Genomic DNA, 71587 nt, shown 5'->3' on the forward strand with positions numbered 1-71587 from the left:
AGGTTACCTGCCACGCCACGTATTCCATACCTCTCCAATTTATTTAGCAAAATATTATGATCTATCGAATCAAATGCTTTTTTAATGTCGAAAATAGTCCAATTGTGAACTGCCTGTTTTCAATGTTTGCAATTATTTTATCTTTAATGTACAGTAATGCTTGCTCGGTTGATTTAGATGTTTGGACACCATATTGATACTTGGAAATTACATAGTGTTTAAGAAAGAAAGTCGATAGTCTATTATAGATTACTCCCTCAAATACATTGGAAAAAACTGTCACGACAGATATTGGTCTGTAATTTGATACATTGTCGTGTTCTCCCCCTTTATGAGTCGGCGTCACTTTAGCAACTTTAAGTTCCTCAGGAAAAACACTCATTATATCATTAATCTCTCAAAGTCGTTCGCGAATAAGTGAATGTTAGAAGAAACACAAGAGGCAAGGTATTAAGAAGTAAAGCGGACCTATAAGTGAACCTTGAGGGACGCCGGAATGAACAGTACTAAAGGAAGAGTTAAAATTGTTAGCAGTAACAAACTGCCTTCTGTTGCAAAGAAAGTGCTCCAGCCATGTTAAAAGATCGCGACCAAGATTTAATTTGCTTAATTTAAGAAGTAATAGCTTGTGTGATACCTTTTGAAACGCTTTGGAAAAATCTAGAAAAATACAGTCTGCCAGTGAACAATGATCGAGGATGATGCTAAGTTTATGAGTAAAGGAAATAAGTTGGGTTTCATAAAAGGAGGTTCTGCGGAAGCCATGTTGGGCGCTGGTAAAAAAAGAGTTAGATACTAGAAATTTTACAATGCTTGAGTAAACAATGTGCTCCAGTATTTTGCAAGGAATGAACGGAAGTGGAAAGGTGAATTTTTACTACCTGACTTATGAATGGCCACCACCTTCCCGACCTTCCAGTCCTCAGGAAGAGTTCTGGTGTCAATAGACTGCTGGAACATCTTTGACAAAATAAGACAACAATACAATTTAGTACCTTTTGAAAATTTGGGGTAAATTAAATCAATACCAGGGCTTGAGGAAACCTCTAGCTCTTGAATTATTTTTTCTATTCCTTTGGGTTCGATAATTATTGGATCCATTTGTATGAATTCATAAGTCGGTATGTTTGGAATCACAATGTTGGGACCAGAAGTAACAAAATTACTAAAAAAAGACATCGTTTAAAATCCCTGGACATATTTATCAGGAAAGACCGAGCCATCCTCATCGAGTAGGTTGATTGAATGACAAGTGTTGGGGCTAATGACTCGCCAGAACTTTTTCGGATCGTTTAAGAGCATGTTAGATAAAGTGTTTTGGAAGAAATGTTTTTTCGCTTCGTTTACCTTGACACGTAGTCAAGGTTAGCCACCTTGTAAGCACCCCATAGTAAGAAGAATGTTTTGCAGCACGGTAAAGGCGTTTCTTCTTGTTCGAGAGGCGCTTTAAGTATGTGGTGTACCACGGGCTAGGGAATGGGATGAGATCATGCGCAAAGGGACGTATTTGTTTATTAAGTCGTTCACTTTTTCTTTAAACATACATCAGTTAGTTTCTGTTGTACGGCTGTCAAAATCCTGGAAGAAAAGGTCGAGGAAAATTGAGAGTTCCTGGTTAATTGTTTCAAAATCCGCTTTGTTGCAAGCGCGAATACGTTTGGTTCTTTTTTCAGTTTTTAGTACAGGCATCAGAATGTCAAAACTAAGTGATAAATGGTCGCTCAGGGATGGTAAATAAGATATGATTGATGCAGTATCTGGGTGAGAAGTTAATATCAAATCGAGAACATTAGCGGAGTCATTCGCTACCCGAGTTGGTTCGCTAAGAAGCTGTGTAAGCGAAAAAAGCAAGCAGGGGCTAACAAATTCCGCGCTCTGGGATGAAAACGGCATAACGGATGGTCCAGTGGGGAGCCAGTTTAATTTGAAAAATTAAAGTCACCAATTAGAAAAATTGTAGCCGTAGGGTGCCACGTGACAACGACGTTTAGCACGTCGCGTCTATGAAATGATACCCATAAACTTATCTTTCAACCCCTACAATAACTTTGGCCAGGTGGCTGAATCAAGGGACATGCAGACAAACTGACATACAGAGAGGCCAAATTTTCCGCGATTAAAAAGTACTGATGGCGGGGAGCTGCAGGTGCCATTTTTCTCTGATGGGAATAAAACCCGACCAAATTATGGCAAGTATAATTTCCGGCAGAACGCTGGAAATCACAAGCGACCAGTCCTTGCAAAAATATATCTATGTAGGTTGCATGAAACATTGCAGATAGAGCCTTTTCAACTTCCAGTTCACAAAAAATAGTAAACCCAGCATAGTAACTGCTAATGACGATAAGACCGGGATGGAAGCGTGCGACAATGTACAACAGGTGGCTTCGGTAATGAATTGATAATGACTCGGTATGTGCATTGTGTTTTCAGGAGAAAGCAACGCCCACATACGGAATGCCAAAATATTGCAAGATCTGTTTCGTCATTGCGTTGGGAAGACACAGGCTCCATTGCCCCTGCGATGGCGCTTAATTACGCAGATGTTATTGTAATTAGTGGAAAGTGCAAAAAATTGTTACTGTAGCTGATTATTGATAAAATAAGCGAGAGAAAACACATGATGACACTGTCGGTAACAAACGAATTAATGAATGAGCTACACTTTTTCTGGCTACTGTTACGCAAATAGATAGGCATTTTCGGGCGAGGCCACAAACTTTTACTGGCCTAAAATACGCAGAAATACGAGCAACAACCTTTGTAATAAACAGGTTCGGTTTGCGTGCTTCCAATTATAACTCCCTTGTTAAAAACTCACGCGAATCTTGCTGCCTCAAACACTCGCTCGAATTCATTTTCGTACCGAACTGCCATGTACCAAAATGTCCTGTACCGAAACACCCGTGTCCCGAAACGCCTGTGTACCGAAATGTCCGTGTACCGAAAAGACCCTACCGAAACGCCCTGTACCGAACTGCCCTATACCGAAAAGACCTAGACCCCCAAAGGCAGTCACTTGTCATGGTTCAATGAAAAGCCAACCGTTGATGCGAGTTGATGCACCGCCACCGCCACACTAGCCCTTTTACGACGCCCCTTAAAAAGCAAAGATAAAACAGGAAGGAGGGGAGGGGGAGATGTAGCGTGCTCGCTTCGGTAGAATATTTCTTTTGCTTGAGCGGGCCCTCTTTGCCTTCTTCAGAAAAAAAAAATATGCCCTGGTGCTGAATGCTGTGACAGCCACGTTAGACCAGCATCCCTGCCGATGCTGCGCGAGCTAGTCGCGATCAGGCGTCTCCACATCTCGGAACTCTGCCTTTCCCCAGCCTTTCTTAATAGAGAGCTTTAGCAGTCCGTCCATTCCGTCATGTACGTTGCTACCGGGTTAACCGGGACCCGTCTGCGCCTGCGCGCGTGGAAGGGCGAGGAGGAAGGGCGAGAAGTTGCGGACATGGCGAAGGCAGGCCCGCGGAACTAATCCCCCTACCGTGACGAATGCCCAAGTGCCCAGACGAGGCCCGGTAAACCCGGTAGCAACGTATAGGACGGAACGGACTAGTGTCACTAAATAAGCTACGCTTAAGAGTACTGCCACTTCGTGCACCCGGAAGCGTCTGGGGGCCATTTTGTTTCTGGCTTGCAGTGTTGCCATCTCTCCCAACGAAACTGCCGCCGGTTGTGACGGGCAGAGCGCGACTGGCCGCTCTAGCATCCGCGCAGCAGAGAGAGAGAGAAAGAGGAGATGTGCCCAGAAACAAAATGGCTGCGCCCATACGTAAACGAATTTCACGAGGTGCCGAACCACCAATGAAAATACTGGCAGCACATAACAAGGAGAGAAAAGAGTGCCGATACTCTAAAAGCCTTTATTTAGGGACTCTAGAACGGACGTACTGCTAAAACTCTCTTATTAGCGTTTCTCGTGACAGGTGCGCCTTCCTGGAACACGACCGGAGTCAAAAACGGGTGTAGGCCCGTTCGTCACATGGCGTTTCGTCATAGGCCGGTTCGTAACAGGCCGTTTGGTAACATATATGGTCATTCGTCATAGGACATTTTGTCACTTAAAAAATTCGTCACAGTGGCGGTGAAACAAAATTTGCGGTGAGTTTTTAGACGTAAGCGATGATATGGCATCACTCATTATCGTTTGTACATGTTGCGTAATGGTTGCTGAGTAAGAAAGTGTAAGAAAGTGTAAGAAAGTGTCCAAAATGCAAGTTGCACGCGTTACTGTACTCTTCAAGAAAGGCGATAGGAATAACCTCTCAAATTACCGGCCAGTGTCCATTCTGCCAGTCTTATCGAAGGCATTAGAAAAGCTAATCTTGAAACGGTTGAATAATTTTGAACAGAAGTTTCAGTGGCTTCATGATTCGCAATATGGTTTCCGCAAAGGCCTTAGTACAGAATATGCTCTCATGGCACAGAAAGAGTACATTTATCAGCAATTCGAACAGGGAAACGTTGTGTTGGGCTTGTTTGTAGATTTTACGAAAGCTTTTGATTACATTAACCACAAATTACTTATTCAAAAACTGGAACGGTACGGTATTCGTGGAACGGCGGGGTCACTACTACAGTCTTATTTGTAACACCGTAATCAGATTGTTAGTGTGGGTTGTCACAATTCAGATTCTTTGTCAATGGTTACAGGAGTTCCACAAGGAAGCATTTTGGGGCCTTTCCTCTTCAATATTTGCATTAATGATATCGTGAACATTTCCTCAAACGTTAGATTTATAATATATGCAGATGATACAAGTATATTGTTAACAGGAAAATCAGTGAACGAACTAATAACACATGCAAATCTACTGCTGGTTAGATTAGAAAAATGGACAAGAGAAAATGGTCTAAAAATAAATGTTGCAAAGACTAAGGCTATGGTATTTCATGCTAAAAATAAAACGGAAATTGTAAATCAAACGATTATTTTAAATTCCATCCCTGTCGAGATAGCCCCTTCTCTTAAAATATTAGGAGTAATATTTCAAGAAACATTATCATGGGATCATCAGATACACTTTTTAGCTGCGAAGGTCTCTCAGGTAGTCGGCCTTGTGTACCGAAACAAGCACTTGCTTCCTCGGAATATTTTGTTGTTAATTTACAATACCTTATTTTTATCAAGAATCAATTACTGACATCTAGTTTGGGCTCTAACTTCTCAAGAAAACCTAAACAAACTTCATAAGCTTCAAAAGAAGTTTTTACGGGCGGTAGAGGACGTGCCAAGTACCTATCATACGCGCTCCTTATTTGAAAAATACAACTTAATGCCAGTAATAAAAATGTACGATTTTATTTTGTCCAAGAAATATAAGCAAGATATCAAAAACTGTAACCCGTTTCTAAAGCAGTTGGCAGATTTAGTACTTAACCAGCCTAAGTATAATACCCGAAAAAATGAAATGTGGAATGTTCGAACCTTTAGAACCACATACGGTCTTCAATCGCTGGGAAATAAACTTCCGCGATTGCTAAATGAACTTTGGGATAAAGAAATTGACTTAGAAAAAGTCACCTTTAAACAACTACGCAGTCATTTTCTCCTGGCGACATGATCACTTGCTCTGTTACTTGCAATTTTCCTAAAAATGTAATTTTGTATCCTGTTTTTTTATTGACTTGTATTTTTGTATGCTGCTCTGTGTTTTCCCGCGATACGTTTGTTGGTGTCTTGTTTGTTTTTTTCACTGTTTCGGAAAATGACAATGTATTTGTGGTGTTTGCCAAAGCGATAAATTAGGCATTTCCTTTCTTTATGATGCTGTTTTTGTGTTTGCAAGGCAAGTACGCCTGCCTTTCGCATTGCGAAATAGATTATTTGTTTCTAGCATTATACGTACCAATGCACTACACCTGTACAGTGTTTGTTGCTCCTTTTTTCTTTTTTCTCTTAGACTTTCTCGTATGCTTCACTTGTATGTATCACGTGTATGGTTCTTCTTTTTTTTTAAGGCTAATGCGCCTACATTTTTCGCATTTTCTGAAACTATATTTTGTTCAAGCATTACACGTTTCGTTTCATTACACATGTACAGTGATGATTCTTCTTGTAGTAGACCTGTTTATTTCACGCGTATGATCCGGAATATTTTTATGAAAGTGTGACGGCTGCTGCCATGTGTTCGGGGAGGGGGGAGGGGGCCTGCGGCCTTGTCAAGCTGGCATCACGCCAGCTTTTTCTGCAGGTCTCCTGCATCATGTATCCTTGATGCCAAATAAAGTCATTATTATTATTATTATTATTATTATTATTATTATAAACAGTTTGCACACGTTTTTCTCACAAACTACGTGATTCTCACAATCCTTTTTCAGCAATGTGGAGTGAAGAAGTTTTTGCTATATCTTTTGATACTCGTGTAACACATTTCTTTTGTTAGAAGAAGTAAGATAAGAAAGAGAGAGCGTGTTAAACGAAAAATATAATTTCAACCGCCACCTCCAAAAAAGCAAAAAGGCCAACCAAGGAACGGCGAAAGGGTCAACATGGTACGAATTATCACAGTTAAAGCAACTAACACCCCCCTCCCCCCCCCCCCCCCCCCCCCAACCTCTTCACATCCGCCCAAAACGAAACTTCCAGACGAAATTTCCAAGAACGAGGAGGTCGGTGCTACCATGTGCTCTTTCCCTACTACAGGGCCAGATGCCGCTTTGACTAGTTTTCCCATGAATAGCCGGCTGTGACGAGTGGGCCTGTTCCCATGGTGGGTGCCCAACCCGGCCGCAACACTGAAAAGGGGGGGGGGGGGGGGGCGGGTTCATCTTTGTGCCCGTCTTCCAAGAATTTGATTAGGCCACGTCCCTGCCTCACACTTTTCTGTCTAGGGTTGTTGGACTCGTATCTATATTCTTGATCATCCCAGGTCACCTATAGGTCCATTCTGGCTTTCATTCTTTGCCGAGCTTTCTCCGATGTAAGGCCGAAAAAAGAGACAAAAAAGAAAATGGAAGTAACGCTTAAGTAACATATAAATCGTGACAGCCTCCCTCGCCTCGAAAGACGACCAGCCCATATCCCCTTGTACCGCTTCGTTTGTAGTTTTGCTGTGGGCCCGTATAACTTTCGGTAATTCCGCCCTCTGATTCACCTCCAGGCCCGCTTGGGTCTCTGATTTCATGCACAGAACTGAATTCCCGAATGTTAATCCTGGTACCATGACTCTTTTCCAGAACCCTCTTACCACCTCGCATTTTCTGTATGCCCAGAAGGCTCTATGCTTTATTATAGCCGCATTCCGTCTTCCTTTCATCCTAAGGTGAGCCTCATGCGCGCGCGTGTATTCTTCGCTGTCGTTCAGCCATGCTCCTAAATATTTATAGTCTTTCACCCGTGGTATTTCTACTTGTTGCACTGATACTGTTTTGTGCTCCGCGTCGTTAAAAACCATGATCCCCGATTTTTCTCTGCTAAAGGATAGCCCTATGTGCGTAGCTTCTTCACCACATATATCAATCAAGCCCTGCATACTTATCCGGTTGTCCGCCATCGACAATATGTCGTCTGCATAGATTAGTCCCGGAACCCGTTGTTCCACCACCTGCCCGTTTTTCATGTAGGATAAGTCGAACCCCAGCGTACAGACCTGTAGCTTCCTTTCTAACCCCGCCATGTAGAGCATGAACAGCAGTGGAGAGAGAGGACATCCTTCTTTCAAATACTTGTAGGTGTATACAGCCCTACTGTGTGTTATCCCCTCCCACACTATTTGCACTTGATTCTCCCCGTATAGCTCCCCGAGTAAGCTAATGAATTCTGCCCCCCCTCCCTCGTCCTCCAGGATACTCCACAGCCGCTCCATGTCTACAGTTTCATACGCCGCTTTAATGTCTAGAAAGGCTAACCACAAAGGTTGGTTTTGCATCTTCGCCACCTCTATGCATTGGCTTACCACAAATAAGTTGTCGTCTAGTCTTCTGTCCTTTCGAAACCCATTTTGAAGTTCCCCTAATATCATATATCTTCTTCTACCCACTGCTCTAGTTCGAACTTCACTGCCTGCATTGCTAACCTGTACGGCATTGACGTGGCAGTTATTGGCCTATACGAGCTCGGGTTTGTCTGACTCCTTTGCCCTTGTACACTAAGTTCATCCTGCACATTTGCCACGCGGCCGGTATTGCCTTTTCTTCTATCCCTGTTCTGATGGCTTGCAGTAGCTTTCCCTTGCTCTTCGGTCCTAATTGGCTAATCGACTCCATCGGTCTCCCGTCCGTGCCTACCGCGGTATTTTAGGGCACCTTTTCCTCCGCTATTTTCCATTTCAGCTTGTCCCCATCTATCTCCAGACATTCCCGGCCTACCCGTCGCGTCATCTCTATGTCGCTGCGAGGCCTCTTCATCCACCTTACCGAACTTCTCCGTGATGATTTTGTATAGGTATGCCAATGCTTCCTCTCCCTTGAGCATCTGCCCCTGCTCGTCTTCTATAGTTTCGCTTTCTGTGGGACTCGTGTGCCTGCACATGGTTCCAAAACCTTTTCGGCGCGTCTCTACCCCTCCCTCGCATTTGCGCTACCCATCGCTCGCTGTCTGTCCCCTTTCATTTTCGCCTGCACTAATTTCTGCACTTCCTGTTTCATTTCCTTATGTTGCTCCCATTTTAGGCCCACTTCCTGCTGATGTCTCCTCATGCTCTTGGCCTGCCTGTGCTCTCTAGACGCCTGTTTGCCCCTCTCTATAGCCTCCTTGATTTCTTTGCTCCACCACCTTCTGGGCGTTTTCTTTCCTCCCCATCAATTGGCCCTCTCTGCCTTGACTATTTTTTTCCTGCATAGTTTTGGCGAGCCTGTCATAATCCCAGGATTTCTTTCTATGTCAGCCTCCATGCTTTTGGCTAAAAGTTATAACCGCAATTTGCTTGCTGTTTAACTTTGTGTACTGCCCCGGTCGACCTGTTTTTTCGCCCCCCAGTTTCCCAAAACTCGGGTTTTCCAAAGGTTGCCCAAAACTCAAGTTTCCCAAAACTCGGCGGGCGGTCGAAACAACGCCCCCACCGGCCTCCGCAGTGTTTTGACATCCGCGCAAAGCAGTGAGGTCGTGCCGGGATTCTGTCATACGCGCCTTTCGGGCTGAAAGCGCGGGAAATTGAAACCAACGATTTTCACGCAGTTCAATGTAATGAATTACCGCGCGCTCAGGTATTTAAAGTGCTGTTTCGGGTTTGCCAGACCATTAAGCATCGATAAAAGCAATAAAAATGGAACATAAAATTTTCGTGTCATTATGTGTGGGACATCCCGTGCACCGAAATATCCGCACCGAGACGTGCTGCACCGAAATGTCCTTGGGATCCCTACGATTTTTGAATATTTTCTTTTCCCCCAAATTCCCAATTCCACATCTCTGAAATAGCGAACATGCGATCTGGTGCTTGTTTTGCGTCCTTTAATTGCGCTTAATTTGTTTATTTGACGCTATTGCCTCACCTACTCGCTATACTCGGTTACAACTCAAGAACGGCACCACCTCATGTAGTGCCACCTCACTCCGCCAAAGCGACGGACCCGTGACGTCAGTGCGCGCGCGTTTTGAAAGGGGTTTGCTATGAATGCGTAATATCGTCTGCCTTGTCTCACGCAGTTTGTTTGCCGTCCCTGGAGTCGTTTATAAGCATATAAAGTCCAAAAAATCATGGGAACGGCTCACGCCATGTTCAAAATATTCCCAGTAACGCCCTACTTGCGCCGCGGGGAGAAACATCCGGCTACGGTGATAAGGCACAGCGGCAACTTCCGGTGCGGTTCCTAAGTTGTCACCGAGTATAGTATACATGTACCCTGCCGTTCGTAAATCGTACGGCGTAAAATGTTCAGCAAGAATAAAATGCAAGTTTGTGAAAATGCAAAATAAAATTTGCACTCGTCTTCAAGGCAGTGCCAGGCCAGCGGTGTCAGCTGAGTCGGCTGCGCTTCTGGCGTCGTCTCGCATATGCTCCCGCTGAATTTACAGCTACCTCAGGCTCATCCTATAGGATGAGCCTGATACCACTGATACCACTGATAGCCTGATACAATGCTGCCCATCCTATAGGATGAGCAGCATTCTGTGTTTATGGTATACTTACGAACTGTTTCTTTGTAAATGGTATGCAAGAAGAAAGAACGATAAGGATCGTCAGGAAGTTGGACCACCCGACTTGGGGATACTGTCCCACGTCGCTATAAGATCGCGACAGCTCGCTCAAAAGAAAGCCGATAAATCGGGTTGTTGTTACGGATATTATTTTGTTTAGCCTCTGAAAATACTTTAAGGTCATTTTATTTAGTATGCAGTCACTTAAATGCACCGCAATATGATTTAATTAACTACAACGCCACTTTCGCTCTGGCTTAAGTTGTAATTGAAAACACATGGAGGGCGGTGAGGGTCGTCTGCTTTTGTACTACCCAGAGGCGTCGGCCACTAGGGGCCCTGCCACTAGGGGCACTGCATACGCGGCGGACGACGGACGTGTCTTCCCAGCGCAGCGACGACGGCCCAGAAGGGGAATGCGATAAGTCTTTGTTTTGTTTTTCTCTTAGGGAGGTAATGCTGTAGAGCAAATAGAAGTAACGTCTAGTTAGTGTTAGTAGTGAGTTTAAGCACCTTTTTGACAGCGCACCAACAAAGGAAGATGGTGTAGGCAAGCATCGCACGGTGTTTGTCCTTTCTTTTCGAGCGTAGCACGTGCGGGAGAAAGAGGCACTACTAACTTTGTGGACGGCAGTCAGGTAGCTCCGAAACATGCCTGTGAAGAGAGAGAGAGAGAGAGAAAAAACTTTATTCAGAACCAAAGGCGGTTCAGACAACCCAATTACAGGTCGTCTTCAGTGAATGGGAAACTCAGCTCTAGTGCGTTTTTGATGTATTGCACTAGAGCTAGCTGCTCCTCGAAGGTAGAGGCGAGAGTCAGCCAGGTTGGGTCACTGGGATATGGCAGCTGCGTTGGTGTGTGTAAGTGAGGAATGCTGGGAATGGTGTGAGGACATTCCCATAGGATATGTTGCTGATTAGGATATCCACCACAGTGTTGGCAGACAGGTGGTTCTTGTGCTCTTCCTTTAGAGAAAAGATATCGTCTAGCTGGGGTGCATGTCGTGTTAGTCTGTGCTTGTCTCAGTAATACTGATTGCTGCCTGTCTGGGTTAGGGTGAGGTAGAGGTAATTCTCTTCTGTTTAGTTTAAGGTCTCTTTGTGTATTGTTCATGATGCCACGACAATTGGACCTCTCCAGGGAGATGTTCGGTGCGGGGATTCTTAACTCACGGGCGAGCGTGTCTGCCCGAACGTTGCCAAACATCTCCGCGTGGCCAGGTGTCCAAATAATATCGTAGTGATGATGACAGTGACTATTAAATAAATCTGCTGTATCTTTATTCATGTCATTCAGTATAATTTGCCTGCATGCTTCTTGGGAATCTGTGAAAATGATCGCCGGGAGTTCTGTATCATGCGGACTATGCGGTGTGAAGGTATCGTGGTATCTAATGGCTCTGGCGATGGCGTGGAGTTCAATGCCTGCTGTGTTCATGTTGGCGCCACTTTTGAGAATGCAGGCTACTGCCGGATGAAGGTCTCTGTTCAGCACTACGATGCTGTGCTTGCCTCTGCTGGAACTAATATCTACATAGTATACTGCTTGGCTTGTTGGAGATCTTTCCACAAGTTTCTGTAAAAAATTAACTCTTTGCCGTCTTCTGTCCTCATTCCTTTCGGGATCCATATTTCTGGGTAAAGGGGCGACTTTGAGTAGGTCTCGAGTTTTGCTGTCGAGAAATGGTCCCTTGACTTCCTGTGCCTCGTTTCGAGGCGTGGGATCAAAATTGATGCTGCTGAGGATGTTTCTGTCTTGCTCTGTTGAGCGAAGTCTTTGAATTTGGTTCGCTAAATGAACTGAAACGATCTCATCAATCGTATTGTTAGTACCTGTCCTGAGTAGGGCCTCGTTACTAGTAGACATTGGTACTCCTAAGGCAACCTTAGTAGCCTTTCTGATGAGGGCCTCTAGCTTTTCTGTTTTTCTGTTTGTGATGGGTTTAAGTACGGGAGGTGATATTTTAACCTGGAAATTATCAGGGCATCCCTCAGTCTCAGGGCTTCCTTCTCCTTCAATCCAATAGCATGGTTGGTGATTCTTTTCATCATGTGAATGATCTTATTGCCTTGCTTCAAAAGTTGTTGAGTTGTGGTTTAAGACTTGCCGTCTTTTTGGATGCGAAGCCCCAAGACCTTGATTTCCGCTCTTTGTGGAATGGAAATTTCCCCTAAGGTCAGATTAACTTTTCCTTGGGGGTTTCGTTTGGTATGCCTCGTTAAGAGGAGTACCTCTGATTTTGCAGGGGAGCAATGGAGGCCTTTTCTTTTAGCCTCCTCTTCGATTGTATTTAGTGCTACTTGCAGCGTGCTTTCAATGTGCCCCAAAGAACCCTTAGTTATCCATACTGTAATGTCATCCGCGTATAAGGTGTACTTTATGTCTGGAATTTCATTCAGTTTTCGGGCGACCCCACACATGGCTAGGTTAAAAAGCATGGGTGACAGTACCGATCCCTGTGGGGTACCTCTGCTTGGGTGCTTTTTATTTTCTGATGTGTGCGATCCAAGGACAATGCGTAGAGTGCGGTCTTTCAAAAAATTTCTCACGTAGTTGTAGATACGGTCACCGCAGCCAGTTTTTTCTAGCTCTTCAAGGATGCCGTCATGTGTGACATTATCGAATGCTTTGACTAAATCGACCGCTAAAATGGCTTTATATTGAGCTGCGCTTGGATTGTTGATCACGTCTTCTTTAATCTGAAGGAGGGCGTCTTGTGTTGAAATATGTTCCCTGAAGCCAATCATCTGGAAGAACGGTAAGCACTTCTTCTCATTTAAATATCGTACTAACCGTTTCAAGATTATGCGTTTTAATAACTTGCCTTGACATGATGTTAGAGAGATGGGTCTCAGATTTCCAATCTCTATAGGTTTTCCAAGTTTATGGATGAAGGTAACTATAGCATCCTTCCACTCCTGCGGCAATGCTCCACTTTCCCAAGCCTTATTCATCACCTGCAGAAGATACTCATAATCTGATTCATTTAGATTGCGAAGAATACCGTTCCCAATTTTATCTGACCCCGGGGCTGACTGCCTGTTAGCTTCAGCAATAGCTTCAGTAAGCTCTAGTGATTGCCTGGTTAAGGTAGCACATGTTGTTTGCCTTGCCGCTGTAGTCTTTGTAGGCCGAATAGTCTCTTTTGGGAAAATAGATATTCGCTAGTTCGTCTAGAAGGTCCTCTACCTTGTTATAGTTAGCTGCCAAAATGTCTAGACGCTTGTTTAGTTCTGTTCTGGAGTTCCCCGGCTGTTTCAAACACCGAATCAAAGACCAGGTTTTTTTCATGTGAAGATTGCCATTTAGTTGGTTGCATATATTGTACCAATTGTTTCTTGTGAGTTGAGAGGCGTATTTTTGGATTTCGACATTTATGTTTGCTATTCGTTTTTAAGTGCGAATGCACTTCTTAAGCGAGCCTGAATCGTCCGCCGCCGTAGTCCGCATAGCAACAGCTGCGGGTGCGCGCGCTCCTCGTCTTCCCTAGCAACGGGGGGAGATGGGCGCGCGCTGCCTGGCCGCGTCCCCATGGCTCATTCTTGTTGTTGTTCCTGCTGACATGGCACATACCCACGTGGGGGATTGGCCAGGAATCGGGCGTGAGAAGGGCTAATGCACCCGCTTAAAGGAGTACTGACACGAAATTTCAAAGCTGAGATCCGCTCTAGCAATCAAGTACAACGACAACACAAATAGGTGTCTGTGAATAAATGCATCTTTCTTTCTTTGTAGTTGTGTGTGTGTGTGTGTGATCTCTCTTTCGCGAACATTACCGAACCGCGCAAATTCAACTCGTGCATTCGCACTTTCACATTCTTCCCCTCGGGGAAATGCGGGGAATTTTTTTCAGCTTCCTGTTCAGTTTGTTTCTTTTCCATCTCTTGGTTAATCCTCGCCTAGCTTCCAATAGGTGCAAAAGATGGGAGTCTATCTCCGGGTAATTATCAGAAGTTGATACACTTTTGGAGCACGACTCCACATCTTGTAATATCCTTGCATTCCATTCTGCTAGGGTGGGGCTTTGTATCGTTCCTGGTCTTTTACGAAATTCATCCCAATTCGTGATGCAAACCTTTTTATTTCTCTTCTTAAATTTGGATATGGCAATTTCTGTGTGTATGATCGTGTGATCACTAGTTAGAGTTTCCGCTTTCGTATGCAAATGGCATCGAAGCGATCCCTTGACTAGTGTCAAGTCTGGGCTTGTGTCCTTCTGAACTGAGTTGCCTTCTCACGTCTTTGAGTAAGGGTCATTTAGCAATGTAAAGTTTTCCCGGTGTATTAAAGATTCCAGCGCTTTACCTTTCAAATCACACTTCTCGTAACCCCACGCTGTGTGCTTTGCATTAAAGTCCCCTGCCACCAGATGGGTAAAGCGTCGTCCTGGTCTTTGGGAAAATATTTGGGAAAAATGGCATCCTTTCGCCTTCCGAAAGCTGTATAGGTTGGTGATGTATATTTTCTGTTCATCGTGTACGTTACTTTTAATTGGAGTCACCACCTCTATGGTCAAAAAATGTGTATCGGTGTCCGCGTTTTCAGCTATTAAACGGATAGCTAGATCATTTCTGACTAAAGTAGCAATTTGTTTGCAGGGATCTTGTGGTTCATAAGTTGTGTATCCAGGAATTGTTGGGGTAGGTCCTGTCTCTTGGAGGAGAACAATATCTGGTTTGAATTGTGCCATCTGAATGCATTGGGTTAGGAGACCTCTCTTGTTACCGAAACCTCTACAATTCCACTGCCAGATGTTGTGGCAGCCCGTGGATGTGTCCTTGTTTGAGTTATTCATCGTTGTTGACATAACCTGAGGTTGCAGGGTATGCTCTGGGGCGCGAGCTGCCCGCTCTCTTCATAGAGGATAGTTCTCCCTCTAGCTTGCTTATGCGTGTCACTAGAGACTCAACCTGTTTGGTTAATTTCGAGACTGCGTTAGTGAGAGCAACAACCTCTTCTGATACCGCGGGTGATGGCGGGGGTGGAGTAGGGACGGTTAGTTCAGTTAATCGTCTTAAAATCAGGTCGAAACGCTTTTCACTTTCTTGTCTGAACTGGACGAATTCGTCAGCTAGTGATGGAGCCGTTTCTTGGGCAAGTTTCGATTTTTTAGGGAGGGATTCCCCACTGCCGTTCGCCGTTGTGTTTATACTCCCATCGGCGTTTGAATCGGTTTGCGGTAGGACTGGGAAGGGCTCCGTATCCATGATATTGTCTATGCTTCCCTCCTCAGACGTAACGGGGGTACTCTCTAGAGCTTTTTGATTTGTATGTGAGTGTGAACTGCGGATTAGGGCTTGTCGATAACTAAGTGCTGCTCTGTGTTGCCGTTGTTGTATATCCCATTGACCCAACCTGTTCTGACTCACCTGCGAATTTGTCTTGTATTCCGGGCTTCTGCTGTCTCCCCGGGTCTTCTTCTTGATCTTGCTTTGGCTGCGCCCACGGTAGGCTGCCCTGGTCTTGCTTCGACTGTGGTCCCGGCTTGTGTGGCGGTTGCTGACAACACTGCTGCTTCGGCTCTGGCTTCCACCTCGGCTTGCGCTTCTACTACTGCCCCGTCGTCGAGGGTTATCTTCGTCCACGTATTGCAGGCGGCATTCGTCCACGTTGTTTAGGGCGGAGGAAGGTTGACTTGTGGCATCGCCGACGACACGCACTTTCTTGCGCTCCTTGTGGTCGACCATTTGCTGCTCTCCGATGCGTAGACGCTTGGGGTAAGCGGCCTTCGACACCGCTTTGTTGGCCTTTCTTCTTACAGAACATTTAGGACTGTCCGCGGGGTGATCTTGTCCGCAGTTTGCACATTCTTGATTGCAAGTATGTTCTTGCTCTGGAGAGTCCAGTTGCGTTCCGCAGTGTTTGCACCTGTGCGTTCCTGCATGTGGGCAAACGTCTGCTCGATGCCCTATGGCGAGGCATGTCGTGCAAAATTGCGCCTTAGGTCGGTGCGGCGTGCAGTAATACACGGTTTGGTAGTACAATACTTTCCGTGGAATATAGGTACCTTCAAAAGTAATGATGGCTGTCTCAGACTTCCCCATCATTCTCGCGCGAATTATATTTGTACCCTCTGCTTTCAGGTTGGCTAATAATTCTTCCGGGGGTGTACCTGCAGTCGCGTTGTGAATTACCCCCTTGCACGAGTCTTCCGGAGGCAACGTGTACACAACAACAGCACAGTCTTCGCCTTGTATCTTCACGCTTCGGATTTTTTCAAGTTTGGCTGCAGCGCTGGACTTACTGGTCTTGATAACTGCGATGTTCTTCTGTGCTTGGAGCTCCACAGATGTGGCGTTGGATTCTGCGTGTGTGAGTTGCGCTGCACCTCTCAGCGCCATGGTAACGGCGATTGGTTTTGTGCGATTCAACACGAACCCCATTTGTGGGCGCAAGACCAGCGTTGTTTGGGAGCTTGGCGGTGCTTTTTTCTTGACAACGTCCATCCAGCCATCGCCTCGATGAATGTATCTTGTGGCCATACTGAGATGAGCGCCGTAGCAGCCTCACTACAGGCCGAGCGGGATGGCGGCGAGCCGGCGGCGAGCCGGCGGTGGCGTGCCGGCAAATAGAACGTCTTTCGGCCCAGCGGTTAGGCTTAGGGAGCCCGCTTAGCGTGGCCCGCCAACAGGTCGCAAAAAGTCAGAGAAATCGCACTCACTGCGCACTCCGATCGTTCAAGGGGTTTCCAGGGACGAAAAATTCGCCCGTGACACTACTTTAGGGCGATTAATGACGATTTGAACGCAGAAAGAAACATCTTCACAGGAGCAATGCGAAGGCACGTCTGCTCTCGTGCCCCTGCACGTTCTATCCCCTGCCGGTGAAGAAGAAGCCGGGCGTTGCGTGCATGAGGTGCAAGCGGGAGTATCCACTCGAGGATACAAGGTTCGATACAGCTCAGGATGCGGAAGGGCAGGATTTCATGTGTAGAATGTGTGTAATGGAGTCGCGCCTCGACCGGCTAGAGCAGGAGAAGGAGCAACTGGAGGTACATGTTGACGGGTTAGTGGAGGAGCTGAAAACCGAAAGGCAACAGCGAGAGGTGCTGGAAGGGAAGCTAGCGCAGGCAGAAAGCGTGTGTGTGCCGAGGGATGCCATTCCGGAAAGCAATGGCGTACGCCGCGAGGCAAGCGCACCGAGTGTGCCTGGCTCCGAGGCGGGAAGACAAGGGGAGGCCAGGGCCGCCGAGCATGAGGCAGTGGGCGGACATGACAGCGCTGGTCACGGAGAGGGGCCTAACGCTGTCGTGGAAGAATGGAAGGGGTGGCCGCCGGGCAAGAGCTACGCAGAGGCAACCAGCGCGAAAGCCCCGGCGGCAAAAACACCTGCCCAGCTAAAAGAACCAAGGGAGCGGCGAGTCACCATTGCGGGCGACTCGCACATGCGCAGGGCAGAGCAGGTGATTACAAAGAGGGTAGGGGAGGACCAGAGAAATAGGCTAGCACGCTGTCTGGAAAGATGGTTAGCGTGGTGATGGAGAAGGCGAAAGAGCAGGTGTGGGACGCAATGACAGACAAGCACCTAGTGGTGAGAATGGGGGTAGTATAAACGACATGCTTCAGGGAAGAGGACAAGGCATAGCGAAGCAGGTGGCGAAGGGGGTCAGTGAACTCCGGGCGATTTCGGACGACGTCCAGATTGCGGTTTGCACGGTGCCAGATGTTGATGGTAGAGGAGGCCACGTAGCAAGGGCAGTGGTAGAAGCGAACCCAGAAATTTGGACGCTCGCTAAAGCAATTAATTTTGAAGTGGTTGACCTCAACCGGGAAGTGCACCGTGCGGGCCGGGGCCAGGCGTTTGTTAGGGACGGAGTATATTTCACTGAGGGCGTAGCGGAGCCGGTGGGGAGGCGACTAGCTGCGCGGGCGGTAGCTTTTTTAGGGGGGCCAAGAGCATCCCGGAAGCTGGACTAAATAACAGCCACAGTGAAAATGCGGCAGGGACAAGCGATTGCGATCGAGGTCGAATGTACAGTGTAAAGGAAAGTGCCAAGGTTAGCACACAGGGCGCACAAAAGCTTAGAAAGGGGCATGAGGTAGCAATGCAGGCGAGCGAGGAGGCAAGCGACGTTCCCCCGGTGACCGACGCTTATCCCAAACCTCGGAAAAGAATGAACCGAAAGCAAAAGCGCGGAGTGACTAAGATTAACTACATAAACATGCACCGTGGCAGATCACGGGACAAATGGTTAGAGGTTCGCGGTCAACTAGAAAAAGAAAAAAACTGAAGTATATGCCTTTACAGAAACTTTTCTTCGAGATTTAGAAGAGCCCCCAGCAATGCACGAATATATATGGCAAGGCTGTAACAGAACCGTAGGTACTAGAAAAGGGGGAGGGGTCGGCATGCTTATTCAACAGGGAGCCAACTGGCACAGAGTAAACGAAAACTGCGAAGAACATACGTGGGTTAAGGGCACGACAGCGGGAAGAGAAACGCTGTTGGGAGTCGCCTCTCTGTGGTCAGGGGATGACAGTGAGGTTAGAGAAAAGAATGAAAAAAACTGGTAGGCTGCATTAATCGGGACCTCGATCAGTGAAGACAATCGGGAAAGGTGATTCTAGTGGGAGACATGAATGCCCACATTGAGGACCTGGACGGATACAAAGACCGCAACGGCAAACTCGTACTAGACATGTGTGAAGAACATAATCCCATTGTAGTAAACAGAGAGAATAAATGTGAGGGGCAAACTACTTGGGAACGAGGGGGAAAGCAGTCCAGTATAGACTACAGCCTCCTTTCAGAAGCAGTGCATGAAAGGTTGACTATAATGGAAATAGATGAAATAGGTGCCCACAGCTTAGGAAGTGACCATAAACGGATAACTTTGACTTTTGGAAAAATGGAAGGTCAAAACGAGAAAACGGTGGTACACGACTTGAAATTAAACGATGAGCAAATGGCTAATATTGCCAAAAGCCTGGAGACGGAAATCGAGAGACAACCTACGAAAGATTGGGAATACAGCGAATTGATTGGTTTCATTCAAAGAAAGATAAGGAACGCGAAAGAACGCAACTACTTGAAAGGAAAAAGAAAACCTAGAAGCTGGTGGAACAAGGAAATCAAGGAAGCTATAAGACAAAGGCAGCAAGCACCGAGAGAGCACAGGGAGGCCAAGCGAGTGGGAATGCAAACAGAGGAAATAACTTTGAAGTGGAATTGGTACCGCCTAATGAAGCTGGAAGTACAAAAACTTGTACAGCAAAAACTTAAACGAGAAAGTGAGCGATGGGTCTCGAATATACGGGCAAAGGATAAAGGCGCGCCGAGAAAGTTTTGGAATCATGTAAAGGAACTAAGGAAAAAGACCGAAGAAGTACAACGTCATGTCATAAACGGTGAGTCCAGGCGCTAAAAGGGGAAGAGTCGGTATTTCACATACGCTCAATGATACAAGAGAAGTTCAGAAGAACGGAGAGAGGGCTACAGCATTTAGGGATTGGGGCAACTAAGTTGGAGAGTCTAAACTGGAAAAAAAGCCGAAGGAAATGTTCCAGCTAATACGTCAACAGGGACGGATGAAATTCCTATACGGCTGGTCAACCTACTGGGTCCAAAAGGCAAGGCACAACTGATTCGAGCAATCGAAAAAGTGATAAAAACTAAGCATGAACCGGACAATTGGCGTAAGAGCGGGATGAAGAATAAAGGTAAAGGAGACAGGGCTGATGCCAATTCGTACAGGCCTATTACAGTTACCTCAGTTGCATACAGGTTCGCAATGCAAGCCATAAAAGCGGAACTACAAAATGGTTTCAGACAAGACAGACGCTTAGAGGACAATTTATTTGTCCTAACCCAATGCATAGGGCTCAGGAGCGACCACTATGGATAGCATTTCTCGATATTGTGGGATATATGGTGGGTTCCTCGGGGGCCTTGCCAGCTCTCTGGGGTAGGCCCCCACGCTAGCTCCCGGCGTGTCAACCACGCGGGCTCCCATGCCTACGGCAGCCCAGCGAGGTTCGCCGATACGAGAACACAGTAGACAGTAGTGCCGAAGCACAGCCGTTTATTTGGGGAATCCCAAAGCATGCGAGCACAAGGCTCGACGGCGTTCACGAATCACGCCGTCCGGGTCGTGACCGCGAACGGGAGGCAGGCACTCAGGGCGCGCGACAAACAAAGCTCCCACCTGAGACACAAGTATCCATCACCGCCGCCATGTTCCGCCGATCTCGTCCCGACCGGGTCTCCGACGAGACTCCCCTTCTCCCGTGCGCGCACGCTCGCGCCGCCCGCGCCCGCGCGCCTATCCCCGCACACATCGGTGGCGCCATCTCTCGGGGGACGCCGACGAACCAGCGGAGTGCCGGACCGGTTCCAGCGCACAAGCGTCTCTCCCGAAGCGCGCGCTGGCTCGGGATCGCAGGTCGCGGTTCTCCACGATTCCCACACTCCTCCCCCCTAAAACTGGACGCCACTTGAGCTCGAGTGACGCCACGGTGCACCACACTCGTCACGTCTCAAGTCAGCAAAACAGCCACCGAACGCCACTCCACACAAAAGTTCGCCACACGATGCCGCCGTCGCGATGCTCGCCTCACAAACCCGCAAACACATTGCAATGGTTCCAAGTCTCTCGCGGTTGGGCAGCACAGCAGGTTGGCAGGCCCGGGGGTAGCTGCAGCCGCAGCCGACGAACGCCGGGGTCGCGCCATGATGCGACCCCCACTCCCAGCTCGAGGCGGCAACAGGAACGGCCGCGCCCACTGCGGCTGCCCGAAGGCTCGCGCCGCTCGCGTAGGCGCCAGATACCGCCGCCTCCTGGGTTCCGTGGCCGCTTCGGCCGCAGGTCCTCCCGAACGGTTGGCTGCCGCCCGGCAGGCCGGAGCAGCAACTGGAGTAGCAGCTCCACGAACCGCGCTCGGCCCCGCCGGTGGTTCAGCAGGCCATCCTCGCTGTCCGTGGCAGTGGTGACTGGCGTGGCCCCCGGTGGCATCCGTATGCTGCAGGTCTCGCTCTCACCGTCCAGTTTAAACGATTCCCGAACTTGAAGTGGGGAGCAGCGGGACTCCGCAATCTCCTGTGACTGGCCGGAAACCTTATCGACGATCTCGCCAAATAGGGTAACAAAGATGCCCGAGGGGACTCCCCCTTGCACGTTCGCTTGCTCGCGGAATCACGAGTCCGGCAACTGTGCTCCAGCCGCCACCACCGCCTGGAGGCAGCTCGCCTGACTATTACGGGTTGTCGGCATCGAAACGCCCGTCCGAGCTATTTCGGCCTGGTGCGTTGGTCGGCAAAGCAGCGTCAGCATCAAGCAGGCGGGCTCCTGCAACTCACTCGCAGCAATACAAGCTGCCGTAGAGCCAGCGCCAACCGCAATACCAGCGGCTTACGGGCGCACATCACCGGTATAGGTCGCCTAAAAGTCCGTCTCTTACTAAGACTGGCGATCTCTCGCGACCAACGAGCCCGCTGCCGAGCAGCGCGAAGCTCTTACTGCCTAAACGCAATCTCGAGCGGAGTCTTCACGGTATCGAGACGCACGCACTCCGGAAGCGCGGAGACAACGGTCCCATTGCTCCCGCTTCCCCCCGCAGCGAGAGGAGACTGATTCTTCAGCGATCCCCCTCGCTCTTTGTCAGGCGTCAAATCGGCAAACACTCCGCCTCGGACTCGAAGCGCAGTAGCGGCGGGCTAATCGTGCGGCTTGCGAACTCCCAAACACCGCACCCTCGCTCGGTAGTGTCCGCCGCGCCTGCGGGAAACTTCAACCGGCGCCGCCGGCGCGACTACGCGGGGACGGCGCTACGAGGAAGGCGACCCGCCGCCATGTTGGAACAAGGCCTACGCACCTCCCGTCTCGCAAGCGGGCCGCGACTGCGGTGCTCGGAGGTATCCTACTGACTCACCGCCACCGCCTGGTGCGTGTAGGAAGGTTTACGCATTCGCCGTCACGGCTGTATCGGGCATCATAACTGTCTGCCTGCAACCGACTGGCGCGAGGCGTTTCGTCCGAAGTCTTCCGGACAAAGGGTAGCGGGCTACGACTGCAGCAACGCATTTCTCGGAGAGCTAGCAACCTCGAATTCGTCCAAATACGAGACCCACGTTCGGGCGCCATGTGGGATATATGTGAGGGGTTCCTCGGGGACCTCAGCCAGTCCTGGCGTAAGGTCACCACGCTAGCTCCCGGCGTGTCAACCACGCGGGCTCCCATGGCTACGGCAGCCCAGCGAGGTTCGCCGATACGAGAACCCAGTAGACAGTAGTGCCGAAGCACAGCCGTTTATTTGGGGAATCCCAAAGCATGCGAGCACAAGGCTCGACGGCGTTCACGAATCACGCCGTCCGGGTCGTGACCGCGAACGGGAGGTAGGCACTCACGGCGCGCGACAAACAAAGCTCCCACCTGAGATACAAGTATCCGCCGCCACCGCGCTCCGCCGATCTCGTCCCGACCGGGTCTCCGCCGAGACTCCCCCCATCTCCCGTGCGCGCACGCTCGCGCCGCCCGCGCCCGCGCGCCTATCCCCGCACACATCGGTGGCGCCATCTCTCGGGGGACGCCGACGAACCAGCGGAGCGCCGGACCGGTTCCAGCGCACAAGCGTCTCTCCCGAAGCGCGCGCTGGCTCGGGATCGCAGGTCGCGGTTCTCCACGATTCCCACAATATAAAGGGAGCCTACGACAACGTAGATAGAGAACTTCTATGGAGCATACTTGAGCAGGAGTGATTAGGCCAGGACTTTATACAGCTGTTGCAGGGAATTTACAATGAGAGCGAGGTGCAATTACCTGGGAGGACCAAAAGTGCACGGAACCGGTAGTCACAAATAGAGGTTTAAAGCCGGGTTGTCCTCTGTCGTCATTGCTGTTCATGCTGTACAAAGAAAGCTTGGAGGCAGTAAAATAGGTTTCAATCTGTGTTATAGCCGCAAAGGACAGGAAGTGGAACAACATATCCCGAAACTGATACATGCAGATGACATAGTACTACTAGCAGATAGCAAACAGTGTCTGCAACAGCTCACAGATATCTGCGGGGAAGAAGCCACTGAACTGGGGTTAGAGTTTAGCGCAGCAAAGTCGGGAGTTCTCGTTTTTAATGACGACGCCCGTAACGAATCGGTATTCGTTCAACAAGCAGCAATACCGTGGGTAACGGAATACAAATATCTGGGCATATGGATAAACGAAAGTCAGGCGTATCTAAAAACTCGATCATGAGGAGCATTTAAAGGGACCCAGAAAAGCCTTCTGTAAAAGTTACAAAAGGCCTGTATTGTCGCGTAGCACCAATATAGCGATGCAATGCCGTTGGAATTATTGATCTACATTCAGTATTAGCTGCGCCAGAAGCAATTAAATGCACCTCTCCCCACTTGCCGATCGACTTCTCCTCCCTATCTGCCTACAAAGAAAGGCTTCGTTGATACCTGTGCTCATGGTTTGTGCCACACCCTGATTTTGGGGCCCTTTCTTCCAACGAAGCCTTTCTGCCGTACAAAGAAAGGCTTCGTTGGAAGAAATTCGGCCCAAAAATCAGGGTGGCACAAACCATGAGCACAAGTATGTGGACTGCCAAACCAGTGTCGTGTACCGAGTCCCTCTCAGGTGTGGCGCATCATACATAGGGCAGACGGGTAGGTGTGCCAATGTTAGATTGCGAGAGCATGCGCTCTCCTTTAACAAACGTCCGCGACCGCCTTTGCCCTCACACTGCCACACGTGCGGCTGCGAACCGGTGTTTCACGAAACTGATATTCTTACCAAGCACCCGAAGCAGCTACACCGTGAGATAGTTGAAGCCTATCACATTAGCAAGAGGGGCGACAAGCGTGTGAGCCACCCTTCAGTCATAGAGTTAATCCTTCAGTGGTGCTTACTGATAAAGAGGTCCAGTTCATGGATAACGACAAATAAGCCATGTTCCCGTTTGCACTTTTATCTGGTTTTCTTTGGTTTTTGTATGCTCTTTGACACGTGCGGCGTTGTTTGCCTTCAGTATAAATGTTTGTTGCGGGTTTTCAATAAATTTAGTTGAGAGTCAGCGCCTGTCCAGTGGTTAATCTTTCTGTCTGTCCCGTCCTTCGCGCTGTGATTAAGTATGAACACGTACCAACTCGCCCAACTTGCAACTGTCCTGATTTTGTTGATTCTGTGGGCACAGTGGCGAGGTGGACTGCTTGATTTTGTAGTAGGCGCTGTTCAGCCGAGCGCGGTGCACTGCCTTCGGTATGACGAAAATTATTTTTGTCCTTGTTCGTTCGCACTTTCCGCAAATGCCGCCTTCTCTGCTCGTTCAAGCAGTTGTGTTTTGGGCAAAATAAAAGTCATTACCATCATCAACAACACCAGAGGCGGCGCTGGCGGCGCTTGCAGCGTTACTGACTGTGGGCAGCGCCTCAGTGCACGAAGATGGCGTTCACCTTTGTGGCATTCTGCTACATTGTAGCGCTAATTTTCACCGCGTTCCTCATATTTATGGCCGTCTTTCACGTACGTATAGCCACTTCGCTGTCTTACCTTGGTTTCTTTTCTTTTTCCGCTTCCGCTGCTTCCTTTGCCCAGCGATGCGCAGTGCCTACTGGAAGATGCTGCTCTCATTTCGTTTCCTCCGAGTGCTTTGTGCAGATCAAGAAAAATAAATCTAACATTTGCACCCTGTGGCTCACCTCGCTGTGTTGCGCACCGCATATCTGTCCAGGTCATCGCCTTTGACGAGCTGAAGAACAACTACAAAAACCCCATCGAACAGTGCGACAGCTTAAATCCGGTGAGTGCACACGCCTTGCAGCGTTCCGATGTTCGCCGATGCGTTGACTGATGGGCGGTAAATGCAGCGATGCACCTTCGAAGCGCTTTTTGGGCGTGTCTTGGAGAAGGGCCTCGGATTCCCAGAGCCCGAAGTGCTCGTATTTTGCACGTTGAGCGTAGAGAGCTGCCTCAGACGCGGCACATGGACGGAGGTTTTGTAGTTAAATATTTTTATTTGAGGAAGTGAAGGCGCAGAGGCATTGCAAGAGGCGGGGGCATTTGAGATGTTACACTTGCCCACTGGTTTTGAGGGCCGCAGCAACCCCAGGATTCGTATTCCATTTTGGTTGCGGCCTAAGGATTCTCGATCTTTTATACTGCGCACGTTTAAGCAGTTGGGCCTCGTGTCCTCGGAAAGGAAATCGGAAATGAATTTGCCGCTCAGTCGCTTTATGTCAAGTTGTTGGGATCTGTTGGCGTAAGCCCGGAGAAATTTCAGGGAGTACGCCAGGCACGTCAGTTCAGTGCTGCTCAGAACTGACACTGCAAGATTCCCGGATTTCTTTTTTTGTCATAGAAGGACGCAATGTTGTGGACCGTATTCAAGCAACAGTTCATTGCATTTGAAGCCAAGAACGCGCCTGTAAACACTTGTCTGGCAGAAAAATTGTTTTTGAAAGCTGCTGTGATGACAGTCCAGCCTGCTGATGAGCATGTGGTGCACACGTCAACAAGGACCAGCTTGCTCAACGAGTCTTGTTACAAGACTCGTTGAGCAAGCTGGTTCAGTGTCTCACTGGAAATAAGAAGCGGACGGAGACAAAGGAGACGCGAAAGACATATACAGACGCCAATATCGTACCTTCCAATTATTACGAAATATTCCCTGTTACCATGTCTTACCTTCCCAATATATATGTCTTTCGTGTCTCCTTCGTCTACGTCTGTTTAGTGCCCTTTCCTTATTTTCAGTTATACAGCCAAGACGATTTATTTTGCCACTGTTGTAACAAACCTTTTGCCAATAATGCTGCTTAGCCGGCTTGCAGTGCACTAGAGTGTGTGCACCAATTCTCTTCTGTGTAATTACATATGTGAATTATCCTGCGCAAGTTTTCTAAAACAGTGCGCATTCTATTTGACCGTGATAGCAATGTATACTTGGGTAAAACTTGTGAACAATGGAAATAGCTTCTGTGCCTCATTACCGCAGCCGGCATTTCCTCTGTGCTCTGCCAAGAGAGCATGTCCCTGATTCCTGGCTCTTGAAAAACCTGCAGCGGCGACGTAGCATATCAGAAAAAGCAGACGACGACCCGCATTAAACGCAACCTTGTTACAAAACAAGCGCAAGCGTTTATGTTGCGAGTTTGTTCCTTCGTCCAAGGATACATGAGCAATTGGTGTTCCTAACTTGTACCAGAGGATGGCAGGAATCTTTTGTGTCTACTGTTGGGAAGGATAGGCAAATGAAAAATGATCCTGCATCTGAGCAGGCCGCAGCAAGATGATGTTTAACTTGGTGAATGCTGCGCCAGCATCACTTGCCAGTTGCCCTACCTGGTGGCGAAGTCTCGGTGCTTTTGTTCTCCCCACTTGGGGTGAAGTTTTGCGAGCCGTGCATTGTGTGGGAAGTCTTGCGAGCCGTGGGCCCCCCCGCTGTGGCTGCGCAGCTGGTGCTGCCCGAGTACCTGATCCACCTGCTGTACAACGTGCTGTTCCTGGCCTCGGGCGAGCTGTTCACCCTGCTGCTCAACCTGCCGCTCATCCTCTACCACATCAACAGGTGGGCACTCGGCCGACCATCGAGGGGGCTCTAGAACAGTGCAGGTTTGCCTCATTCAGAGCACTGCTGCAATGGCACCAGCTTCATCGCACACTATCAGGGAGAAGAACAGCTGGAGCGGGGGCAAACCCTCTGTGGCGTCGTGGAGTCTTGTTTGTGCGGCTGGTGGCCCCTGACAAAGGCCACCGCCAAGAAGCATGACTCGCTGATTGCAGTGGGGGCCCTGGTTCCGGTTGACCATGTCCCCCGAGGGCTAACATGTTTTGTAACACACTGGTAGGGATGTTTTTAGTGTTGGGCGACATTGCACGCATCATGTCACTGTGGCACGGAATTTGCAAGTTTTTGTATGTTCATTGCATTTTTGAAAAGGTCCTTCGTAGCAGGAATGGAGCTGGGTGAGGTGCCACAGGCTCGTTCCTTCAGACTAGCAAAGCTATATTTTGTCTTCCTGTCAGGTGGGGGGGGAGTGCATGGTTTGGGCCCACTGTGACATGGGGAAAACTCTCTGCTTTTTCTTCCACAAGGTGTCATTATTATTTTTTTTGTCCCTGGGTATGCTGTGAGAGGCTGACAGTTTAACACGTAGTGTCTCGGGAAAGGGGTGTGACTGCCATCAAGCATTTAAATCCACGGAAGAAAGCCAACAAAGGCTTTCCAACTGTGGCCACTTGCAACTGTGGTTCATGCTGTTGCTGGTTGTTACTTCCTTTACTTCACCCACTCCGCTCTTGGGAGTCAGCTGTTGGCTAACGGGTGGAGTGGACGTACATTGGAAGAGTCAGGGCGGTGCTGCTGAGGAGCCTCTCTCAGCCGGGCATTTATGTGTCGTATGTGGGCTTCGTATCTGGGTGTCGTATGTGGGCTTCCATCCTGAGTTCCTGTTTCATTTCCCTGGACTGCCCTGCTGCCAGGACTGTGTAACACCCTGCATTTGCACTTGCACGAAAATGCGTAGCTGGTGGAAGTAATCATTATAACTCTGTAACGGAGGTAATCGGGCAAACAAAATTTCACAAGCAAAAAGATAGGAAGGCAATCTGAGAATGAACTGACAAATTAAAAAATGGCAGCATCTCCACTCCGTGGACGATGGTGAGGGCGCGGAGCACGGGGACTCGAAATGACATCCAAGTTGCGCCCCGAGTGACATCCGATTTGCGCCGTGAGTTGCACCTTGATTATTCCCTAAATGAAACTGCAACTCACAGCTCAAATTGATTATCGCTTGATGGTGCTGTGTGCACGGATGGATGTGGGCGGACATTGGGAGGTCCTAAGGTACCGTTACAGGCGAGGAAGTAAGCCGTTTGACTTTCAGGTAGTAACTCGCGGTCGCAGCCCAATGGGTAAGACGACTGACGCTAAGGCTGTCTGGTCTACCAGACACAGGCTCGAATCGTGGCGGTGCCTATGTGCTTTCTTGCGATTGTAAATGCTATGTGCACGGACGCGGACGGACACTGTGCGGTCCTAAGGTACTGCACACCTAAAGGCACATTCCCACTGGCGATTCGCCTCGTCGCGCGACGAAAAGCGACGTCGCGAAGCGACGACCCGGCCATCGCTTTTCGTCGCTTTGCGACGGCGGGTCCGATCGTTCTCGGTCCGAATTCCCTCGTCGCGCGACGGCCCCACAAAATCGGTAAGCCAATCACGGCCGCGGAGTAGGCTGACGTAGCCGGAAACGAAACGTTTCTTTACATCCGGTATACAAACGCTGCGGCGGGCGGGCAAGGACGAGCCGCCGCTGCCACCGCCGCTGGCTCGCTCGGCCAGGCGCTTGGCCCGCTATCGCTGTACCCGCCGGGTCGGGCTGGCCAGCAACTTCCCGTGTGCATCGGTTCTTTGGTCAGTGGCTTCAGCGTACGCGTGCACTAATCAACAAATAGTGTGGAACTCATCAGTGTGGAGAAGCGTGTATGGATTGTAAATAGAGCTAGGTGGACAGCGAGACGGTAGGTTGACTTGCAGCCTCTTCGTTAAACACGCGTAGAGTTCGGAGGCGTCAGAACGTTGCGCCTGTGAAAAGGAGCGACATTTGTGGGCCGTGATGCGGGTGTTGTGGCGTGAAAGCAAGCGTGTGCATTTCTCGTGCAATAATATGTTGAAAAGAGCCTTCGTGAGTTTGTTATTTTCTGCTCCTTCCGCAACCCGCAAATGCTTTCGGCATTGCTCCAGGTTAGTAGCATGTGTTTTAGTTTGATTTCTACCTGCTTTTGTCGCGTATTCTTTGACTTCGAATGGTTGACGCACCAACGAGGTCGTATGTACAAGTCGGGAAGCAGCTGCGCTGAACACAATCGCATCATCGCTCATCGCAAGTGCGAACACCACCTCAAGGCCTCATCGCGCGACGCGCGCCGTTGCGCGACGAGACAAATCGCCAGTGGGAATGTGCCTTAAAACATGACAAGTGGGCAGTGGCTCTGTGCTTCGCCATGGGGCTAATGTCACGTGCCAAACTGTGGGATGACAGCATTATCAAGTAGGACGGACATGCTAATCCCCCGCGTGGGTGCATGCCGTGTGATGCGGCACAGCAGAGGACGACAAAGGAGCGCATTAGCTAGCGCTCGGTTCTTGGTCGCCATGTTGCTAGCCACCAACCGGTGCTCTCTGCATGCTTCCCTGGCAAGTTAGGCACCTCGCCTAATAAATGCCTTGCCTCTGTGTCTTGGCGAAGACAACTTCCCTGTGTCCCTGTTTGACAGGACGCTAAGGTCTACAGCTCCACGTTGTAAGGGGTTACAAAGGCAAAAGTCAGGTGGCTCACGGAGAAGACTGCTCCCCGGCCCCTTCTCTGCGGGGATCTTGTGTGTGCAGTGATTGGGAGCCGCTGATGGGGGCCACCACCATGGCTGGGTGGCTACGTTTTTAGTAGCACCCTGATTTAGGGGAAATCCCCAAGGTGGAGGAAGCTTCTGCGAAGGAGAGTTTGACGCGCACCTGAATGCAGCCGTACGGCTGCAAAGGAAAGCTATGCAGCTTTCTCAGAGGAAAGCTGTACATGTGGTCGATCAACGCTTGTCCATCACTTCGAGTTGTTGATCAGTTTGCTGTCGCACTGCAGAGAGAGAGAGAGAACAACATTTATTGAAAGCCTGCAATTAGGAGCGAGCCCCGTAGGGGCGAGCCTCTAAGACGCGGCCATACCATGCTGAATACGCCGGTTCTCGCACTACAAACCACTAGTCTCCTGGTTAGCTCAGTTTGTAGAGCGGCCGCTCTGGTTAAGCAGTGGTCCCAGGTTTGAATACTCGACCAGAATGAATTTTTCTTCAACTGCAAAGTTTCTGAGAAGGCTGTACAGCGTTCCTTTGTAGCCGTACAGCTGCATTTTTTTTTACGAAGGTGGATGTCATGCTTTCGTGCATATTAGCAGCCTGTGCGTCAAGTGCTGGCCCACGTAACGTCACTGTGGCAAGGTGTTTCTCGAAACGTCTTTCGTGGCTGGAGGGAGTCACCAAAGGCTAGTCCTTTCAGATTGAACAAAGCTGCATCTTGTCGTTGGGGCCCCTTTCACTTCTTTCCTTGCCGCATCCAATAAAGGGCTTGTGAAGAGATTTTAGAAAGGATTGTACGTGTCAATGTGGAACCTTGATGAACAAAACAAACAGTGCATACCCGTTTCATTGCCCGATATCAGCAAATAGGGAAAGAAATGCACTTCACCGAGGCTTTCCTCCTTAACTTGTGAAGGGACGTCTTGCGGAGCAGCCAATAACAGCCAATCCGCCTCGTCTGCACAACATGTCGGCATAGAGCGGGCTCACCAAGCGTCAGATGATGAAACGCGCCCTGCAACTGATCTCTGATACAACTGGTCAACATGATAAAACTTTCAGTCAACAATGCGGGCGAGTGGCGCTGGCACAAGTAACCACGTTGTGGGCCTCGCCTCTGTAATGCAGTGCAGCCTGCCAAGGTGCCCACCACGGGTTCGAGCGAGCCAAGCCGTAAACGGCCGCGGCGGCCCTCGCCACGCGTGCACAGTAACTCCGCGAAGACGAAGCAGCTCCTCAGAACTTGGTTTAATTCCGGGTAATCCACGATACAGCAACCAGCCCTGGTATCACACTCCTAGCCCTGGGGCAGAGAGGGGGGTACCCATCGACCGTACGCTTCAAGCCACAGAGCCCAACGCGCAGGGAGGGTAATCGGCAGCTGTTGTTCCAGTGGCGTAAGCCACCGAAACGCTGCGGGTGATGGGCCCGGCTATGACCGGAACCGACCACCAGACTGACTGAGGAATCCAACTCCCGGTACGTTCGCCGACCTCACGAAAGTGAGAAAACGGCGGTCGCTCAGGCTGAAGTGAGCGAGCAGCGTGCAAGCACGAAGTACCTGTCGGAGTCGGCACCCAGCCAATCTCTGCTAGGTCCGACCGAAGTGCGCGCCCGCCGCCGTGAGCCCTTCGGCGGGGCCACTACGTCACGCCCCACGTGGCCCACGCACCGGCGCGCATTGGTCAGGGAGAGGGTGCGAGGGGCTATCCTCGCCCCTCTGGGAGAGGGGATTGCGGGCTACGTGCTCGCGTAATTGGGAGTAGCCCCAATTAAGGAGTAGCCCCAATTAAGGTCCCCACATCCCCCCCCTCCTTAAATGCCCTCGCCGACCTGGAAGCAGGCCGACTACTACCAACAAAAGAACAATCTTCGTGCAAGTAACAAGGGTAGTGCCCATCAGCCTCTCCTCCAGCCCTCAACAATACCCTACATGTATTTCTCTTACCTAAGCTACACAAGAACGTTACAAAAAAGACTCAGACAGGTAGAACTGCAAACTACGACATGCATAATAAAAACTACCACAAAAAAAAACTAAATCATGTCAAACCGACAAAAAGAAGGCTACACGCACAATTTGTTGCACAAAAATAACTAACAAGTCAAAACTGCAAAATACTATAGGGGAAATAAACACTACAAGGAAGGCAAACTACACAAGTTTGAGTATCCCGAGCATTAATTTTAGAGGTGGAACTTTAATCCTGTCTGCAAAACTCATTCCTATCCACACACTCACACCCACGCACACACACACACACAACGTGGCGCACATTTGCAACGAGGAAAAATGAATAAAATAACCGCCACTTGATAACATTAACCAAATGGGGACGGAGAGTGTCTCTCACGGGGTTCCCGGATTGTTCGGCGCTCGGGGAGTGAATAGGGGCGAAAAGTTATGGTTCGGCAAGCGTGCGTGGCCGTTTCTTCGGGGAGCAATGCCTGCTCACCCAAGAGCATCGCAAAACGCGTCGATGTTACTGAAGGGCTCACGAAGAAGTTGGAAAAGGTGGCGGCAGTGCCAGAACGGGCTTCAGCCCGACATCAGGTCGCAGGATCATGATGGTGTTGGTCCGGAAAGCAGGGCTTGCGTAGCATTGATGAGTGCCCCGGCAAGGATGGTGACGAGCGGGCATGCTGGATGCTCAGCGCCCACGAGGCAGCAGCCAGACGACTGCCGATGATGCTATGCGCGGAAACGCCCACAGGACCCGAATGCCAGGCTCCGATGATGAAACGCGGACCATCCGCGGGATGCACTGCTGGATCCATTGTAGCTGGCCCGCACGGGAACAGGCACGCACTTCCTAAAGCACAAATCGTCCTCTGTCGGCCCGCGTGCTCACAGACACACCACACCACACTTGTCGGCCCCGCACACACGACCAAAAAAAAAAAAAAGACGGGAGCATTCCCCTGTGTACATGCGGGTGAGGCAGAAAGTCCTCACCCGCATGTCGCACCGCGAAAGACGCAACAGAAACTCACTCATGCCACGCACAAAACAAACACATTCACACCAAACTACTGGGACCTTGAAAGATACGGGCGTCAAGCAGAAACGCTGCCAGACGGTCCACGCCGCGGTTGGGCGCCAGAAATGTGGGCATCATCCTACTATCCTTAATCCTTGACATTAGCATTAAGGAGCAGAATAGAGTAATAGAATAACGCGCCGTCGTTATTCTCACTGCTCTCGCGCAGCACCGAACTGCCCTGCCGAGAGACTCTGCCCACAACGGGTTCGAGAGCGAGCCACGACTCTCGCCGCGAGTGTACGTTGTCAGTCACTTCACATGGAAGCGATATATTTCATAGTACAGGGGTTTATTACGCGGACAACCACGATACAAACACTACACTGCACTACGCGCCTAGCCCCTGGGGCATACACCCGTCAGCGTGTGCCCAGCCTGTAGTCGGGCAGCAGTTAGCGTCCGCCGGCGTTGGCCGGCCGCAACATTCGCTGACGTAGGGGAAGGGGGCTCTCTGTGGCCGCTACACATTTCAAGCCACTGGACTCGACCGGGCGGCATCGGCGCTCGTCTGCTGACTTCAGACGGCGCAAGCCGTCACATCGCGGATGTGGGGGCAACCCACCAATGAGTGGAATATGCCCGCGCAGACTCCCCGGACATCCTAGATAAACGCACTGATGCAAATCAAGGCATGCGCAAATCGACACGGTGGGTGCCGTGACCCATGGAAGTGGGAAACAATGGCCAATGCAAGGAACGGCCAAAAGTGGCCAAAGGGCATTTACATACCGTATGATCGCTGCGCGTCCCAAGGGCGGTCTCTCCGGGGAGTCTCCTGCGCACATCCCCCGTCGCCTCGTAGGGAGAGGAGGGAAGCACGCGAGGATCGCCCTCACCCCACCAAGGAGGAGGACGTCGCTAGCGCTTCCTCGCCCCGATATGAGGGGCTTGGCCCCCACAACGTTTAAAGTAAACTGGGTATTTGTAAACTGCTTACGCTATTTCGCACAAGTCTAAACTGACGTTCTGCTTGCCGCTATTCTTGAACAAACTTGCCGACGTCTGTCTCGCGTATGCTGCAACGTGAGTTGCCCAAACGTGAAACTTCTGACCTGACGAGATAGTTTCAAGTTTCAACTTTCAAGTTTATTGTACCAGAAAGAAATACAAGTGCACGGAAATGTACAGGCGGGACCCCATAAATGACCGAAAGCTTAAAATGAGAATTTACTACATAAACATGTTATCGAAGGAACTTTGAGTAGCCGGAATTTAAAACTAACCGTCATTTACTCATGCGCATAAGTAACGAGCGAGAAGCAGTGAAACAGCGCCGAGTTGCCGAGTCCCACCATCATGCAGTTCGATTGCTTTCCTGTTTCCTCCAATAAACAATGCTGTTAGCGCTGTTTCGCTGGTTAGATATGCTCCCCGTTGTTTGGCTTGCTGCAGAAGCGTTCAACAGTAAGTTGGCGGTCAAAGCTCTGGGTTGATTAGAATGCATGAAAACACACCAGAGTGCTGGGTTACAAATGCAAAGCAGCTTTTATGCCGCAGTTTTGTGCAACGTGTGCTTGTCACATCGACAGTGTAGTGGGTAAAGTGGTTAACTTCAATGCGGCGGCGGCTGCAAGTTCAAATCGCTTATGGGGCACATTTTAACACTTACGGGGCGCACTTACGAGGCGCGTTGTAAGTCCAGTGACGGTCCTTGTCTTGCCTCTCCTCTTGTGTAGCGTGTCTTTTTTTATTGCTTCAGCGGTTTTGTGCCATTTATAAAAGAAATGTAAGATTCTGAAGAGATTTGGGCAAAACGCAAACCTCAGCACAGAAGCCGACTACTAACCATACAGACAGACAGTAGGTCTTAGTTCTGCTCCAATAGTTGCCAGACAACTGAAGCAGTCGCGACACTTGCACGTCGATAAACTGTTTATGGCAACGAATAAAGGGTGCATTATTTTTAAAATATCGGGTTTGCAGCTGTGCAGAATAATATACACGAAGATTGTTTAACTCTTGAATGTTGTTAATGTGACGTCACTGCTAGTTGCACTGCCAACCGACCTTGTGTGCATGGTCGCTTGCAATGCGCCTCAAAACGAGAATTTTCGAAGCATCTTCTAAATTCCAGAAGCAGTGAATTGTGAAAATATTTGCGATTCATGTTCTTGAAAGGTAGTTCAAGCAGACAAAATTCAGCAAAGACAAATGCATTTTCTCTTGATGACCCCTTTAAGCAATTCAGTGTTTTAAGGGCTAAGCACCCTTTAGCATCCCATTGGCAAATGTGCTGTGCTGTTGTCATCATCGTCCTTTCCCTCGGCACCTCTCTTCGCCAAACGAAGTACTTTGCTGCTCCTCTAAAGGAAAGATTATTCCTGCAGCCTTCAGAGCGAGTCTGCAACACACGTTTTCGACGTCAGCCAGAGCTGTGGGGGTGTTGGGGACGTGTGCCGGTCTTGCTTTCCCAGAGGTCTCTGGTGGGAATGCCGTGTAGACCCCCAAATTGTTTTCCACTCAGCTGTTCTGTTTTTTAGTCATTCTATGTGCAGTCTGTGTGCCAAGAACTGTGCGGAAAGGTAGCTGCCCCTTCGAGCACTACGCACACTCACAAATGCTGCAGACCTTGTGCTTCATCTGCATCTGCAGTTTCCTTCTGAGATGACGGTAGCATCAGCCCAGAATGTTGGTGGTAGCTGATCGTTTAGTTTGTTTTTGACATCTGTCTGGTGTTGTTTATCTTGATGGCTTGTGGGGCTGTTTGTGGCAGTTATTTGAGTGGTTAAAGGCCAACTGCACTCAAAATTTCGACTTCTTGAAAATCCTATTTCCGTATAGTCTGCTTAAAAAAGAAAGCAACATGCAAAATACAACAGCTGAAATACGTGCGTGGTCACCACAAGCGACCAGCAAAAATCGGCGATTTTGAAACCGAAACCGAGGAGAGCGCGGCCATTGCAGTGACGTTGTAATTGATTGATTGTAGGGTTTAACGCGCCGACGCAACGCAGGCGATGAGGCGCGCCGCAGTGGAGGGCTCCGGATTAAATTTGACCACCTGGAGATCTTTAACGTGCGCCGAAATCTCATACACACGGGCGTTTTTGCTTTTCGCCTCCATCAGAAAATCAGCCCCGCGACCTCATGCTCAGCAGCGCAACGCCTTAGCCACTGAGCCACCACGGCAGGTGCTGTGACGTTGTAGCCGTCTGGCGAGCGGCCGGACGGTCACCAGCTCGGGAGAAAGTCTGCACGCAAGATCTACGCGCGCACGGGGAAGCCAATGGGTGAAGCGTGCGCGGCAGAGCTTGCCCGGTTCTCTAGCTGCGTGGCTGGCCAGAGGAAGAAGCAACCGTCGGCTGGAACGTCACGGGCGCGTCATGGCTGTTTACGCGATCCGCCGGCAGGTGCAGCGTGGTCTGCAGCGGAGCTTTTTTAAACGCTTCTGACTGATTAATGAGGCGTTTCACGGGGCTACCACTTGTGTCCGAGCTTATTTGGGGGTACTAAGTTACTATGCATTAAAAGTAAACTTGGTCGAGGTGAAATTTGAGTGCAGTTGGCCTTTAAGTGGTTCTCAAATGGGGATTCAAGGGATTTGTGAGAGCATTTTTAAGGGTCTGCTAAACTGCTCCCTCTTTCCCACCTTAGTGCCAAAGCAAAAAAATGGCGAAGCGGCAAGGAACGCATGTCAACATCTGCACACATTGCGTGCCTACAGTTGGCTCTTTGCACAACTCTGTGGCTATGCGGTAGAGCCAGACACATTCCCACTTGCAACAGGGCACATCACCCGACAGCCTTGGTTGCAGTGTTCGCACTTGCGAAGAGCAGTGATGCGACTGCGTTTAGCGGAGCTGTTCCCCACCCTGCACTACTTCCTTCGGGCTTCCAACATTGACACTCAAAGAAAAGATATGTTGCACTGTTGTGACAAGAATCAGTAGTAACCACACTAACTTGAAGAATGCCACAAGCACTGCTGAAGGAGGCGAAAATAACGACGTCACGCAGCATATTATTGCGTGCAGAAATACACTTGTTTGCTTTCACGTCCCTCCGACGACTTGGAAGTTCTGGTGCCTTTGAACCCCAAAGGAGTTTCGACGTTGCGAGAAAGCTGCCTTTCATCTAGCTGTGTATGAAGAGTACTTGTTTTCAAAATTCAAACACAGTTCATTGGTTGGAGCAGGCAGCTCGACGCTGACAAGCCGGGAGGTAGGTTACCACAAACGAAGGAAGGCTATCAGGCCCACCAAGAAGCAAGGAGCGAAGCCGTACTTCCCGAGCTGTTTTGCCTGGCCACAACGAACTGATATTTACTTTTATTTGATTTTTAAAATTTATTTCTCCCTCCCTCTCTCTCTCTCTCTTTTGACAGCAGGCACCTGCGGTTGTGCCAGGCTGGTGCCAGCACAACAACTATCACCGCCGTCTCTGGGCACCACTTGTTAGTTTACATTGTAACAGTCGCCATTTGCAAGAACCGATGTTAAGAGACATTTGGTTTGCGGCTACGTCAGCGGACTGTGTGGCCATGATTGGCTGCCTGGCTTGCAATGTCATCGCGTGACGGGGGAGTTGGGTTTAAGAGCGATCAGCTGTGCCGTTAAAGTGAAAAAGAGCGACGGCCGGCTCGTTCCTTTGTGACGCTGCAATTGTCAGTGGTGACAAGCCTTAAATATGGATTATGTGCGTTGCAGGTGGAAAGGAAAATTGCTTTACCAGCATTGAGGGGGAGTTCCCAAACACTTTTGCAAGCCCAGAAAGGACACCCAGCTCACTCATGGTTGAGCAACATTGGTCTAATTCATCAAGTGTAGATCATTTAAGCACCCTTGAATGCCGTGGGCTGCGAAAGTTGGCTTCTCACCTATTCAGCGGTCCCAATTGTCTCGTGTGGAACTGTTTTGTGAAGTGGCAGGAATGTTTCGTAGCCGGGAAACTGTTCAAGCTTGGGCATGCTTGTTCATGCCTGGGTTGAATTCTTGTATATTTTTAGCTTTTTTTTCTTAAAATTTCTCAAAGTTTGTGTTTCACAAGTAAAGCCTTTTTACTCGGAACTCTTGCATTGTGTTAAGAGTTGCATCATTTAACCGCCCAGTTACGGAGCTTCGTTCTGGTGCACCACATTGCGCTCTCAGCCCGAGATTCTCCCTTTCGCCCGTGGCGTGTCCCTCGCTTTGGACACCTGCCGCAGGTACCGGCAGCGGCCCGTGATGAGCGTGCCGGGGCTGTACGACCCGACGAGCATCATGAACGCCGAGCAGCTGAGCCGGGCCATGCGCGAGGGCTGGGTCAAGCTGGCCTTCTACCTGCTCTCCTTCTTCTACTACCTCTACGGGTGAGCCCGCTTTCGGCCTCCCAAAAGGGTCGGGCGAGCAACGGCCAGCTGCACTGGCCCCGTTTCTTGGCTCCCAACTAGCCCATTTTTATGCTCACGTGAAAGAGACAGGGGCCAAGATTGGTTCATCAGTGTGATTGGTTCATCAGTATCGCGCTTGTGCTTGTGTATTCTCTCTTCGTCCTCGTCTTGTTAGCGCGTTTTATCTCAGTATGTGTCACCAACAGGCCCAAACCTCGTCCCTCTTAGTAAGTTGGCGGTTAAAGGGGCCCTGAAAGGCGTTTTGAGCACACTAAATTGACTAGCGCAATCGTTAGATTGGGTCGTCAACATCATCTGTGCCAAGTATTACTCTTTTACGCGCAGCGGAAAGCTCACACTTTTGTTGCAAAGTTTGTCGTTTTTTTCTCACCCTTTCCTTCGTGTTTTTGGACGCCGCCATCTTCACATGTCTACATCATCGATTCCCCGATGTTCGTCATGAGCTAGACATCCTGCTATTGGGCGGCTTTTTCACGCACTTCCGGCAAAGAGATGAGTCGTCTGCTCAGCGTCGTCTCGCCGGCTGATCGGCCAGCAGAGTGCCGGAGTGCTTGGACATTTTACGACAAACGAAACAAGTGTAAACAAACGCTTAACCGTTTGTATCGAATGCAACAGGGCCATAACACGACATGCATATTCTCTTACCTGAGTACGTTCCATAAAAAAAGTGTTGAAGCCCCGTGGCACTTCTTTCTTGCAATCGCAGAGAACGCCCTGAGCCGAATGCCCGGGTTTGACGCATACATTTTATTCAACTTCCAAACAATCCCGAGATGCGTTTCGAACGAAGACAACGTCACAACATGCGTTGCAAGTCCGAACCGCGATTGACAGACGATGGGTTGCCTCCTCCTGCCCCTCGTAAATTCGGCACTCACCTCGCGCGCGGTTTGCGGGGACGAACAGCAAGTCACTTAACTCTGGCGCACAAGCCGAGATGGCTTTTAGCCACGCACACTGCACATACCCCATTCGAGGTTGAGTCGTACGCCGCTTGAGAAAGATAATCCAGACCATCGGAAGCACTATCCACCCGCAGAAGCACAACGTCGCATTTCATCGCGAAACAAAGGCGTCCACAACACACACACCATCATCGCCTCCTGTAATGCCAAACGCATCTCGCACTTCCAAATGGGAGTGAGTGGTATGCCTGCAGTGCCCATATGCCGCGAGGTGGAGCCCCAAGCTGAACTGGGATCACGCAACCGTAACTGACTTCCAGTGCGGTTTGTGCCTTGTTGCCAGGGCAACCGATGTTTGATATTGTCAAAGAAATGGTGCTCGCTCCAGCACTAGAAAGCTCAGAGCCGCGGCGGAGCATGTTTTGCCAACTTTGCCGCTCTCCACCACGCGTCGCCCCAAGCTGAACTGGCGTTTTGTGCACGGGTTCTGTATCGGTTTAAAATGTCTTTTTCACATGCCGCTGGCAGGAATTACCACCGCCACAAAAGAAGACCCGGCGTCAGCGGGGCCACATCTGATACGGCACTTTTTGGATAAACAGTGCGCTGTGCATCCAAAGGAGCGAGCGCAGGATCCTCCCCGTGCGGCTGCGAGTTCGCCGCCGATAAAAAGTCGCGTGCCGCCGATAGCAAAGTTCTGCAGCAACGTACACCGCGAAAGGGCAAGGCCAGGCCGCCGCACACATGGAGCCAGATTTTTCGTTCGCTTTTCCAGCCTTGAGCGGAGTGCGGAATTCATGGTGTCAACAAAGCTTGCCCGTAGCAGACGGCTGTGTGAGCAGCGCAATAGCGGAAGTACGTCACCGCGGAGGAGCGCAGCATCATGGGAGGGAAGGCTCGCTCGCCGTTAACAGCGGAGAGTAAGTCGAAAGGAGGAGGAAACGCGGCGCGACGATAATGCGCGGTTTTTGATTTATGATTTCTCAGCTAATACTCATCGCTTCAACAAAATTCTTGCGGGAGGAGATTGCTAATACATTGCTTTATTTGGTTACATGTACATCCACGCATCGGCGGAAGGTATTTCAGGACCCCTTTAAAGCTCTGGGTAGATAAGAATTTAGAAAAACAAACTGGAGGGCTGGGCCGTAGATGCGGAGTGGCTTTTATGCCGTAGTTCCCACTTGCATGCGCTCTTTTTTACGTCTTTGGCCGAGTGGTTAAAAAGTGTCCGACTTCCATGCAGGCCGGCCCGGCGGCCGCGAGTTTGAACTACATGCAGGAAGCTCTTCCTTTTTCTTCTTCTTTTTTTCCATCTCTCGAGTGGCTTTGTGCCGTGTGGTTTGAGAAAGATAAGATTGCTAGAATTCGACAAAGCAATGACAACTTTTGCAAAGAAACAGTACAAACCATACAAACAGCCAGTAAGTTTGAGTTCTGCTACAATGGTTGCCAGACAGCTGAAGTGGTTGTGCCACGTGGAACGTGGATAGAAAATTGTTTATGGCAACAAATAAAGGACGCAGTATTTTTAAAATATTGGTTTTATGGCTTTACAAAATAACATACACAAAGAGCATTGAACTCTCGAGTATTCTAAAATGACGCCACTGGTAGTGGCTTTGTCGACCGACAAATCGCATGGTCGCTTGTGATGCGCCTCAAAATGAGCATTTCAAGGTATCTCGTAAATTCCAGAAGCAATGAATTGTAAAACTGCTTTTGATTTATGGTCTTGGAAAGTTGTTCAATCAGGTGGAATTAAGAAAAGGCGAATGAATGTTCTTTTCACGACCCCTTTGACATTGCCATGTGGCCTTGCTCTTGAACTCAAAATGACTTTATGGTAGGACGCTGCCTAGTACTTGCTTTACTGAGCCAGTTGCTGAAGGAGATTGTTTTGTACTTTCTTCCTGCTTAGGGCAGCCCAGTGATGGTAGAAATGGCTAAGTGTGGCATTTGGGCACTCAAACAGTGTGCCTTGGGGCTGGGTGAGGACCTAGCCTTCAGGTGAATAAATGGTGACCTTGAAAATACAGAAACAATTAAAAAGTTGACCTTGCGTGGTCCCGGTGATGCAAAAAATGGGAAATTTTCAACCGTCAACAGAAATCTCGGAATGCTGTGTGCTGAGTGGGTGCCCTCCCCAAGCGTCTGCGCTGCTTATCTTTTGTGAAGGTTCAGCCAGCGTCACTGGTTGACTGCTGTTCTGCCCAACGTTTGAGCCCAGTTAGGCCTGTGCTAGTGGAACCCAGCCCCAGTGCTCTGTGCAAGCGTGTCGGGGACGGCCGGCTTCTTCCCCTGCAGGATGATCCACTCGCTGATCACGGTCGACTGAATCCAAGCCGTAGACTGGACCGAGGGGACGGGGGACGGCCGCCCCTTGGGCCTGGACCCCGCCACTCGCTGCTGCTCAGGTAGGGCCCCCCCGAGACCAATGCCAGCTTCACTGCTCCGTGGGGAGGCATCATTACTCGCTGGCCGTACCTGGGTTGCACTTGGTTCCAGGCTGGCAGGAACGTGCCCCCGACAGTCGGGTGCAAGGTGCGACCCATGTGCGGAACGGTGGCCAGGCGTGTGTTCCCACGCTGCGGCCACCCTTGGTTGAGCAGTGCACTCGTGAACCCACTTCTCGTTTGGTCAGCCAGTCTGCCTTTGGCTGGCTGTGGAGGCCAAGCCAGCAGTGGGCGCCCGCTTGAAGTGGCTCCCTTCTCAAACGACCCCGGCCCGTTTTGAAGGTCAGGCGTTGAGACGGGGAAGCCCTGAGTGGGTCGTAAGTTGGCGACGCAAGCGGTCTCGGCAGGCGTTCTCGTCGAGGGTGACAGTCTCGGGTACGAGGAACTTGCGTAGACCGCTCCCTCTCTCCTGGGATCCGCTGTCCGTGTGGGGAGAAGCCAGGTCGGCCCCCAGCTCTGCGGTTTCTCCAGCCTTGCACCACCACTGCAAGCTGCGCCAATTTTTTTTTTTTTTAATGTAGTCATAGGCGTAGAGTTTTCATTTTCCCGGAGGGGGCATGGTGAGCAGTCCATGGGAACTCCCAATTTATCTTTTTTTTTTCTTTTGTGTTATGGATCCATATGACATCTGCACGCATAAATTTTTAGGCGGCTAGAGAAACTGAAAATAACGTCGGACTTTTTTTACATTAACGCTTTTTGGTGTAATTTCACTGACCTGGAGAGAAGCGCAAAAAAAAATTGATAAGGTTAGCACGTCTGCTTTGCAACAGCTTTTGGAAGAATGTACGAGATTATGGCCGGTGAGCTTTTGGCTGATGAGATCTCCGCCTGAGCTTCTGCACAACAATTCAGCGTGCCAAAGTGCAAGCACCCATTCCAGAAAAAACGGCTTATCTCCATTTATGTTCGTAATCTGGCAAAATGAGTGCCCATGAGTGACAACGTACATTTACTCATGATGATTGTTTCCCATTTTTGCTGCTCTATGAAAAAATGCGCTGGACCACCATCCCTGTTCCCTCGCTATTACAACTGCACCCCATTTGTCAAACATTTCAAACATTCGCTAACCATGGCAGCATTGTGGGTGCGGATCAGTGTTGTACGGAACGGCGTTCCTGGAACTCGTAGTTCCTTTTTGGAGGAACGAAGTAATGCCACCGTTCTATTAAGGGTCGGTGGAACTGTAACGGTAACTCGTTAGGTTTATGAAGGGATGGCAGGAACGGCGTTCCTTCTGGAAACGTTACATCGCTAGGATTTGGCTGTTTTTGATGCCAAGGCTGGAGTACAAAAATCGACAAGTGGCTACTGTGTTTCTCTTCCTATAAGCTGGCCGATTGGCCCACCCTTCAGCGGAACGCGCTTCCTCGAAGGTCAAAGACAGAAGAATAACCACGCAGCGGGCCACAGCTTGTGCTTGCTTTCATGCCGGTTGAGGTTACGCGGTGGTGTTTGACGACGGTTGAATAGCGCAGCCGCAAGAATGCTTTCCACCTATCCTGGTTTGTCTGGGGAGGCTAGGATGCGCGGCTGGCTGATAGAATTGTTCCATGCCGGGGAAAGGTTTTCAAGTTTGAGCGGCGCCGCAGGTACCTTGTCAGGGGTATATTGTCAGGGGTATATTGTCAGGGGTATCAGAAATCAGAAATCTTTATTTCACGAAGAAAATCAGATACAAAAAATAGGTGACAAGTCATCTGGATGCATAGCCGACATGGCTAGTAATGGATCCATAACATAATATGCACAAAAAACACAATTCAACACAATAATACAAAGATAAAATACAATGTGCGCGAGAAAAATATAGTGTGCAAATTTAACACGGTGAAGCATAAAGCTCAGGCATGAAGTATTTTTTTAACGAATGAGCGCTGTGTCTGTTTTGTTTTAATTGAACTGGTATATTATTTAATAGTTTGGCTCCCAAGAAGGAAATGATGCGGCGACCATATACATTGTGTATTTTTGGTAAATTTAAGTTGCATTGGTGGGCGTGTCTGGTATCTAATTTGGGGTGTATGAAATTGAATGACCGGTTAGGTGTCTTTAGCATTTTTTGGGCCAGTAATGTTGTCTTGAAGTCTCTTGCTACAATAAATGGCATGATTTTAAGTTTTGAAAAAATCGGGGATGATGGTGCAGTGGTAGGGGTGTACATCAATATTCTAATCGCTCTCTTTTGGAGTTTCACAATAATGTCAATATATGACGCATATGTGAATCCCCAAGACACTATACAGTACCTAAGGTGAGAGTGGAAAATACTATAGTACAATAATCGTAGTGTTTTACTGTCAAAGTGTTTCCGTGCTTGAATTAATGTGTAGCAACCAAACGACAACTTTTTGCTAAGTGCTTCTATATGGGGTGCCCAGTTTAGCGACTGGTCAATTATTACTCCTAAATATTTATGTTGCTCTACCTTACTAAGTGCGGTATTTCCCAAGAATAATTTGCAATCTACTGTTATGTTTTTTCGATTAGAGCAGAAGACTATAAAATTTGTTTTTGTAATGTTGAGAGCTAACTTATTACTGGTAAACCACTTTAATATATTACGTAATTCTAGGTTTGCTAAAGTTTCGGCTTCTTTTAAATTACTATCAGAGATGAGTCAAGCTGTATCATCGGCGTAGATAGTGGTTTCGGCGTGTATTAGCGAATTTGGGAAGTCATTGATAAATAGAGAAAATAATATGGGACCGAGTGCAGACCCCTGGGGTACCCCAGCTTTGACAGCTTTTAACTCAGATTTGCTGTCAGCTATCAGCACGAACTGTTTGCGGTTCATCAAGTAGCTGCGGAAAAAGTCTAATGCTGGCCCTCGAAACCCATAACGGTCGAGTTTTTGCAACAGAAGATTGTGGTCAACGGAATCGAAAGCCTTTCGAATATCAAGAAATATGCCTATTGTAAAACGATTATTCTTTAGAGCTTGGTTAATTAGTTCTGTAACTTCACTAACTGCTGTTGTGGATGAGTAATTTTTTCGGAAGCTGTGTTGTTTCGTTGTTAATATATCATGTTTTTCAATGAATTCTATTACCCTCTTTGCTATTAGCTTCTCAAACAACATATTAATACACGATAAAATTGTTATAGGATGGTAGTTTTCAATTAAGCTAGGATCACCTCCTTTATATAGGGGCACTACTCTGCCAATTTTTAGCTGCTCGGGGTAAGCTCCAGTCAAAAAAGATTTTTAAAATATTTTTTCCAGTGGATAGCACAAAATGTAAATGTTATGGTTTAATATGTTAATCGATATTTCGTCATGACCCATTGTGTTGTTTGATTGCATATTTCTACTCACATCGATTATTTCTGAGGCGGTTATCTCTCTTGAAAGCGAAGCTGTTAATAATCGGCGGAGGTAGCATGGGGGTTCGTTCATCCCTGAAGGTGTTTGTTATCTGGTTGCTTATATTAACAAAGAAATCATTGAACTGCGCAGCAAGAGTAGCATGGTCGCAGTTTAAAACGCTCAAATCAGGAAGTGTGCTAAGCTTGTGCGAAGGCTTTATAACTGAGTTTACGATGCGCCAGATTTCTTTTGAGTTTCCGCTATTTTTTAGTATTAATTTACTATAATAATCTTTTTTCTGCTTGCGTATCAGTGAAAGAGACAGGTTACGCAGAATTCTATATTGTTCTTTATAATAATGATCTTTGTGTTGTTTCATTTTACTCAGTCAGTGATCTCTTTTTTTAATAACTTTAAGTCAATTGTCATCCAGGGACAAATGGGAGTTGAGAAGTGCAATGCTCTACGCGAGCTGTTCGCTGTTGTGATGCAGCTTTGTTGTAATGTTTTAGAAAAGTGTTAATACAGTAAGTCAATATCAGTATCGATATCTTCGTTAAAGCTTCTTTGTTGCGGTAGTGTCACTAGTAGGGTAGGGGTTGTGTCACTAGTCAGGGGTAGTGTATTTAGTGACACTAGTCAGGAGTAACTACCGCATTAGTTGCGCTCGCAGTGAGGTCATTCAAAGGGTCACCGGCTATCAATAGAGCTGGGCGCACTGCATTGTCTCGGGATGTTGTACTGCTCGAAGTTAGAGTACGCGTGCAGTTCTTTACGGTGCGGTATGGCACCGATCCGGCGGGAATCGGTCAGCGGGAGTGCCAGGTCCTTTCGTATTGCGCGTGACGTGGTTACAAAGGACAGGAGTTGTGTCATTGTTGGGCCGTGTGGACGATGCCTGAAAGAGGCCGCCCGAAGGTCGACGTTCAGAGTTGCTTATCGAAGAGCGTTTGGGAAAATCCTCACCACAAGTTTTTCTAATTGTTTTTTCGTTGTCGCGCGTGCGCAATGATATGCCCGCCTGTATTTATGTGTGCTTCTGTGTGGAATAATAGTTAGTTGCAAGTCTGCACCAGTCCTTGTGCACTTCTCTCTGTGTGGTGCCTTCCTTAGCGCAGCTTACACCTTTTGATAATGTGCACCAGCTCGCCCAACAACAAGTCTGTCTAAAGTACTTACTTGCCTCGGCTTCTGATGTGAATGTCACTTAAAATCGAGATACACTTTTTCTGTGAAACGTGATTTGGTTTTAAATCAGTAAAAGGTTGAGAATATTCGGGACGCATTTACGTTGTTATCTTGCAGTGGAGCTTTTTCCATTAGTAGCCCTCTTGCGGTGGCCGCCAGAACCGCATAAAAGAACATGCCCACTTTTTTTCCGCCTGCCCTTTGCAGTTGAGGAAGCCACCCCAGGCGCTATGCATGGTTTTGGTGGTAGAAAACCTTTTCCATGGCAGCCATAGCGCCTACCTGTCGGCCGCTTTCAGGGCTCAGAAAACGGAGCAGCACTCAGCTGGCTCGGCGTTCGCCACTGGATAATCCAATATGGCGTCGTTTTGTTTACATTTTGCCCCCCAAGAAAGGCAGACCCGTCGCTGGGAGCGAGAGTAGCGCTACTGGAAAAAGGCCCATTCTGCAAATTTTTTAATTGCCACTGCTACCATTATCGAACGGCCTTTTTTCGCCATGTAGACCCGCATGGCCAAAGTGAATGTCATTTATAGCTAATGTCGTTCGCGTTGAATGACATTAAAAGCCTATGTATTGTTCCTTCCGATGCGGTTTCTTATGCAAGAAGTTTAATTATGTTCCTGCATGTGAGTAACTTTCTCACATGTAACTTTCGCACATCGGAAGCGCAGTAACCTTACTGCACATTTGTAAGACCGAAGTGGAAAGTGCCATATGTGTTGCACCTATAATAGACGAGCACCAAAGTCGCGGTTAGACATGTCTGGAGTTTGCCCGGTGCTCCCTGAAAAAATTCGTCTAGAAGCGTTTGTTTGGATTCTGTTTGTCTCCAGATAATCCACTGCTGGTGGTGTTTATATTCATGTAATATACGTAGTTTGATGTGGGTTTTAATTTCTCACTTTATTTCGCCTCAGGGTTATCTGACATCATATTTTAATTTTAAAAAATGAAATGTAACATTAATGTAACGACACGTTTCAATGTTCGAAGTGGAGCTGGAACGCGTTCCTTTCGCAGTAAAGGAACTTGTAATGGCAACTCGTTTCAAAATTGGGAAGGAACGAGGAACGAGCTTTCGTTCCTGTTTTAGAGGAACGTGTACAACACTGGTGAGGATGCCAAGCAGTTTCGTGGCCGCATGTTCGCCAGTGACGATCCGCATGATTTCCTCCACAGGACGCGATAGAGAACGCCTGAAGGTGAAGTGCTTTGTATAACTTGCCGGAAGGGAGAAAAGGCACTTTCCCTGCAGGGCAGCCGGAGGAGGGAGGGAGGTGCAGGAGTGACGGTTGTGGTAGCTTGAAAGCGCCTTTGAGGTCTCCCTTACGATATTGGTGTTGACTCTTGTGGTTGTTTAATGCCAGGGGAAGGTGCGAGCTGGACGAAAAGGAGGATTCTGCGTGGCGCAAATCCGCACCAGTGATATATGCTGTAATGCACGCACGCGCACCTTGTGCAGACATTACAGTACATGACGATAGCTCCAGAACGTATGTGTGTGATGAGTGTGGCATCCACAATAATATAATTTATTTGGCTGACATTTCGGTCCAGTCCCAGTGTCCAAAGTACTGTAATGAGTTCTTTTTTGGTGTTCTGAAACAGTCACACTATTCTCTGTCAAGTTTCCCATGCTTGGTGCATAAAGGCCCTTGGTCTGACTGAAGGCGTGTACGATTTTGTAACTTGTCTTGGCCAGGCAACCTCTCTAGGCCTGGGTCGCATTCCTTCACGGCGATGTTAACTATTACATGCATGTAGAACTTTATTTTAGCAAGAAATATACAGTTATGGCTGGTTAATTCGAACTAGGAAGGGATCTTAAAATAGTTCGAATAAAGCGGAGTTCGAAACAGCGCGGGCGGGCGCTACGAGCTACCATCGCACAGGACTGCGGGGGCTAGACCACACAGAAACTACATCGGGACTTGTCGCAAATATATCGCTTGATGCGGCAGGTGATTTCGAGAATTAAGAAAATGGTGCCTTGCAACGACTTGCACCGGAGCAGTGCCGGTGCCGGCAGCGCCTGCTGTGCAAGCGAAACCTGCTAAGCACCGTCACGCAGGCGTTTGCTTGAGCTTCTCTGTCGTTGTTTAGAGTCTGTGGTTTCGTTTTGCAGCGCATTCCGTCCAGCATGGGTCGGCTTCCCAGGAGCGGTGTAAGCCGTGGCTGCCAGTTGAACTCCGACACGGACAAATTGGCGGGAGTTTTCCCGCATTTAATGTTCACAGTTTTGTGCCAGAACCCTGGCGTCAGTTTGAATTAACTGTAAGTTTGAATTGAACGAGTACGAATCAACGAGGTTTGACTGTAATAATTCAAAGACGCGTCTCTGTCTGATCATGCTTTTGCAGGTAGGCATGTTCTGGGAAAGTTGAGCAAAATCTTGCTAAGTTTGAAATTTTCTTGTGAGATCCTGGAGAACCAGCTATAATGAGTACAATTATTTTGCTTTCAAACATTAGGAAAGTATGCATTTTTGACAGACGCGTACGCTGCCATTATGCAGTTCAGCGCACACTACCGTTTCTAAAGCTAAACGATAATGTAGCTCTTGGCAGTGTTTGAGCTTGGGCGCAATTCTGGTAGTGTACGGCTCATACAAACTTAGTAGGTTTCGTTAGGGACGCGAGAAATCTAAATTACCTTGGGAAGCTGTTTGGTCCACCAGAATACAGGGCGCATGGACAGTTTCACAGAGCCAGCACGGGCTTCGGGCGTCCATAGATGCTCGAATCAAGTCGGTGCTTTGTTCCCCGCAGTGCATCATGAAAACGTGTATAATGGCATGGCCTGCATACTTAAATGCTACAAACTACAGTATTTTAGTAGGAAACTGTCCGTAATTGGCACAGCTGAAGTATGGCTTTGGTTGACTGCGACCATGATGTTCGAACTGAGGCATAGTTTCAGGCTAAGCTAAGTTATACATGAAATCGAGGCTTCGACGGGCGCCCGTCTGGTCGGGAACGACGCTGAAGTACATAATAAAGAATACGCCGACCACCAAAGAAAATAAAACAATGACGTTTCGGCACCCCGAACGGGAGCCTTGTTGTTCGGGGTGCCGAAACGTCATTGTTTTATTTTCTCTGGTGGTCGGCGTATTCTTTATTATGTACTTAAGTTATACATGCGCGATTGGCTAAAAATTGCGAAGGTTTTTGCGGGGATAATTGCTTGGTAATTCTTGATTCGTCAAAGATTTCTCCGAGTGACGCAGAAAACGTTGTGGAGTATCAGTTGTGGATCTAGGCAGAGTCACATTAAGCGTAGCTGTCTAGAGCCCTTGAGAGAGCCTGTAATCTGCGGCGTATTTGAACTCCCCCATTTATTTATCATGCCAGATTGGCTGAGCATTGAAAGAACGACACTCTTGCACCCAAAAAGCTTCAAAGAATGCAAAGAGTTGAAGAAAAAAATTTGTAGGAAAGGCACGTTTGTTTTCTCACACCAGTACGATAATTCTTCACTTGTGCATGCTGCTGTGATAAAGTGTTACAGTGCACACATGCATTGGCATGAAACGTGCTAAGAAAAGTCACAATAATGGGAAACACCACGCGGCAGCTGCTACCTCACGTGGAGTAGCGGCTTCACCTACTTCAGCAGGTGAAGCCGCTACTTTTAGTGGCTGTGCAAGTGTGCAAGTCTGAAGCCGCTGAAGCCGCTGCTGAGCCACCGCTGCGGAAGGAGTAACCTACTTCACGGACAGTGAAACCATCGTATGGTTTGTCTTTTTCACTGTCCGTGTTCTCCGTCCAAATATGCAGTGCACGTTATTATCAAATTCAAGACCTGACTAAGCCACGGGGACACACAAACTTTCCCGGTGGGGTCCGAAACAACTCAGGGGGGGGGGGGGGCATGCACCCCACTGCCCCCACGTAGTTGACGCCTGTGTATGAAGGAACCATTACTTAGCATGCCAACTGTATTATGTCATTTCTTTTTAATTTTTTAAGCATGCTTTACAGAGAGTGACAATGTCCGGCTACTGGTGTCAGCCCTTCTTGACCTGAGGCAAATCAAGGAATTTAGCAAAAGCACTCCTGGAAGATGTGGAAAACTTTGGGAATTCAAGGATATCAGCTCGGTAGCCAGCCTGATTTTACAACATCGTAGAAACACCTGACCGGCTTATAGCGCGTGTTGTGAGCCTGTTGGGCACACGGTTTCCGTGGCCGGCCTTTTGCTGTTGGCTCTTACGACGGACTTGTGGGGCGCCACTTGGTGTGCTACACGCGTGCGTGCAGTGCCTGCTGTTTGTCTGCCCCCGACTTCAGCTTTGCTTTGACCCAGACAGTAAAGGTGCGGTGGACCAAGTGTGGTTTTGAGGCAAGCACAAGTAGTGCGTTGGGTGGCTAAGAACCCGCCGCAGTGGCCGAGGTGTTGTGCTGCTGGGCCCGGAGACATGGCAGGTTCAGTCCCGGCCACAGTGGCCGTTTTTCTGATGGAGCTGAAAAGCAGGAACACCCGTGTGTTGCAATTTCAGCGCATGTGACAGACCCTGAGGTGGTTTGAATTAATCCAGAGACCTCCACTACAGTGCGCCTCATGGCCCACAACTAGCTTTGGCCCGTGAAATGCCCGAAATTTGAATTTTTACGTGTCTGGTGTTGGACTTGTAGCTTTGATGGAGCTTTGATGGAATACTTAAAATATGGATTGTATCAGTTGAGCTAGAAGAATAAAAGAGTAATAAGATTAAAAGAAGGTTGAAAGCATCCTTGCAATTAACACTATTCTGTCGTACGTGTACTTGTGGTACTTGTACCTGTCTGTAGTAGCAGGCTGAGAAAAGCGATCCAAGGAGGCCCTCTCTTGTCTCTTCACTTCTCTTTTGCATGCCCTGGCTTCATCCAGTGTGGTGGATGCTGCAAGGTGTGGGGCAGCAGCTCTGCACTGTGCCGGGACTATGTGGGTGGCCCCAAGGGTTGTGTTCTTCCGTCGCTGTTCTTCGTTCTCTGGGAGGTGCCGTGGTGGATGCCGAGTCCCCCTCCCCTCCTGATCCGCCACCAATGTGCCGATGTACAGCTGTGTGTGTGCGTGTTGTGCGAGTGTGTGTGTGTGCCATTGAATCATGTTGGCCTTGTGCACGAGACCTAACCGGCGGTTTTTCGTGTTTGGAGCTGAATAAAAAGCCTGCTTGCTTCATCTTGCAGGCAGAGGATGATTAACGGGCTGTTGAAACTGGCTGTGGCAGCCTGACGTCAGCCAAAGGATGTTTCTCTCCCATCCTTGCCAGTAGAAGTTGTGTTTTTTTTTGCCCCGTGCCATGATTGTAATTAGGTAGTTGAAAGGAGGTACTCACATCAAATAAAACCAACAGATCAAAGTTGCTCTGTGAAGTCTTTTTTTTTTTGCCTGGTTGCCAGAAGACAGTGAAACATTTTCTGGGAACGGTGCTTTGGGTTTGCAAGGTGCTTTGGGTTCATGCTTTGGGTTCACAAGCACAGAGTGGGTGCAGTTTGATAGGAGCCATTTCCGTGAAGGCCATTTTGTGTGTGCGTACCAGGAAATGCATATTGGGCTAGTCATGTTGAACGGACAGCCCAGTGTTATGGTGTGACGTATTCAAAATGTGGTCGTGCACGAGAGGTCCTCTACACAGCCAGGAGAAACCGCATATAAGTGTGCGAAAGCCGCAAAAGATGCAAAGGAAACTTGGAGAATGAACTATCTGCCTCTCATTAGCACTGGAGGACGTAAACTTCCCTTGGGGTGGTGCCACTGCGGGGACTGAAAGGGAAAGCAAACACACACAACTCTTTGAACATGTCTCTGCCCATTTCCCCTGCACAAACACATTAAAGTTGTGTGAAAAGTTGGTATGTCGCCACAAACGGTCTAGTGTGTCTTAAACTTGAATTTTTCTCTACAGCAACTTGTGGACCGCCTCGTCAAACATGCAAGGCTTGGATCCCAGGTACACAAAATAGCTTTCAATCTGATTAAATGCCCTTGAAGACCCTTCAAATACAATGGTCTCGAGTAGGCTAGACAGAGGCTCCCCGCGCACGGCCCTCATTCATCGAAGCCACGCAATTTGCCCAACATGACTCGCCGCTTTCTTCAGTCACCTTCAGTCGGTTCTGACAGGCAAATATCGTCGGTTCCCTTTCCTTCACCCATCAATGGTGGGCAATCCCACTTTTCCCGCCGCCAATTACTGCAGACCACTTCCGTCTTCCCCCGCCACACCATGACGAGCTAATCTTCTTTGCTGCGTTGAAGTCTGGTGCGGTTTTCTTCGGAGGAGGAGGATAAACATCGTCATTGCTGTCTTCAGGAGGTGAAGCCTTCAGTCCAGGGCAACGTACACCTTGCCAGCCGCTACAGCCCGCTCCACCAGTCGGAAGCCGCTCAAATAAGGTGAACAGGGCGTGCCTCCGGAGGTCGGCAGATTTGAACTACCATTGATTGATCGGATTCAGAACGTTGGATTGGGAACAGGTGGGAGTAAGGGTTAATGGAGAATACCTCAGTAACCTCAGATTTGCTGATGACGTTGCCTTGCTAAGTAACTCGGGGGGGGGGGGACGAATTGCAAAGCATGCTTTCCGCACTGGACGAACAGAGTACAACCGTGGGCCTGAAAATTAATGTGCAGAAAACTAATGATCAATAACCTCGGGACAGCACAGCGGTTTGAGATAGGTGGCGAGGCAGTGTAAGTGGTAAGCGAATATATCTACTTAGGCCAAGTTGTGACCCCAGATCCCAACCATCAGCCAGAGATAATTAGAAGGATCAGAATGGGGTGGGGTGCATATGGCAGACATTCTCAGATAATGAATAGCAGCCTACCATTGTCGCTGAAGAAGAAAGTGTATGGCAGCTGCATCTTACCGGTACTCACATACGGGGCAGAAACCTGGAGGCTCACTAAGAGGGTTCAACTTAAATTGAGAACGACTCGGCGTGAAATGGAGCGGAAAATGATAGGTGTAACATTAAGGGACAAGAAGAGAGCGGAGTGGGTCAGGGAACAAACACGTGTTAAGGACATATTAGTAGAGATTAAGAAAAAAATTCCCCGCATTTCCCCGAGGGGAAGAATGTGAAAGTGCAAATGCAGGAGTTGAATTTGCGCGGTTCGGTAATGTTCGCGAAAGAGAGATCACACACAGACACAACTACAAAGAAAGAAAGATGCATTTATTCACAGACACCTATTTGTGTTGTCGTACTTGATTGCTAGAGCGGATCTCAGCTTTGAAATTTCGTGTCAGTACTCCTTTAAGCGGGTTTCCTGGCCAATCCCCCACGTGGGTATGTGCGATGTCAGCGGCCAGGCAGCGCGCGCCCATCTCCCCCCGTTGCCAAGGAAGACGAGGAGCGCGCGCACCCGCTGCTGTTGCTATGCACGTGGACGGACGGCGGTCAACGGAATTCAGGGTCGCTTATAAAGTGCGCACTTAAAAGAAATGGACGTGGGCAGGGCATGTAATGCGAAGGCAAGATAACCGCTGGTCATTAAGGGTAACAGAGGGGATCCCTAGAGAAGGCAAGTGTTGCAGGGGGCGGCAGAAAGTTAGATGGGCAGATGAGATCAACAAGTTTGCGGGGATAAATTGGTCACAGTTGTCACAGGACCGAGGTAATTGGAGGATAATGGGAGAGGCCTTTGCCCTGCAGTGGGCGTAGATAGGCTGATGATGACGATGATTGATCGGATTCGGTGTGTGGGGAGGGAGGGTGCCTTTCCGGTGGAGAATGACCCGACTGGCCAATTGTTCTCCGCGTGTCGGCATCGGTGACGTGTCGCCACGCATTGGAGTGTCGGGCAAGGCATGGTCATCGCACGCGTTCGTCGTCCTCGCTTGGCTTACCCGAGGTTGCCATCGCTTTGGGCGCTTAGTTCTGTGAAAGCGCGCGGGCGCCGGAGAGGCATTTGAATGCTTCCAATAGGGATACTTTCGAAGGATACGCGACTTTGTTTACACGCGATGTACCGCGCATAATAGCGAGCAAGGCGCCGACCGGAAAAATGTTGGGGGTGTGGGAGGTCTAAGCCCGGTGAGCCTCCCCGACCTGGCTAAGCCACGGGTACACACGAACTTTAAACAGCTCGGTGGGGGCTCGCACCCCACTGCCCCCACGTAGTTGACACCTATGCCCTTTCATTATTGTTTGAAATCAAACTGGTGGGACCTCATTATAATCCCTTCCAGACCTTATGACAGAATTCCAAACGCATCAAGATTTTGCTCAACTTGCACAGAACACGCCTAACCACAAAAGTATTGTCCGCACCACCACTGCCACAACGGCCGAAGAAGCAGCCATTGCGCTAGCAGCCAGTACAGCCGAAGACTATGTCACCGTACTTAGTGACTCGCAAGAGGCATGCCGCCGATATCTTCGCGGCCACATTACTCCCACAGCTCTCCGCATCCTTCAGGCTGATTCCGAACTACGCGACATCCAACTCATCTGGGCACCCGGCCACGCTGACCTCCCCGGAAACCATGCGGCCCACGCCGCTGCCTGCGAGTATACACGCCAGGCCGTCTCCTCCTTGCCTCCTTGCCCAGATACCCCTCTCACCCCACCCGATCTCCTCACCCACTACCGCCTCAGCCGCCGCAGATATCCTCACCCTCGCCTTAGTCGTCTCGAAGCCACTACCCTCCGAAGGCTACAACCTGGCTCTTACCCCCACCGTACACTCCTCCACAAAATGTACCCTACCCAATACTACACGACCTGTGCCTACTGCCCATCCCCTGGCACCCTATACCACCTGGTATGGGAATGCCAGCAATCCCCGTCTTTATCTCCAATCCCCAACCCTACTTACGAGCAGTGGGTGGACCGGCTGACCAGCTCGGACCTTGCGGCGCAACAAGAATTCGTCGCTAGAGCCCGGGTAGCCAGCCAGGACCAGGGCATCCCGGGCTAAGGATGCCCCCCACAGGGCTGGTGCCCCTGCCATCTAGCACCAAATTTTCTCGTTTTTATTAAATGTTTATTTCTCTCACGGGCGGGTGCCCTAACATCAGCACCTGGTCTCCAATAAAGTTTATTCATCATCATCTCTCTCGTGCTCTACCTGAGTGGTGGAGCAAGTCTAAGGGCCGTATTCTGAGTCCCTCCTCCAATCCATTTGCTCCCTCCACTTGGCTGAGGGGAGGATTCCGCAGTCCTTATACATGGGGAAATCGATTTCAAGGATCTCCTCCAGTGGAGGCGCGAGTGAAGGAAGGACTCCGAATACCAGGGTAAGGGTCGTACTCTGAGTCCCTCCTCCACTCCATCTGCTCCCTCCAGTCGCCTGGAAGGGAGGATTCCCCAACGCTTATGCATGGGGAAATCGATTTCAAGGATTGAGGGACGGAGAATACCAGGGTAAGGGTAGTTCTGGTTGTCCAAGAGTGGTTCCGGGGCCATCCCTGAGGTGAATGGCCGCCCCAGAAAAGTCACTGGATAGTAGAAGCCTTGAGGCAGACTGTACGGCATTTATGTGCGAATAATTGAAGACTGCATAATGCAACTATTTCAGAACACCAAGGGGGAGCTCATTACAGCAGACTCAACATTTGGGCTGTACCGAAATGTCAACCAGATGGACGACAAGCTTCTCATGTCCGCAAAGAGTACTTATAGAAACCCGCCGCGGTGGCTCAGTGGCTAAGGCGTTGCGCTGCTGAGCACGAGGTCGCGGGCTCGATTCCCGGCCGCGGCGGCCACTTTTCTGATGGAGGCGAAAAGCAAAAACGCCCGTGTGTACGAGATTTCGACGCAGGTTAAAGATCCTCAGGTGGACGAAATTAATCCGGAGCCCTACACTACGGCGCGCCTCATCGCCTGCGTTGCGTCGGCGCGTTAAACCCTATAATCAATCAGTACTTATAGAAGCTACGAGGTGGACTGCGCTAGATACAAAACAGAAGCGGAAATCTCAACTGGCATGGCTTGACAAATACCGATGGCTGAATTCCGCTTTGCGTGAGGGCTAATCCTGCCATGTTGTACTTTTCGCCGTTAACAGCGCTGCTTTTGTGCTAATGTCTGTGTGTCTAGGGTTGGTTTTTGCTGAAATTATTGCTACTGATATAACGCTTCTTGTATGCATAATTCATAGGCTGTCATTTTTTAACATAAGACCTGCGCTACACATATAAGTGTAGCGCAGGTTTTATCTAAAAAAAAGCGAGAGGCTAACGTAACGTAAGTTAAGTTATAACGTAAGTGCATAGATTCGATGCAGACTGCACAAGATGAGATCCATTGGCCTTACACAGAAGCCGCTGTACAGGCGTAGAATGCTTATATGCCGAAAATTTTCTCCTGCATTTCGGACAGAACTAAATGAAAAAAATCTAATTCTTACTGCCTACGTCATTTTATTACGGATGTCACACTCGTACTATAAACGTTGAAACAAAGCAACTGTTAATGCAATGCCTGCACATGGTGCCCGTGCGTGCAGTAATACGTCTTGTATCACGAGTGCAGATTTTCACCATGCTACGCGGTCTGCGGATTTCTACCAAGTTTACAACTTCTCCTAGAACTAAAATACTATCATAATCAACACCAATATTCTCACGAAGCCAAAGATGACGAAATTGGCTTGAAGGAAAAGCAAGTTTATTTGAGTGAACTTGTGCTCCCCTAGCTAACAACGCAAATAATACACAGGCAGCGAAGCCGCAGTCAACAAAGTGACGTGCGCAGACGAGTGTCGGCGAATCGAATACTGCGGCATCTGCTCGGCGGGCATTTATCTCGGCGCGAGGGTTTCTCAAGCCATCGAATTGCATCCAGAACAGTGTAGATCAAAGAAGATTATTCTAGGCTGGTGACGTTAGTTCGAAACACTGTCCCTGTCAAAGCAGATACCACGTGCGGCATAACGAATAGAACACGGCCCACGGATAACACAGCCGGGTGCAGCCGGGCGGCAAAACAAAACATAAATAAACCCAATGCATGGTTTGCAGCATTACCGCTCCCCCCGCTAACAGTGCACCGACCCGATGCTAAAATAAAAGACAGAACAAACAACAACAACAAAAAAGAAAATCCGTTATCTTGCGTATTAAGGTTTCAGGCGGACCACGTGGAAGGCTTCGGGCCGTGTGCGTCGTGATGTTCTGGAATCACCATCGGGGATCATCTCATAGGTAAGTGGGCCAACACATTGTAGAATTCGGTAGGGTCCGAAATACCGTCGCAGAAGCTTCTCACTGAGTCCACGTCGTCGGATGGGAGTGCAAACCCACACACGATCCCCTGGGTGGTACTCGGCGTCTCGGCGTCGGAGGTTGTAGCGGCTGGCATCCACCAGCTGCTGGTCCGTTGTACAAACTCGAGCGAGCTGGCGAACGTCCTCCGCACGCTGAAGGTATCCTTGGACGTCGGCCTTGAGGTCGTCGTCTTCTATGTGCAGAAGCATAGCGTCAAGCATAGTAGTGGGCCGTCTTCCGTAGACAAGCTCGAACGGTGTCTTCTGTGTAGTTTCTTGGTTAGCCGTGTTGTACGCAAACGTGACATACTTGACCGTGTTGTACGCAAACGTGACATACTTTAAACTTAAGACTTGGGACTTCGTCCCAAGTCTTAAGTTTAAAGGGACACTGAAGTGAATTTGTCAAGCTCCCGTTTTTGCTTGCACTGCGTAGACTGGATCAAATTAGCACACTTTACATCGTTTATCCGGTTGACAAATCGGTAATTATTTTACAAAGCGCGAAAGAAGAAAAACTACCATGCGCGGTTTGCGGCGGCCGCACCAACTAAGCTGTGACGTTGGGAGGAGGGGGCACCGTGATTGGACGATGCCCAAGGTTAGCAATCAAACAAGTTTCGGTTTCGGTTCTGTAAAACAACATGTTCGACATCCGATGGCGTCGTTGGACGGGCATTCTCAATACCCCAGTAATCGTAGTACCGCGCTTCTGCCATGTTGTCGGCTGTAAAATGCATAAGATAAGTCTCCCAGGACGGCTTGGAATCTTAGCATTCACTAGCCGAGGCCTACGCAGTGCATGAACGCCCCCCGCGTCCCCGCAGACGCACAAATGCATGCGCTTTTCCCCCATATTTGGAGCTTGCCTCACTCATGCCTGTATCGTAAAAAGCGTGTTCGCACCGGGCCAAGGGTCTGTTGATTCTGGCCTGTGCCAGAATCAACAAGTTGGTGCTTATGGCAACAAGTTGGTGCTTATGGCAACAACACGCCAACGAGAACTCGCTAGCGCGCCAGTGCCAGGCTGCGTGAGGTCTGCGGACTAGTTCGTGGAGCAGTGAACGTTGCGGCCCAAAAAAAGGTGAACTCAGTATAGAAAACAACGGCAAAAAACGAAAAAGTTACCTTATAAAAAAAAAAAAGCTTGTAACCGCGGGGATTCAATCTTGTGACGGGCAAAACATTTGCTATGATATACCTAGCACTCCAGACCACACGGCCACGGGCGAGATTTTTTTTTTCTTTATTGCAAAACTCAACAAAATCACTTCAAAACAGCATTTTTCTCAGTGTAACAAACAATCCCTTCACGACTACGTTAAATGATATTTACATGCCAATGCACTTTCATTTTAATCAATTTACTACATAAATCCAGAACATCATCGTCATAACACATTTGTAACACTTCACGGACCTTGCACACGTTTTCAATAAAATAACCATGAACGGATCGGGCATTTACATCATTATGCCGTACCGCTAGCCTGCTCTGCCATATTGCGTGCAACCCTAGAAGAAAAATGAGGTCGTACGGGATTACATCTGGTTGCAACTCGAGATAGCGGATGCCTTGAGCAGTCAAAGGTAGATCTTTCTTAATTCAGGGTTCGTACAGGCTTCAAAAGCAAAAATTCAAGGGTTTTCCAGGACTTTCAAGGACCAGAAAACACATTTTCAAGGTCCCCATCTATGTTTTATCTGGGATTATTTATAACTTTTCCAACACAATGCAAAAGCTTTTTATAGCACAATACCTAAGCACATTAGTGCACATCTAGATAGGTGCTAACGGGTCCGTAAATGCTCCCCCAGCTTTATTTTTTTTATTTCATGGCTGGTATTTACAGGTTTTTCTTTTTTCTTTGTGTTTTTCTGAGGCTGTTTGATTTCAAAACTTAGTTAATGTTGCCTGCATCTCCTGCTTTGTCAGCAAGAGTATCAGCTGAAATTAAATCGAGCAAGTGTTGCTTCAAGGCAGGATGAACTATGTACACGTCTACCATTTGCCCGTAAAAGCAAATGTAGATGGAGCGTATGAGGCACAGTGAACATGCAATGAGCAAGTGTCCACAGACTAGATGCAAGATAGAGAACAAAAGCTGGCTTTTACTGGATTGTATCGTGATATATATTGGATCGACAAGTGCCTGCTCCCAATGTTGCCTTGTAATAATGAAAATCCACCAAACTTGTAATTTCGCGCAATACACTGAAACTTGATTGTTACAATGTTTCCTTACATTTGTTAACACCTAAAATCCATGACAAACACTTTAAATTCTTGTCACAATACATGGCAATTGATTCTCTCCAGAAAAATCAAGGGTTTTCAAGGACCATGTAAAAATTCCAGGACTTTCCAGGCCTTGAAATTGACACTTCTAAATTCAAGGGTTTTCAAGGTTTTCAAGGACCTGTGCGAACCCTGTTAATTGTTCTCTGCAGGACATCCCAGAAGAAAACTGCATCCCAACACAGGCGCGTAGCCAGGATTTTTGTTCGGGGGGGGGCTAAGGTTGTTCTCCGCCCCCCCCCCCCCCCCCTTCCAAAGAAAAAAAAGCGCGGTACGTAGTTTGCAAGCGCCCTTAAAGGCTATGAAAATAAAATACATGTTTGGTTCATTAAAAAGTCTGCCTTGTCCCGATAACAATGATACCAGTTTTATCGCCAACTTCAAAGGAATAATCGATACATTAAATTAAACGTTTGAAGCAGTGGCGAATCCCCGCCCTCTTTCCGGCGGCGATTTCACTATGACAGTTCAGGATCTTGTTTGTACGATTGGCGCCTAACGACTTCAGTCACCGCCAAGGAACATGCATGATTGCGCGATTGTAGAGGGGCCTCCGCCTCCATTGATCTTATCATTTGAATTCTAACGTGCAGTTAACACACTCATAACTACGTTTTAGTGCTAGCCTATATATATACCACTCCTGCCGATATCACTTCTCTGCAAAGCTAAATTTCAAATTTTTTTGAAATTTGTTGCATTGCTTCGGTTGAAAAAACGCCTGTGATTGGAGTGGAGCTGTGCGAGTTACCAAAGGCTAGTTGTTATTCAATTGAACAAGGTTGTGGTTCTCTCATGATATATTGATTGTGATTGCATTTGTGCCAGCTGAAGTTGTAAACTGGGCGGAAATCCGCAGACCGCGTGGTACAAATCTCTGCCCGTGATACGGGACGTACATTGCACGCACGGGAACCTTGTGCAGGCATTGCATTAAACGGCCATAGTTTCATGCAATTACTTGCTTTATTTCAACGTGAGGAGTATGATGAGTGTGACATCCGCAATCCAATGGCGTAGGCCGTAAGAATTAGATTGTTTTATTTAGTTGTTTTTGTCCACAATGCAAAATAAAATGTTTTCCATTAAACGCCCGTACAATAGCGGCCAGTGTAAGGCCAATGGAGCTCATTCTGTGCAGTGTACATCGAATCTATGCACTTGCGTTATGTGTAGCGCAGGTCTTATCTTTAAAAAACGAAAGGCTATGAATTATGCATACAAGAAGCGTTATATCTCAAGCAATAGTTTTAACAAATATCAACCCTAAACACACTAACATCACGCGCAATAACAGCGCTGTTAAGGGCGAAAATTACACGAACATAGCAGGATTAGTCACACGCAAAGCGGAATAATTCAGCCATCGGTATTTGTTAAGTCATGCCAGTTTAAATTTGCGCTTCTGTATTGAGTCTCAACGCAGTCCATTTCGTAGCTTCTATCAGGTCTCCGGGCGGACATGAGAAGCTTGTGCTTTGTAACATAATGGATCTGGTTTACATTTCGGCACAGCGCAAATGTAGAGTCTGCTGTAATGAGCTTGGTGTTCTCAAATAGTTGCATTATTTCCTGTCAAGTTTTCAATGCTTTGTGCATAAATGCCCTATAGTCTGCCTGAAGGCGTGTACTATCCAGTAACTTTTCTGGAGCAGCCACCCCATTTAGTTACCACTCCCGGATGAGGTACGTAGAGCAAGTAAACGCAAAGTTCTCCATTCGATGCTGTATCGAACTTTATATTTTGCAAGAAAAAATAGTAACGCAAAGACGACGATGTCTGACCATACTCTTGCGGTTAGGCATGTTCTGTGCAATCTGAGCAAAATGTTGCTGTTTTGAATTTTGTCGTGAGATCTGAGGAAAGAGTTATAATGCGGTCTTACCATTTTGGTTTCAAACTTTAATGAAAGGACATATTTTTTTAGCTGATGCGTGCACTGCCATTTTTCAGCCGAGTACACACTGCATACCGGTTTTAAACTTAAACGATAAAAACGTATCAGTGCATGAGCATGGGCGGCGCTGGAATGTATAGGGCGCACAGGAGTTTTGTAGTTTTCGTTAGAGACGCGGGAAATGGAAATTATGTTGGGAATCTCCTTGGTCCATCAGAAAACGGAGGATTGGGCAACTGTGCTGAGCCAGCATGACCTTCGGGCATGGTGCGATGCCCAAAACAAGTCAGCATTTTGTTGTCCGGAGTGCACCAAGAAAATATGCGTATTGGCATGGCCCCGCATACAGAAAGACCAAAGACTACCATGCTTCAGCATTAAGCCGACAGTAATGACACAGTTGAACTATTACCTTGGTTGACAGCGACCGTGATGTTGAAACTGAAGCATGGTTTCAGGCTACGACATGATAGATTGGCTAAAAATTGCAAAGTTGTTTACCGTGTTAATTCCTGGGTCATTTCGCTTACGTAAGAAATGCTGACGATTGCTCAAAATGTCCTTCATGCAATATTTTAGAATGTATAGGGTGTATTCACAGGGCTTTGGGCCGCGCGGTGGCGACGACGCCATATTTGAGGTTGCACTCCGCCGTGCGGGCAGCGCGTTTCCCGAGGCGAAACGTGGTTTGCAGTGTGCTGCTTGCTGGCAGGAACGTTCGTGTGGACGGTGTTTTTTCTGCCTGATCCGTGGGTTTGCGAATGCCTCGTCCTACCGAGTAGCTAGCATTGTTCTCGCTTCGAAATTCCGGATGCGCTGTTCACGTCTACAACCGCAGACCCGAAGCAGGCCGCACGACAAAATAAACAAAGCGCGCCGTGTATTTTTTTTTTTTCCTTTCGCTGTTTCGAAGCGACGGCTAGGGCAGTGCTTGAAGGCTGTTGTCTGTCTTCATTCTACGAATTACCAAAGAAGTTATCGATAATACGGCTAATCAGCATCGAATCTGTTGGAACCCGTTTCATCGAGGTGGGCCCCGGGACGATAAGCGTCCGAGCTTTCACCTCCCACCTTGTCACATGTTTGAAACATTCGCATGCTTAAAATGTTTCCAAATTAAGGTAGCCGGCATATTTTATGGATAAGACGAACCATACTGGGCTCCCAGCCTCAACATGGGCTACTTCGAGTGTTGAGGTAAACGCACGCGTACATGCAATATCGCTTCCCAGGTAATTGCGGGCATCCAAATTGATCCAATTCTTCTCCGTCGCCTTCGATTGTTCTCTAATGACCAAGCGTGTTACGTGTTCAGACACTAAAGCTTGACGCTGGGTACACAGTTTGACTACTTCAAAAACAGCGCAGAGACTAAAACGTTACCGTATGCAGGGACAAACTAGAGCAGCCTTTGTCACCTGTCTCTGTGCTGCTTTCGAAGTAGTCAAAGCGTGCGTGTTCCATAATCTTGTTCTGCTTATAATTTCCGCTTCGTCTTTACCGAAAGGAAAAGACTTGAAAATTGTCGGTGGGATCTTTGTCGTCGCCACCATACCTAATTTTATCACGTACTTACCTCGCGATGGTTTCCACCCAGACTCTGTGCGTAATTGTTCCGCTTCATTAGGAGCTCAAATGGACGACTTTCGTGCGTTCAACGCACAGAACACTGTCGCCAGAGCACCTCACCGTCTCTCATACTCCTCGAGAAGCGCGCAACATGCCTGGGTGGTGCACGGTAAAACCAGCTCCTCTCTCACACGCCACCACCACATCAAATATCCTCGCAGCCTTGGGTGAAGAAATTTTCTCAACTCGCGCCACGGTCGCTTCAAGCAACGGAGGAAATAAGGAAATCGGCGCACGGGGATGACACCGAGATAGCGTGAAATCGCCAAAACGAACTGGGTTATGCACGCCGCTGGCCGCGCCTGTCAAACCATCGGGCAGTTGCATTCGTCGCGCGAAATCATACTGTCTTCAAGCACTGCCCTGGCCTTCTCTTCGAAACAACAACAAAAAACCAAAAAAAAAACGGCGCGCTTGCTTTCGTCGTTCGGCGTGCTTCGGGTCTGCAGTTGTAGTGTAGACGTGAACAGCGCATCGGGAAATTTCGCAGCGAAAACAATGCTGGCTACTCGTTACGACCAGGCATTCTCAAACACACGAATCACGCAGAGAAAAACACCGTCAACACGAACGTTCTTGCCAGCACCACGCCGCAAACAACGTTTCGCGTCGGGAAACGCGCTGCCCGCGCGGCGGAGTGCAACCTCAAATATGGCGTCGCCGCCGCCGCGCAGGTAGCGCCGCCACGCGGTCCAAGGCCCTGTGAATATACGTAGCAGTTGTGGATTCAGGAAGACAACAGCGCGCACCCGTATGTGAAGGGGGGGGGGGGGGGGGAAGGTGTTGGGGGGGGGGGCGGAGAGGGGAGGAGGAGGGCGGAGGTGTGCTGGTGCCCTTGAGAGGGCCTGCGGTCTGTAGCCCGTTTATTTAATTAGGAAATTCTGTTGTCTTGCACTACCGATTGAGCCTTGAAAGAACGATACTCCTGCGTCCACAGAACTTCAAAGAAGACCAGGAAGAGTTAAAAGAAAATTCTACCATAAAGACACGTTCGTTTCTTCGCCACCAGTACGAAGGTCCTTCACTTGCGCTGTGCTCGCTGCTATGGGTTTAAAATTGGGTGTAGCAGTGGATGCACGCGTAGATGTGAAACGCGGTAACAAAAGTCCCGATAACGCGCACACAATGCGACAGCGGCTACCTCACATGGAGTTTCGTCCCAGCAAAAGCAAACTTTAAAACTGCAGCCAGAACAAATATATTTTTCACTCTTCATGTACTGATACTAAGGCTGTCCCGATACACTCTGAGTAACCCTCTCAAACTTCGTGCATAATAAAATATCTAGGCGTTCACAGGAGTTCAATTTACGTTTTCCCTCATTAAAATCACCTATCCGCTCCACCGTGGGCGCTTTCAACGACCAATTCAAACGCAAATACTTCATTCAAAATAAAACGAGATACACATTTCATTTTTAGCTCGCAGACACAAGGTGCTGTGGCATCGTGTAAATATAAGGAAATTATTATTTAAGTATCAAAGAATGCATAACTGATCTGCATTGCACAACTTAACGTACAATGCAACCTCCATCGCCAAAAGACATCAGTGATCATGCAAGGATTAATCATTGGAAGAAAATGACTTACAATTTGAGGCCTCTTTTGGGTGTTGGCACTTGTAACATGAGCTTCTCAAAACCGGGGGCGCTTCTATCCTCGCGGCATATTGCCGTTGTGTTTCAGGCCCCTAGCTGAATATACACTGCTCTGGGCAGCCGCAGTCCAGAAAAAAAGCGGCCGTGGACGCAATGGAGGGGCTTTAGTTGTGATCGAGGTAGAATATGGCCATCTGATCGTTGTTGCTGTCGCGACGCCGTCTGCCTGTGGCAGGGCTGGTGGCCGTCGTACCTTCACATTTAGGATAAAGTCTGGGACTGGCTCGGGGAGCCGCAGCGCGCCTTTTTTGTCGACCCGCTGTTCTCCAGTTTCCTAGGAGGGGAGAATACCGCCGAACAAAGCTCCTAATCGCAGGGGTGAAAGTGATTGTCGCAACATCGCCGTCGGAAGGGGACACTCAGTGCGTGCAGTCTGAGCCCACTCCAACATAACCCTCCCGGGCTCAACAGAAACGTGAAAAAGAAAGAATGAAGGGCTGACGCGAGGAAGAGGGGCATACCTTGTTGTGTGTTTCATTCGCAAAGGCCCTCTGCCTGCGCACGACATTCATCCAGCTAAACTGCATGTTTCATCCATTACGTAGCCCCATCGCATTCTTCAGTTACCTTGCAGGAGTCTTGAATGTGTGCCCATGGCCGCTTGATCTCCCCCTTTCTAGGAGGTGAAGCGGCCGTGGTCAGCCACCGCCGCTTGCACGTTCTTACAATGGTTCTGGAAACAGGGTTTCCACTAAATCTCTAGATAGTTTTCTACGGGTTACAGTGGAAAGATACTCTAGTGAAAAACGCACCGACAGGAAACGAAAGGCTGACACCACTTCACGCAGGTACCCGCCCCCTCTGTACGATATGTAATCTACAGTTGACACAACATAATCCGGTAGTGCCGAAGCCAGCAGGATTTGTGAGCATGTTCGAAAAAAAGGGTCTGACTGGTCCCTTATACAAAAATCTTGACACTACCTGCTTGACAAACAGGTGTGTAAGCCCCAGACCCCCATTCCCAACTCTTCTAAACAAATTACTACGGCTCGTCCGCTCAAATGAAGACTGCCAGACAAACACTGCAAATACGCGATGGAACTTCTGTACATGGACTCTGGCACATGACAACACCTGCATAACGTACCAGAGTCTGGCTACCAAAAACGTGTTACACACGCAAAAATGGACAACTGCCTACCTCCCCACGGTAACGTGCTCGCACGCACCTGCTGAACCCTCTCCCCCCCAGTACGCCGTGTTTTCTTTATAACGATCTAAAGGCACGCCCAAATACTTGGATGGCGTGGTGAACCACTGCATACCCCCATAAACCGACGGTGTTTCACCCCATTCGCCGTGCCACAAACCTACACATTTGCTCAAATTGACCTTGCTACCTGTGACCTCGCAAAATCTCTGTGTCAGAGACAGAGTGTTGCTGACGCTTTCTTTATCCGCGCAAAAGAATGCCACATCGTCAGCGTACGCCAGTGCTTTTATCTCGCATGCTTGCACGCAAAAGCCTCGGATACTGCCACTGGCAATTACCCTGGCACACAATGGCTCTAGGTGGAGAGCGAATAGCAGGGGACTCAAAGGACATCCCTGCCTCACGGAGGAGTAAACACTTATCTGTTCTGTAAGTTTCTTGTTAACTATGATGTTGGTAGTACAGTTATTGTACGCCATCCTTATACCTTTGGTGACAACAGATCCTACTTTAACATGTTCTAGAATAGAAAAGAGAACGCTATGACACACGCGGTCAAAAGCTTTTTCAAGGTCTACCTGTACCATAGCTACAGTGCGATGGTCTGCATCGCAGTACTCGAGGATACTTCGAGCCACATGAATGTTTGAAAAGATTGTTCTGCCCTTAATTCCGCATGTTTGATGCGGGCCTATTATCTCTGTTACAACACTTTGTAGTCTTCTGGCCAAGACTTTCATGAGTTTTTATAATCTGTGTTGGTCAACGTTATTGGTCTGTACCCTGTAACTTTTATTAATATTTCAGGCGTCTCCCCCTTCGGAACCAAAACCGTGTGAGCTTTGGAAAAGGAAGGAGGCAGACGGCCAACCTCAAAAGATTCCGTAATCACCCCATGAAGAAGGCCCGCGATTTCTACTTTAAACTTCTTATAAAACGCTGAACTGATCCCATCAGGTCCCGGTGATTTACCCGAGTTCAAGCTGTCGATAGCGTCGTCGATTTCGCTCAGAGTGATCTCCCTTTCCATAATTTCACTACTTTCCCTATCAAGTTTCGGCAGTACATTCAAAAACTCTGTTTCAAACCCGTTTTCGTTCGGATTCTTCAGTGCAAAAAGTTCCTGGTAATATTGGGTGAAAGATTGCGCTATCCCCGCTTCGTCCATGGTTAAAACGCCTGCCCATTCGATTTCGCTAATATCTTGTTTTCGTGCATGACGCTTTTCGTCGGCTATGGCCCGCTTCGTTGGCTGCATGCTCACCCGCTAGATATTTTTCTGCTCGTGCTCTCACTGCAGCTCCTTTGTATTTTTCTAAATCTATCCTTTCGAGCTCCTGTTTTGTTTTGTTTATATCCTCCATAAATATTCCCGGCCGCTTTGGCGAGAGCGCTGCAGGACGTGGAAATATAAGGTATATAATGTACAACCAGTTTACACTTTTATTTAGTTTTAGTATTTCAAGAACCTTAGGTGACTATTTGTTGTATGGCGCTCGTGCAGTAAGCGTCCCCCGAGTTTCCACAATAGCTCACGTCTAGCAATTGCATTTCTTAGACGGAAAAGCGTTCGCAGATGCGTAGTCGTGCTGTTGACCGCTGTGCTGGTTCGCCCAGCGCAAAAAAGTGCTTTCCGCACCCTAGTTCACGCTGTACGGTAAAAATATCAGTTTTTATTTCCTTAGTACCTATATTGACTTCGCTGACTCTTCTACCCCTTCAAGAGGCCTTATATTTTCCTGCTGGCGTACCAGTCAGCGAAGCGTCGCATGTGCGCTTGTGCAGCGCTTGTGTGAAGCGACCTTGACTTGGAGCTAGATACAGAGTACAAACTAACGAAGTAAATAAAGGCACATTCTTCCCTTCACAAACGTGTTGTGGCTTAGTTTCAACTGTTCGAGCGACTTGCCATGACCCGTCGGTGGCCGGCGGACTAAACGTTGGGCCGACTGACTCGGTCGCGGAAGGTCGGTGAGCCGTGCAGTAGCGCAGCCAATTGCCAGCTCCTCTCCTGCTGACGTCACACGAAAACGCCAAAGAAAATGGGCGAGAGTTCAGAGAGGAGGACAGCATTTTCGAATTGATTTTTATACTAAATAAATTCGCGTAAACGCGCTCAGAGTGGCCGAAACAGGGCCTAGGGACTCCGGACTACAATTTGCGCTCGTAATCCCGCATTGTTTATAAATGACTTCAGTGTCCCTTTAAGGACCTACATAGACAGCATATCCGCGATCGCATTGTTCAGACGTTCCGTTAGTCCGTTTGTTTGGGGGTGGCACGCCGTCGTTCTTCTGTGATCCATGTTGATGTAGGGTAAGATTCCTTGCTTATGCAAGGAATCCCGTTCCGTGGTCCGTAGAAAAAAAAACAATAGAATATAAAAACAATAGAAGACCTCCCTTATTCGTAAGCTTGAAACAGGACTCGTTTCAATTTTGGCCGACGTTAAGACGCTCAAGGACACCCAGGAACCAATTATAAACGACATCAAGAGCATTAACCTGAAAGAGTTGCTAATCTGGAATCTAACTCCTCTCCTTTGGGTACTCCTGTGATACAGCACAATAGAACTGCGACTGATCTTGCCGACCAATAACAAAAATTAATTCAAGGTGTGAGGACTCCGAAAATAGGCTACGTATACGGCACCCTAACTTGCTGTTTTACGGAATTAAAAACGAAGAAAAAGAAGAATGGATTGCGTCCGAAAAGAAAATACTCGAGTTTTGTGCAGACAAACTTAAGATTGCTGTCACTGCACCGCAGGTTGAGCGCGTGCACAGAATAGGTCGGTTGAACGCGGATAAGAATAGGCCTATCATTGCTAAAATGACTTTTTTCAAAAATAAACAAAGCATTCTATCCTCAGCTCGTAAATTGAAGGGGACAACCTTCGCTATCAGCGAAGACTTTTCCTTGCCAACTGGAGAAGCAAGAAAAAAATTGCTTGAATTTACCAAGTCGCCAACAAGATCATGGAACTGTCGGTCGACAAGCTGCGTGTTGATAACAAAACATACATTTACGATATGGCCACAGATTCTGATGTCACCTTAGCTGTGTCTTCCGTTGCACCATCTGCCAGTACAGTGTTTCCCCCCTCGTTACCCGTCACGCCATCTGTCACTTCACCTGCGGCATAGCTAGATCAAGTCTCGTCACACCACACGCCGCCGGAAAAAAACGCCTTGTCTCAACGCGCCGTTGATATCACCTGCATACACTAACATCTGTAGCTTAGTGCCAAACGGCAGCATGTCTGATCCTTCTAGAGGACAGTTGCACCGACATTCTCGTCCTCACCGAAACTTGGCTTTGCCCGGACGTCCTTGACTCAGAAATTCTGATTGATCAAAATACGTACAGCATATATCGCAAAGCTAACCTCCTATCGCTAACCGAAAAGGAGGCGGTGTTTTGCTGGCTATAGGTGGTATCCATTGAAATGCTTAGCTGTGAATTTCTTCGCTTCGCAACCCTGGCGTCCATGGACATGGCCGCTGCGCCACGGACAAGGCGCAGCTCGTGCCACTGCGCCCGCACGCCGAAGAAAAAAAAAAATAGTGGCGTGCGTCGTCTGCGCCGACCCAACCCTATTCTCAACGGCGGTGTCAACAGAGATGCTATTAATCGCTCTCACATGGGACTCGAGGCATTACTTTGCGATCGGCGGGTAGAGTTTGGAACTTCCAATACAAATCATGCGCTCACAGCACGGACACGTAATGCAGCCATCCCGCAGAGCCCGACGGCGCACTCGCACTGTTGCCTGCATGCGTGCCTCGCCAGTGAATACCAGCAATAAGGAACAGTCTTGCATCCAATGCCGTTCATTTTGACACGCCGCTAGAGATAGTTTGGGCCACATGTTTCACACGTTCCGACAAGGTACTGATAGGAGTTAGCTATCGCCCACCTGACTGCAACCTTTCCTTCGTAGATAACCGAAGCTGCATCACCGAAGCCAATGAGCTGTGTTCTTCCGATTTCATTTACCTTCTCGGCGACACTCTCTAGAGTTCCCTAGAACGTCCCTTGAATTCATCAACCTTTCTTTAGATTTCAACTTCTGCCAAATAATCGAGGAACCTATACTCGTCTACCAAACTTATTAGATTTAATTCTTACGTCGGCGCCTGAAACCATTCACTCGGATATTAACTATAGTTCATATCACAAGCTAGCTGCAGCACTGTGGAGGCTACATTGTTATCAATAGTGCGCCCACTGAGGGCGCCTAATCCGCCGTGAAGGGGGTCCTGAAAGGACACTCCCTTCTCCCCTCTCGGCAAGTGGCACCACACGGCCTCGGCGCCTTTTGTCGCTTCCTTCGCGGTGAGTTAGGCGCCCTGAGGGGGACAACAATGTAGCCTCCACAGTGCTGCAGCTAGCTCGTGATATGAACTATAGATAGTCGTTCTGACCATAACCTACTCCAAGTTACCATTAAAGTGCTTTTACCTCCTACAGGCCACTGCACTAAACAAATTTGAGATTATAATCGAGCAAATTTTGACCTTATTAATGCTGAGCTAGAAACGATAATGGGTGCATTTTACTAGCGCGAAAGCCCGAGCGTTCAATCCAGGTAGCCCCGCTGGTGGTCGTCTCTGAAGCCGCCAAGGGTGCGTTGTTGCGCTCAGGATCGTTGCCGCGCTCAGGAGGCCGGCTGGGCGCCTTTCCAGGCTCCGTGCCTAGAGCTCCCGTGCAGGAGTCGCCATTCCTCGCTCTCCTCGCTACACGCGCCTCTTTTCTTCTTCCCCTTCTTCCAGTCCCCTCCTTGAGGGTGTTGCCCATGACATTCTCCATGTCTCCTTTTTCCTCCTCTTCTTGGGGAAGTTAGTCTCTTGGGGGTATTGCTCATGACATTATTACCTCCCCCCTTTAAGCGTTTTTTCCTAAAAAACGGCTCACTAGTTGCATGGCAAATGTAGACTCAGTGGATCCTGACAAAGCACTGTCTCTTTGTAGCACAATAGACCTTATGCAAAATTGCTTGCTGATCTAGAAACACTGATGTAAACGAGACCGTCGGCCATATTGGTACGGGCGCCGATCGGGAAATCTCGTTAGAGTGTACTACACTCTAGTCTCTTTACAGTGGCTAGAATTCTAGCCACTGTAGTATCGTATTGTTTACTGTGGAAGAGTAGGTGACGGTAACGGGGTATGGCTCAAACTGGACGGCGTTTTCCAGCTCCCGACCGCGGATTGTGGACGAAGGACTTGTCTGCGCTGCCGACTGTGTCTGAAGACTCATACCACTCGTGGTGCCGCGCCAAAGACCCATGTGAGCGGCAGCGGAGCAGGGCATGCCGCCTAGCCACCGAGGCGCATTCCTCGCCTTCATCGGTGCGGACAAACACGTGCGATTCGCAGTAAGTAAATCCTTCTTTGTTTTTTAATTGCGGCGAGTTAACTGGTATGAGCATTTGTATAGCACTTTGTTCACCGTTGTTTACCATGCAAATGCGTAGCGGCGACCCTGTTGCAGTAACCCGGAAAGAGGAACGCCACAATCGCCATACCGCTAGTGGGTGGATTAGGTATTTTTAAATGCTGTACATAGAATTTACGGGATGATTTTTGGCGAAGATGTTTACGGAAAGGTTGCGGCCGTTTTCCGTGACGGTCGTCCGCCCGCGCGTTTGCCGCAAAGCAATCGCGCTTTGCGGCGAAGCAAACTACAAAAGCACACATACGCCTTGAATTTTCTTTTTTTGTGTGTTTTGATTATTTATTGCGCATGTTCTGCCGCAAAAATCGGTTTGTGTGTCTCTTCTCCTTTTTTGGCGGTGGGGTGGTTGTGTTTGTTTCTAAAGCGCATGTTTGTTTGTTTCTAAAGCGCATAGATAATACAGTAAAACCTCGTTAGCTCGAACTCACTGAACTAGAAGAATTTTTGAATTCGATGGGTCATCGGTATAGTCCGAATGTTTACCTTTTTATCTCGAAAGGTTCTGGAAGTGAGTTCCATATCATATTATTGCTTGCTTAAGTTATGAGGAACACGATTATGCGGGTACTGGTATCATTACCCACGGTGAGGTTTTTAAATGTTACACTTCCTTCTCTTGAAAATACATTAACAAAGAATGCAGAGATACTTGCACGCTCGA

General features: G+C 48.7%; 1 protein-coding gene across 3 annotated transcripts; it reads left to right on the forward strand.

Moving 5' to 3' along the window:
• Positions 1 to 24418: 24418 nt before the first annotated feature.
• On the forward strand, positions 24419 to 50964 carry Cni (protein cornichon). 3 transcript variants are annotated; one of them, XM_077672904.1, is made up of 6 exons: positions 24419 to 24549; positions 24758 to 24826; positions 26481 to 26593; positions 37567 to 37710; positions 40968 to 41077; positions 50493 to 50632. In XM_077672904.1, the coding sequence occupies exons 1-5, from the start codon at positions 24469 to 24471 to the stop codon at positions 40996 to 40998; spliced, it is 438 nt and encodes a 145-aa protein (XP_077529030.1). In that variant the 5' UTR covers positions 24419 to 24468; the 3' UTR covers positions 40999 to 41077; positions 50493 to 50632. The 3 variants fall into 3 exon arrangements, with proteins under 3 accessions (XP_077529030.1, XP_077529031.1, XP_077529029.1); XM_077672905.1 differs by lacking the exon at positions 50493 to 50632 and adding an exon at positions 41169 to 41187; XM_077672903.1 differs by lacking the exon at positions 40968 to 41077 and having other exon boundaries at positions 50493 to 50964.
• Positions 50965 to 71587: the final 20623 nt, after the last annotated feature.

Source organism: Haemaphysalis longicornis, unplaced genomic scaffold (genome assembly GCF_048455015.1).
Source record: "Haemaphysalis longicornis isolate Haplotype H1 unplaced genomic scaffold, Haemaphysalis longicornis Haplotype H1 scaffold_6, whole genome shotgun sequence".
In the NCBI taxonomy this organism is placed as follows: Eukaryota; Metazoa; Arthropoda; class Arachnida; order Ixodida; family Ixodidae; genus Haemaphysalis; species Haemaphysalis longicornis.

Coding starts and splice junctions, on each gene's coding strand:
- Cni (XM_077672903.1), top strand. CDS start 24,469: ATGGCGTTCACCTTTGTGGCATTCTGCTACATTGTAGCGCTAATTTTC. Junction 24,550..24,757: donor TATTTATGGCCGTCTTTCAC/GTACGTATAGCC, acceptor ATATCTGTCCAG/GTCATCGCCTTTGACGAGCT. Junction 37,711..50,492: donor TTCTTCTACTACCTCTACGG/GTGAGCCCGCTT, acceptor GGCTTCATCCAG/TGTGGTGGATGCTGCAAGGT.